The sequence below is a fragment of the Syngnathus scovelli genome, chromosome 19 (assembly GCF_024217435.2).
Source record: "Syngnathus scovelli strain Florida chromosome 19, RoL_Ssco_1.2, whole genome shotgun sequence".
In the NCBI taxonomy this organism is placed as follows: domain Eukaryota; kingdom Metazoa; phylum Chordata; class Actinopteri; order Syngnathiformes; family Syngnathidae; genus Syngnathus; species Syngnathus scovelli.
In genome coordinates this window covers 11,399,741-11,471,829 of record NC_090865.1, presented here as the reverse complement: position 1 = coordinate 11,471,829, position 72,089 = coordinate 11,399,741, and the positions used below count along the sequence as shown (strand labels likewise).

General features: G+C 44.9%; 2 long non-coding RNA genes and 1 pseudogene across 2 annotated transcripts; 2 read left to right on the top strand and 1 right to left on the bottom strand.

Moving 5' to 3' along the window:
• Positions 1-17,023: 17,023 nt before the first annotated feature.
• LOC125987092 (uncharacterized) lies at positions 17,024-17,766 on the bottom strand. Its single transcript, XR_007487880.1, has 2 exons — positions 17,305-17,766; positions 17,024-17,105 (listed from the first exon to the last, which is right to left on the bottom strand). It is a non-coding gene; the product is annotated as an uncharacterized lncRNA (long non-coding RNA).
• Positions 17,767-35,043: 17,277 nt separating this feature from the next.
• On the top strand, positions 35,044-47,549 carry LOC125987087 (uncharacterized). The gene is made up of 3 exons (XR_011085801.1): positions 35,044-36,487; positions 39,259-46,570; positions 47,286-47,549. It is a non-coding gene; the product is annotated as an uncharacterized lncRNA (long non-coding RNA).
• Positions 47,550-59,216: 11,667 nt separating this feature from the next.
• Positions 59,217-63,392, top strand: LOC125987513 (DNA (cytosine-5)-methyltransferase 3B-like; annotated as a pseudogene).
• Positions 63,393-72,089: the final 8,697 nt, after the last annotated feature.

Below are 72,089 nucleotides of genomic sequence, written 5' to 3'. Positions count from 1 at the left end.
TGGGGAGCTGTCGGGTGTCTTCACGGACATCTTTAACGTTTCCCTGCAGCAGGCCATCGTCCCCTCGTGTTTCAAGGCTGCCACCATCGTTCCTGTGCCAAAGAAACCTGCACCGTCCTGCTTCAATGACTACCGCCCTGTGGCACTGACGCCCATCATCATGAAGTGCTTTGAGCGGCTGGTCATGGAGCACATCAAGTCCGTTCTCCCCCCCACCATTGACCCTTTCCAGTTTGCGTACCGTGCCAAGCGGTCCTCTGAGGATGCCATCTGCTCTGCCCTCCACTCGGCCCTCACCCACCTGGAGAGAAAGGACTCATATGTGAGGTTGCTGTTTGTGGACTTCAGCTCTGCCTTCAACACCATTGTGCCGCAGCGACTCATCTGCAAACTCGACGAGCTGGGCCTCAGTACCTCCCTCTGCAACTGGATACTGGACTTCCTCTGTCAGAGGCCTCAGGTGGTGCGTGTTGGCGACAAAATCTCCGCCAGCATCACGCTGAGCACGGGAGCCCCCCAGGGCTGCGTGCTCAGTCCATTGCTCTTCACCCTGCTGACGCATGACTGCACTGCGACCTACAGCGACAACCGCATAGTGAAGTTTGCTGACGACACGACTCTGGTGGGTCTCATCACGAAGGGCGACGAGACTCGGTACAGGTCGGAAGTTGACCTTCTGACCACGTGGTGCAGGGACAACAACCTCCTGCTGAACGTCAATAAGACCAAGGAAATGATTGTTGACTTCCGGAAGGGTCACACAACACACCTGCCGCTGATCATCGACGGTGCTGTGGTGGAGAGGGTGAGCTGCACCAAGTTCCTGGGGGTGCACATCAGTGAGGACCTCTCCTGGTCCGAAAACACCTCGTCACTGGCAAAGAAAGCTCAGCGCCGCTTGTACTTCCTGCGGAAGCTCAGGCGTGCATGTGCTCCTCAGGCAGTCCTGTCTACATTTTACCGTGGCACCATTGAGAGCGTCCTCACCAGTTGCATCGCTGTCTGGGGTGGTAACTGCACTGAACAGAACTTGAAGGCCCTGCAGCGCATAGTGAATACGGCTGGTAAGATTATTGGTGCTTCGCTACCCTCCCTGAAGGACATTTACACCTCCCATGTCGCCCGCAAGGCAACCTCGATTGCCAGAGATGTGAGTCACCCGGCTCACTCTTTGTTTGACCTTCTGCCCTCTGGGAAGAGGTACAGGAGCCTGCGCTCCCGCACCACCAGACTCGCCAACAGCTTCTTTCTCCAGGCTGTTAGGGCCCTGAACTCGCTACCCCCTTCTGCGTAGCGTGCGGCACTGTTGCGCTACTTTCGGGAATGTCTGCTGTACGCGCACTTGCTCCTTTTTTTTTTTTTCTGCTCCTCCTTTTTATTTATTTATTTATTTATTTATTTATTGTTGTGTTATTTATTCATTATTTATTCAGCACGCTTTTGTTATACTTGTTTACTTGTTTGTCTGTTGTGAGCCATGTCTTGTCACCGTGGGATAGGGGGGAACGAAATTTCGGTTTCTTTGTGTGTCTTTGGCATGTGGAGAAATTGACAATAAAGCTGACTTTGACTTTGACTTTGACTTTGATCTTGTGCACCAGTGTCGGGTACTTGTGGATACAACTTCTCTATGACCTTATGTTTTGAAGTTGTAGCATGTGCTTTCCCTACGCGCTTCTCTACTTCCTCTACACCTCCCCCTTCTTCTCTAGCTCTCTGTAAATTTTGATTATCTCTTGCCTGCCTACCATTAGGCCCAGTCTCATCATCTTCCTTCCTACAATACAGTGCCTTTTCCACTTTCTCTTTTTCTCCCCTCTCTCTCTCTCCTGCTACTTTGAGCCAAAACACCACATCCTCATCTCCTTCTTTTTTCATTTTTCTAGGGTCTCTCTTTGTTTTCTCTTTCATGGCGCCTCTAAGTTCTATCAATTTGGTTGTTTTTAGTTGTCCCTCAAATTTATATTTCTTAACCCATTTATCGAGGTTTTTAAATCGGTCGGGATCCTGCCTTTCAATTATTTTCCAATCTTTACATTTAAGATTATCTCGGATATTATTTTTACTCTTCCCGTTCCCCATTTTAATCAATTTGGTCCCAACTGTAAAACCATAGGGGTTTCTAAAGTCGGGTGTTTCCAGTGGGATAACGAAAAGATCCTGTGGTGATTCTCACTTCTACCAGCGTTCTGGTGGAGAATCCTTGCCTATTGCGTCCACAGAACCACGTTATGTGTTCCCCACTGCTTTAATATGGAATACTGTATCTAGTGATACGTCTTCCCATTCACACTCCCAATCACTCAGTATTACGGAATTTTTGGCATCACGTGGACTTCTGCTGACCTTTTTCTTTTGACGGGCCTCTCCGTCGGACACCTCTGTCCTTTAACCGGTTTGTTACACCTGCGTTGTGTAACTTTTATTTAAACGGACCTTTCCGTTTTGGTACCTTTAGAACGAACCTTTCCGTTCTGTCCTAGGACTTTTATAGGGCACAACGAGCCCTCGGCCGCTCATTCCTTTTATATAAAAAAAACAAACTCACCCTCTGGTTCTCTTCACCTCTGCACCTCGGACTGCCTTCAACCCTTAGATCCCAGCTGACGAGCAGACAGCCAGCCTTTGAAAAGGATTCTAGGACCCCACCTAGGAAGGTCCTGCCGCGCGCGGTCTTTCTGGATCTCTGCTGCCGTCCGCTGGAATCCTCAGGTGTGTTGGCATCCGGCTCGAAGGACCAATTAAATGTTAGGTCTAAATACGATTAGACATTAAATCACTCGCTGGAATGAAGAGGAGAAGACAACCAGAACAGGTTTACTCGCGAGGAGAACGATAGAGAAAGCAATCTCAGTTACAACCTCCATCAGTTCTGAGTCCTTACTCCACGTGCCCCTCTTTTTAATGTTATGGTTGCCCTGGTTACAGAAGCGTTGCTACACTAAAGGGAGGGGGATTGTGTCTGTAGCAACCCTGATTAGCAAAAGAATGTAGTGTGGTGTGAATTAGCACTCCGCTGTTGGCTCGTGACCCCCCGCAGAGGCTGTCCCCGGCTGTCTTCCTTCACAGTTGGCTGACTTGTCCTCAGGTCAACAAATACCCTGACGCACGTTGATTGCCGCTTTGCTGTGGAACAAATGCAACTAGACCTTTGCTAACTTTATCTACTTGGTAATTAACACATAATAATAATAAGTAACTTGTCCTAAACATTTCAACACACATTAAACAAATGTGAGGTAACCGGTATGCAGTTCCTTAAACAAACATTGAGTAAATATGGGATAACTTTTATGCAACTACTTCTAACTGTATGTAACCCTTAACAAAGAAGAATAGGTCTGATAAACTACAATCTATGAACCAAACCTACATCTAAATATAAAAGGAATGAAGTTCCTGTGAATCAAACAAAGAACATGTCACCTATGCAAATAAGCCCTGCTCATTGTTAGTGAAGGCCTCTTACGGGAACCAAAACACACAGACAACATAAGGACAGGAAGGATACAAATGGCTGACAGGGATCAAAAGACATCCCTATCACTAAAAAGGAAGAACCTAGATAAAAGGAAAGATAAACTCGTAAAGGCGAGGCCTCCAAGTCTGGCAGGCCAAAGCTTCACTTAAAATTATTCCAACAGTATGTCACCATGGACATTGTTATTTTTACTTTTTAACCATTGTGACACATTTTTTAGAATGTGTCAAATGGGGGAGGTGGAAGAAAAAAACAAAACAAAGGGGGGAATTGTGAGATTTTAAGTGTTTTCTGTCAGGACTCGTCCCCGATCGTTTCATAGTTCTGTTCGTGTGTCTGTGTGCTCGCCCCTCCCCTCCTGTGTGCCCATGATCAGTGTGATTATTCCCACCTGCCTCTCGTTACCTGTTGTGTATATAAGTCCTGTCTGCCCCTCACTCCCTGTCGGATCGTCGATGTCGTACCGTTTGCTGTCCTTGTGGTTCCTGTCTGTTTCGAGTCAGTTTCTGTTTGCAATCCCTGTTGGTCAGTCTCTCATGTTATTAGTTTGCCAGTTCTCGTCTGTTTCCCTCGATGCCTCGTTCCACTTCCGTTTTCCCTCAATAAACCCTGGTCCAAGCTGCACTTGGTCGCCCTGCTCCATGTTCCATCCGATCCGTGACATTTTCAGATTTGATGGTTTTTAAGTCTTCAACATGCTGGACGGAGGAGAAGAAGCAGCTCGGCAGAAATGAAGTGAATGGGAGACAACATCATGAGATGGAGCCAAAGCCTGGTAACAAGTGTGAAGAGTTTCAAAATAGCTTATAATAAACTGTAGACCTTCACAAGATAGGATAAAATAGGTGGGAGAGTATTAAATGTAAAAAAAAAAAAAAAAAATAGAACAATAACATACAGACTCCAAACAAATTGGGAACAGGTGGATTATGAACATTAAAGTTTGAATAACACATTATTCACGTGATTCATTTGCAGGATAAACAATGGAAGGGATTGATAAACTGAACAAATTTAAGATGATTGCGGAAGTATTATGTCGAAAACAAATATATTCAACAAGTTTTTTCCCTATAAAATGGTGCCGTTTGGGTTTGAAGTACATAGTCGCTTCAAAGGAGGAAAAGCATGATTTAAGATATGTGATTGATCAATGAGAAGGCTATCCCTTGTACCAGGGGTGTTAAACTCATTTGTTCACGGGCCGCAGTGTAGTCATAGCTTCTTTCGGAGGACCGGTATGACTGTCATACCCAAATAAATGTGTGAGCACCTCATATTATACAGAGTAAAAGCTACAAAACAAACTGACAAGTAACTCGCTTTCAAATCAGACAAATAAAAACTGGTCTAATATTTAAAAATAAAATAAAATATTATTAAAAGTGAAGACAATTTGCAATTCGAGTAATGACACATGAATATGAAGCACAATTTGTCCTAAGGTAAAGTAGGATTAGAATTTGATAAAACAGATATGGACATCCACATATTCCATTAGAGTTTAAATTGCTTGCAATACAATTACAAATTAGTTAACACCTGTGTGATTGATTTATTGATTGATTGATTGATTGACTGATTGGTTTATTGATTGACTGAGTGATTCATTGAGTGATTCATTGAGTGACTGACTGTCTATATGTATGTACTATATACGTATGTATGTATGTATTTCGTTATTTGTTTATGTATTTTTCTTTCACATTTTCTTTCTCATCTTCCACTTCCTTCGGCTGCACCTGTTAGCGGCCGCGACTGCAGAGTAATAGTTTCCATATCTTTCTGTGCGGTCACACCAACCAGCTGCATGTCCTGCAACATCTTCATCTCTGCCACACTCTCCATTATTTTGGCCAGTAGAGATTTCCAAGCCTCGCTTCTAACATTCTTTCCGATAACTTCATGCTTTGCTTAATCAACATAACAATACCTCTGTAGCTACTACAGTTCCGCGCATCGCCGTGGTCTGTAATAAAAAATAGAAGTCAACACCTTTCCGGGAATCTTCTCGCTTTTTAAGAATCTCCCCTGCCATCTTTCCTTGATAGTTCCATGCTGTCACTGGAATGCCGTCGAGGCCAATTGCCTTTCCACTCTCTATCTTTTACAAATGTTACAATTATTTTTTTCTCACTCATTGGTGGCCCCACAGAGGAACTTGAAGCGGCTCCACAGAGGGACGTTGTGTGCCAACAGAGGGACCCTGGTGGCATCAACGATTTTTGTGACCTCAGTTAAACTGAGGTCAACAGAGGGAGTGAAGGAAATGGGGTCAAAATACAAAAAGTCCTGTGTAGCTACAAAAACAGATGTGCTCAAACCTCATTGAATAAAGTACATAAGCAGACAAGTATATTCACATATTAAATCAATAAAAGAAACATTTTAAGCATATAATTATACCTACACACCAAATCAATAAATAAGACATAACTAGACATTTTTGATAAGTGGTAATGAGGAAGGTTTTTATAAACTTTATGATCTGATAGATATTTCTGAGCACTTTGAAATAACAAATGTCTTTTGATATAAGGCCTAAATGGCTTAATGACCCTTAAGGAACTGTGTAATGTGTTAGAGATTTGCTCACTTCAACTTGTGTGCAAGAACCACACGGGAGACAGGCAAGTTCTTTTAGACACCTGCAGGTGGAGAGATCACTCGCTACAGGAATGAAATCTGGAGCCTCTCCCAACTGCAAAAGCATATTTATTAAGAGAAAGAGTGGGGGTAAGAGTAACTGAAAAAGGAAGCCCTTGTGCTCTAGTCAAAACATATCAGGGGATGTTTTACGACCTTGTGTAGGATGAGACAAGGTAGGTTATTTATTACCGGTTGCATTCCAACATAATCATACGATAAGGATAATTTGAAAAACCCTAACATCTCCCTCCTGTTTTATCATATGATTATGCCACCGCAAACAACAAAGACAAGTCAAAAAAAAACCACACATATATATGTATAATGAAGAAAGAAGAATAGTAAAAATAAAAAACAACAAACAATGATAGCAACACTTTCCAGTGAAGATGAGGCATTACCTCAATACCCCAGATCAAACTTATTGTGTAAGCGAAAAACCTGCTGGCCAGATGTTATTAGCAGGAAAATTCTTACACGGCCCCGTTGCCACAGGCGACCAGAATGCTATCAATAAAAAACAAAAACACAGAAACAGTACATCATTGTATCCATCACTTGCGAAGCATTTTCGATGGTCAAATCATCAAGTTTCTGTAAAACATGGTCAACAGAACAGCATCTACGCAATCCACGTGTCATTATCGTCATCACATCCGTCATCTCTAAGAAGTTGTATATGAACTTGGGCTACAGTAGAGGACACAAACTTCGACACAGCAGACTTCAAACATGGGATAACGCAGGACGTAAACAAGCACAACACCACCAGCACAACAAGCACAGGAGACAGCAATTTCAAAAGCAGTTGCCACCAGTTGCCAGAGAATAGCCACGAAAAGAAATCAAACTGATGTGGGACCTTGTCATTAGACATGGCCTGCTGTAAGTTCTTCAGTGAATTCATGGCGTCGTTGATGTGGGTGTCATTTTCTCCTGGTATGTATGTGCAACAGGAAGTCCCAATGATGTGGCACACACCACCTTGTGCTGCCGTCAACAAGTCCAGAACCATCCTGTTTTGCAAGACCATCAGTCTAATAGCCTGAATCTCTCTATTTTGTCCATCGTTGACTTGCAGTGAGAGATTCACAAAGGATTGAAAACGATAGTTCAGTGTCTCGATGAAGAGCGATAGTTTCCCAACCCCAATCTGAGGGAAGAGCGCAAGGACAACTTTGTCTCCGACGGACCATACTTTATGGTCCTCTGGAACGTTCGCACCCCAGACAGGGTCATGAGGGTCAAAGGTTGCAACTGCTCTGCGTCGACGTCCAGAAGAGTTGTGTGCTCCTGTCAGCTGATGATGTCGTATCCTGTAGGTGTGGTCCGTCACCCACACTGGTGCACACACTCCTGTCCAGTTGGCGGGCAGCATCGGATAAACCTTGTGACCACAAAGCCACCAGCCATTCTGTATGAAGTATGTTCCGTTCGATGGTGTAGCCATGTTCGTTGGAGAGCCCTCACCACCTGAAATGGCTCTCTTATCTTGACACTCATAGGTGATGTCCAAAGCTCCCATCCAGTTTCCTCCTGGAGAGCAGTCGTCGTTAATGCAGACGTGGGTCTTGTTACCTTGGATGTAACATGTGTAATTCACTCCAGCTGGTCTCTCTGTGTAGGCCACTTGTGGTATTGTTCGTCCTCTAACAGTCACATTGAGATTTGTCCAGAATAGCTGATCACAGGCACCGTCAACAAGTCCAGGGCGGTAAGGGTCGGCATCTTTGACTGTGACGGCACGGTGCTGATATCCAACTCCTCCCATGGATGCCATTCATTTTGCTTCAGTGACATTCATTGCTCTGGCCTCCAAGCGAACTTGCGTGGAGGAAGGGGGGAGTTTCGAACACACATAACACCCCTCCTGTGTGTGAGCTCTCACAGTGAACTTGACATACCGGTACCAAGTGTTGGTTTCGTATGGGTTTCTAGGGTCCCATGACCAGTCCTCAAAGTTCTCATCATGCGACCATCGTTTTCCACGGGCAACATTGTCATTTGGTCTGTTCAGATGAGTCAATAGACCATAGCACGCTCCAACCACAACGCAGCAGAGGATCCATCTGGCATATGGAGCCCCGTTGCTACTAGGATGGCAGAGACACCGGGACATCCCCTCGCCTAGCGGAGTGGGGATCGATGAATTCTTCACCAACATTGAGACGTCTCACCCTAAACGATGGGACTCCTTTGTAGTTAGCCTTCCCCACCACTCCGAATTAGGGGTCCAGCACTCTCTGCAACTTGCAGTGGCTGAGGTGAATCCAACTGGGCCGTTGAGAAATCTTAACCGCCGTGGGAGTAGCAAGCAAAACTTGAAACGGTCCCTCCCACCGCGGGCTGGCCCAGTTCTTTCTTTTGATGACCTTGATGTAGACCCAGTCTCCTGGATTGATGGGGTTGTCCACCTGTGAGGGGGAGAGATCAGGCGGCAGTAAATTTGCATTGGACACATCTTTCAGTTTGAGCGTCCTGATTAGATAATCTGCCAAGGTCTGTTCTTCGTCTGCTTTTTGCAAATCTGCAGGGAACACTGGTAGTCTGTATGGTCTCCCATGTATGACTTCAAAAGGTGTTAGTCCTTCGGAAGTGGGAGTAATTCTCATATAGAGCTTCACTAAGTCGAGGCACTCTGGCCAAGGTCTGCCTGTTGTTTCCATGCATTTTTTCAATCTGCTTTTGATAGTAAAGTTTGCCCGTTCAACCAGGCCTGCGCTCGAAGGATGCCAAGCACAGTGGTTTTTTAACGTTATTCCAAGGTGTACAGCCATGTTCTGCACAACTTGGTTCACAAAGTGTGGACCATTGTCACTGTAAATGGTTTGGGGGATGCCATGAGTTGGTATGATGGTTTTGCAGATAGCTTTTGCCACTGTTAAGGCATCTGCATGTTTAGATGGAACTATTTCCACCCATTTGGAAAATGCATCAATCATCACTAGGCAGTATTTGTAAGGTCCACTTTGTGTGAGTTCAATAAAATCCATATGCATGCTTTGAAATGGATAAGAGGGTTTTGGAAATGAGCCTCTCTTAGGTCTCATGTTTCCTTGTGGATTATGTTTCACACAAACAGGACATGCTTTACAAATTTTTTTTAAGTAAGCATCTAAACCAAAGGTAGTGAATTGTTGATCTATGATGGACTTCATCCCTCCTGTCGACACATGGCAAGGCCCATGTGTCGCAAGCGCTGCTGCCTTAAAAAGTGATTTTGGTAAAACAGGTTTGTCATTGATGCGGTGGATATTATCTGTATCCACTATTGCACCTTTTGTCGTCCACATTCGTTTTTCCACCATTGGAGCATTGCCCTGCATATCTGTCAGTACAGTCTTATCTATGAGTTGTGTGTCCTCTGAACCCATTAAAAAAAAATCATGGCCATGTCTCCCTGCAGCTGCTTCTTTTGCAATTTTGTCTGCTAATCTGTTTCCATTTGAGACTTCATCTCTGCCAGTGGTGTGAGCAGCACATTTACACACAGCTAGTTTAGCAGGTAAAATAATGGCCTGCAACAATTCTTTTAACAAGGAGGCATGGGTAACCGGCTCACCGGTTGATGTTGTCATCCCTCTGCGCTCCCATTGTTTCGCAAAATAGAACAGAGTAGAAAACGCATACTGACTGTCTGTGTATACAGTGACTTCCTTATCTTCCGCTAATTGACAAGCTCTTGTTAGAGCCATCAGCTCAGCAGCCTGTGCTGACCTGGTGTATGGAAGCTTCTCTGCTTCAACAATCTGGTTTGGCAATTTCACAATTGCATAACCACTTTGATTGTTTCCTTTAGGATCCTTTGAACATGATCCATCCACAAACCACTTTTCCCCCTTGTCAAGTGGCGTGTCACTTAAATCTTCTCTGGGCAGCTGTAGATGTTCTGTAGCATCCAAACAGTTATGTGGTGTTCCATCCCCTGGCAACGGGATCAACGTTGCTGGGTTAAGGATTGTGCACCTCTTTATCACAATGTGTGGTTGTGACAGAAGTATAGCAGTGTAGGACAGATGTCTGGCTGGCGACAAAAAGTTCATTTTGCTTTGCAGCAGCAACACATCTACAGCATGTGGAACCAGCAGCTCCATTTTGTGAAAGAGCACCACATCTGCAGATTGTCTCACTGCAAGCGCCGCCGCGCATACTGCTTGGACACAGTCCGGCAAAGACAGAGCCACTGGATCCAGTTTTTTTGAATAAAATGCAATTGGTCTTAGTTTGCTACCATGACTCTGCAGCAACACTGAGGTCATAAAACCATTCCTGCAGTCTGCTGTTTTATAAAGGTTTTATTGTAGTCTGGCAAGATAAGAGTTGTGGTTTCTATCAGAGCCTGTTTCAGCACTACAAAAGCATCATCCGCTACTGGTGTCCACATGATTTTTTTCTGTCATTGTCATGGGAACTCCATGCACAATATCCAGCAGCGGTTGTGTTTTTTCCGCGTAATGTGGGATCCATGCTCTGCAGTAATTGCAGAGCCCCAAAAATGACATCATTTGTTTTTTTGTTTCAGGTTTCGGTGTATCTGAAATAATCTGCTTTCTGGTTCTTTGTATCTGTCTTCCAGAAGCCGACAAAGTGTGACCTAAATAGTTCACTTCCTGTCTGACCCATTGTAACTTATTTTTGCTCACTTTATTCCCTGTTTTGCAGAGAAAGAGTAACAATGCTAAGGAGTCTGCCTTGCAAGCAGCTTCAGTTTCAGAGGCTACCAGGAGATCATCTACATAAACTAGAAGTTGGCTTTTGTTTGACATCTGAAAATCAGCCAAACAGGCCATGATAGCTTGAACGAAAATAGTTGGACTATCAGCTAATCCTTGTGGCAATCTGGTGTATGTATAGCTTTGTCCTTTAAAGGTAAAAGCGAACCAAAACTGTGAGTCTGGGTGAATTGGCACTGAGAAAAATGCATTGCTGAGATCAATTACTGTGAAAAACTTCTGATTAGGTTTCAAAGTGTTCAGAAGTGTGTGTGGGTCAGGCACATTGGGTGCTCTTGTTTGCACTGCATCATTCACTGCTCGTAAATCTTGTATCATTCACCAATTAATTTTGTCGGCCTTTTGGACTGGAAAAATGGGAGTGTTGCAAGGAGAATCCGAGCACTCCCTTATGATTCCTCCTGTCAAAAGATCATTTATAACAGGGGCAATCCCGTTCATTGCCTCCTGTTTTAAAGGATATTGTTTAACTCTTGGACGCCACTCTGATCTTGGTTTGATCTGTACTGGGGAAATGGATTTTAAAAGTCCTACATCAGATGGGCCCTTGGTCCACAGTTTTTCAGGAAGCCCAGCCAATTCCCCCTCCTCCTTTTCATTCAAATAAATGTCAACTAGTCAGGGAAGCGCACAAGCGCCTGCTCTGCCTACAGCTACTTCACACACTGTTTGCTTCCACACGTCACAACTGGTACTGTAGCTCCACCCATCACCTTTGTCCTCATAATCAGTCACAGATCCAGCAAGTTTAATTCGGGGACCCACATCTGCCCACGTTATACTGTGAGGTTTAAACAATGAGATGTGGGGTACAGCCGACAATTTGTATCTGTCTTTCTGAGGAGCGGGCAAGAGCACAGCGGCAGCTGCAAATGACCTGCGATCAGTGTACAGAGCAGTGATTGTTAAAGTTTCTTCTGTGTCACTGAGAAAACTTCCAATATAGTCATCTTGTGGATCAGTGAGAATATTCATGGTGACATGTAATTCAGTACAAGTCATTTCTGATTCAGGTTGGGACAATTGTTTTCGAGCTTCACTCAGCAATCTGCTTGGGAGTTTAGGATTTCGTTCAGGAGGGATGGCATAGGAGCAGCAAATCTGTTCACCTGCTTGTGCAGCATATGTGTCCACGTCTCTCACTCTACATGCTCGCATGCCATCCTTTACTGGAATTATTGCAATTCCCAACCGAGTCATCAGATCTCGTCCCAACAGGTTTATGGGACAATCGAAACTGAAGCCATGCTTCCAGTTTCCTTATCTCTCACTTCAACTGGATTAGAGATACTCTCCTTGTGTACCTGCCCATCAGCAGATTTCACCCAAATAGTATTTTGGGAGGCCTTTAGATTTGGGACTTTAGTTTTTATCACGGTTTTACAAGCCCCGGTATCACACAAAAACTCAACATCACTGCCTCCAATGTTTAGAGTAACATATGGTTTTTCTTTTAATGCACTCAGAATGTCCCATGCTGTATGGACATCTACTATTTCTTCCTCTATAGGAGCACCAGAGGTCAAAGGGGGGGGATCTAGTCATGCTGAGAATTTAGCCTTTCCTCTGCCTCTTCCTCCACCCTTTGATTGGTTATGTTTTTTTCTAAAACAGTCTTTTGACCAGAGGCCACGTTTCCCACAGTTCCAACAGTTGTCAGAATCTCGTGGGGGTTTTGAATTATATGGCGGCCTGCGACCTTGTTGGCCTCTACCTCCTCCTCTGCCATGCTGGGACCCTTGGAAGAAGACTGTTGTATCTTCATCTAGTTCATCATCATCATTATCTAGATGAAATACATCAGAACTTTTGCCTTTTTTGATCACTTTTTCAGCATGTCTGGCCCATTGCATAGTTGTTGTCACACTTGCAACATCCACTTCCACCAAATGTGTCCTCACCCAGTTGCCTATTTCAGGGCGGAAATTAGTGAGGAGCGCATTTTTAAGCTGTTGTTGATAAGCACTCTCAGCTGTATCATTGAATGGGATGCCACTCTGCACCCTGAATTCTTTTTCAAATCTCAAACGAAAATCATCAGTATCTTCGCCAGGCTTCTGTTTTATTCCTGCCAAATGACCATAATTCGCTCGTCTTTGAAATATAGTTCGCACTCTTTGCACAAGACCATTCCATTGTGCTGCATACTCCTCTCCCAATTGATTTCCCTCAACGGGATAGGGAAAAGGCCCTTGATTATTTCTACCGGTATAATTTCCTCTAACCTTTGCCCAGTCTTTTCCCAAGGAGGACATTGCAGCTTCTCCTGCCTCATGTCCATTCAGTCTATAGGAATGTATAATTCCAGCCATGTCCTCTGCCCATATAGCTGGGTCTTCAGCAACAGGGGTAACCCCTTCAACTGCTTTTCTTGCCTCTTCCAATGTCCATGGCCGGAAAACATATGTATGTGGGAGTTGGCCTTCCCCTACATTAGGGTTTGGCACCTGTATCATTGGGCACACATCAACCTTGTCTGAATTTTGAGAAAATCTAGCAGCAGTGGTCAAACTTCTTGTTTGTACAGGACTTCTAGTAATGTGACCCTGACTTCTTTTGCTGTTATATGGGGGGCCTGCAGGTTTGTTAAGCTTGGATACAAGTTTTGTGTACGAGCGGAAGGCCCCTCTTGCTCCTCTGCTCGAGCTGCCCCTTCAACGTCGGCTGGAGCCGTGGCCGCGGCAGTGCGCCTGCGCACTGCGGCCTCATTGTCTTCCGGCCTGACAAACATAGTCTCAGCCTCATCACCTTTCATCTTTCTATCTTTTGTCTTTTGGATTTGTTCTTTTCTCTCTTGTGAAGCTTTCAACCACATTTTAGCACAATCCAATTCTCTCTCTTTTCTTTTCTTTTTCAGTCCATTTTTCTTTTTATCCACACTCTCTTCCAAAACATCAACTACTATCTTCCACACTTCAACTCTCAACTTCCCTTCTACTCCATACTTTTTCTTCCACTTCGGCATATATTGCATACAATTAAGAAATCTACTCGCCATGTACTTCTCCTCTCCGTCAAGAGGTAGAGATTTACCGTTTTTATTTCCCATCTTAATTCTAGTAGTTTTAGGTTTTACAATCTCTTTGTCTCAAAAATATTATTATTATTATTATTACTATTATTACTTATTTATTTCTTTGAGGATCCTCAATGCAGGTTTAAATTGACCTTTCAACAAATTACTAGCCTGTATTATTGTCGTGGATCAATGCTAGAACTGCTATTTAGTCAATTTATCCTACCAGTTACACACTCAATCACACAAGTTATCCCTGCCTACGCGAAGTCCTCCTTTTTTAAAAAAGGAGCTGCTTCATCCAGTGAGGGGACTCTACAACACCCCCCACCTTCCCTGGGAACCAAAGACAACAGTCCCTGTCCCCAGCCCTGCCAACGCGAAGTCCTCCTTTTTTTTTTTTTAAAAAAAAAAGGAGCTGCTTCATCCAGTGAGGGGACTCTACAACACCCCCCACCTTCCCTGGAAACCAAAGACAAAAGTCCCTGTCCCCAGCCCTGCCAACGCGAGGTTGTACTCCTCAGAACAGTGGTCGTCAAATAATGATTCACGGAGGTACTGAGATTTTAAAACAGTTTGAGAACCACTGCTCCAAAAGAGACACCTCATCCAGAGGGGGACTCTACAACACCCCCTCCTTCCACAAAACTTATTCCTGTGCACTTCTTCCTTTTTACGCGTTTCACAAACAACAACACAATCACACAACGTCAGGCCTTTAACTTACTTGTCCCCTGGTTCGTTGCACTGCCGGGTCCCGTCAATCCACCTCTGTCAGACGAAGGCAGACCTAAGATGCTGGCCCAGCGAAGAATTTCCTTCCCAGGTCTTTCTTTACCAGGTCCGGCTAGTGGACGCTGGCCCGTCGACGGTGTACAGCGCGTCGTCCTCCGTCAGCCAGATGATGGGTATGAGAGGTCCCGGGTTTCGGCACCAAAATGTTAGAGATTTGCTCACTCCAACTTATTTTGCAAGAACCACACAGGAGACAGGCAAGTTCTTTTAGACACCTGCAGGTGGAGAGTTCACTCGCTACAGGAATGAAGTCTGCCCTCCTTCCTGCACGTGGATATTTATTAAGAGAAACAGAGTGGGGGTATGGGTAGGCTGGCTAAAGCCCTTGTCCTCTAGTCTAAACATGTCAGGGGATGTTTTACGACCTTGAGATAAGGAGGACAAGGTAAGGTATTTATTACCTGTTGCATTCCAACATAATCCTACGATAAAGATAACCTGGAAAACCCTAACAATCCCTCCTCTTGAGCCATGTGACACGCACCATGGCTCAATATTGCTCACCATTTGCATAGGTTCTTTGGTGGGGTAGGTCATTTATAAATGCCATTCTCTAATCTTGCCCCTTTTTTCGTCCATAATTGAATTTCACTCTATGGACTTTGTCGCTGCACATCTTTTCGAATTTCTCATGTGGGCTTGACACTTAACATGCACTAGTGTGGATTAGTTTCAGCTCGCAAACAGATTTCACTCTTTTCCTCTCATTTTTATCTGTCAAAATTGTTTCTGTTCTGCGGTGTAAATTGAATAGACAACAGTCTAGCACATTTCTTTATACTAAAAGTTTAGCCAATCTTCATCAATTTAACAGATACGCACACACATGCACAGCTCTCGCGTACGGAAGGTAGGTCTCAGCAACAATGATTCGTCACAGGCTGGCCATTTCCTGTGGTCGATCATGAGCTGGTCCCTCCCATGCACACGAGGACAGCCCATTCTAATTTTATTTATCTATCTTCTAGAAGCAAGTTGCATTTCTTTACCACTTGATTTGCATATTTTAACTTTAGTGTAACACAATTTGATCTCTAGTCATTTGTAATTTGGGCATACAAACAGCATTGTCATACTTCTTGTATGGACAGGAGCTCTAATAAGAAAGAATTTTAATAACCTGTGAATCACATGTTTTGTTGTCATATGGACATCTGTTAATTCTTTCTTTGTATGAGCATGAACGGTCAAAGAGGAGGAAGCTTGTCATGCTAAAAATTTGGCTTTTCCTCTGCTCCTTCCTCCACCCTTTGATTGGTATTGTTTTGCAAAACGACACTCTCGTGCAAAGTGTCCTCGTCTCCCACAGTTCCAATAGTTGTCTGAATCTGATGGGGGTTTTGATTTGAATGGTGGCTTGCGACGTTGTTGGTATCTAACTCTTCCTCTGCCCCTTTGGGAACTTTGGTAGAAGATCGTTGTATCTTCAGTTAGATCATTATCATCATCTAGATGAAATACATCAGAACTTTTGCCTTTCTCAATCCCTTTGTCAGCGTCTCTGGGCCACTGCATGTTTTTTGTAAACCAAGCAGTGTCCGCTTCCACCAAGTGTTTCCTCGCCCAAATGCCTAAGTCAGGGGGGAAACCAGTGAGGAGCGCAATTTTAAGATGTTACTGATAAGCACTCTCATCTGCATCATTGAATGGGATGACACTATGCACCCAGAATTCTTTTTCATTTTCAAATCTCAATTGAATGGCGGCCTCATCACTTTTCAACTATCTATCTTTTGTCTTTTGGATTTGTTCTCTTCTTTCTTGTGAAGCTTTCAACCACACTGTAGCACTTCTACCACTTCAGCATGTATTGCATACTATTAAGAAATCTACTTGCCATGAACTTCTCATCTCAAAGAAGAGCAGAGCAAGAGATTTACCGTTCTTAGGATCCTCAATGAAGGTTTAAATTGACCTTTCAACAGATTACTAGCCTGTTTTATTGACGTGGATCAACGCTAGAACTGCTTTTTAGTCAATCTATCCTACCAGTCACACACTCAATCACACAAACTCCAGCGCTTCTTTTTTTTTTAGGCCTCGTAGCTCGGACAAACCAAAGCCGTATCTCATAGCTCGGACAAACCAAAGCCGTATCTCATAGCTCGGACAAACCAAAGCCGTATCTCATAGCTTGGACAAACCAAAGCCGTATCTCATAGCGCGGATAAACCAAAGCCGTATCTCATAGCTCGGATAAACCAAAGCCGTATCTCTCGTGCACCTGTGGCTTTTTACGCGTTTCACAACAACACAATCACACAACTTCAGGCCTTTAACTTACTTGTCACCTGGTTCGTTGCACTGCCGGTTCCCGTCAATCCACCTCTGTCACGGGAGACAAGCAAGTTCTTTTAGACACCTGCAGGTGGAGAGTCCATTCGTTGCTGTGCGTGCAGCGATGTTCGAATGGAGGTCTGAAATCTCCCAACTGCAAGGACATATTTATTAAGAGAAAGAGTGGGGGCTGGTGTAGACTGAATAGGAAGCCCAAAACATATCAGGGGGTGTTTTACGACCTTGTGTAGGATGAGACAAGATAGGTTATTTATTATCGGTTGCATTCCAACATAATCATACGATAAGGATAATCTGAAAAACCCTAACACAACTTTAGGGCTTTTACTTACTTGTCCCCTGGTTCGTTGCACTGCCGGAACCGTCAATTCACTGTGGTCAGACGAAGGCAAACCTAAGATGCTGGCCCAGCGAAGAATTTTCTTTCGAGGTCTTTCTTTACCAGGACCTCCTAATGGACGATGGCCTGTCGACAGTGGGTATGTTGAGATCCGGGTCACGGCACCAAAATGTTAGAGCGGTGCTCACTCTAACTTATTTGAAAGAACCACACGGGAGACAATATGCCCTTTTAGCACTTGCAAGTGGAGAAAACGTTTGTCACTGTGCATGCAGCGATGTTCGAACGAAGTCTGATTTAGGCGTCCTGTAAGAGCATATTTATTGAGAGAAGCAGGGTGGGGGTGAGTGGACAGGTTTGGTGAATCCCCGGCCCCTGGTCAAATCAGTTTTACGACGTTGGGGGAAACAGAACAATTTTGATTGCTTCCTCTGCCGCTGGTCAATCAAGCAGAAGATGCAACCACTTTATTTTACTGCGTTGTGAGAAAAGGACAAGTTTGGTTCATCATTATAGTCTACATTCCAACAATCATACGATCAAAATAATCTATCAAGCCTAACACTATTTACATTAATGATGTAGTCAAGTTTGCGGGCAGTTCAAAGATCCACCTTTATGCTGATGACACTATCCTATACTTTGAAGGCCACTCTCTCCATTCTGCAGCATCCTCGTTACAACTTAGTTTCACCTCCGTTGAACAATATTTCCATAATCTCCATCTCCTTCTCAACACTAAGAAAACAAAATGCATCATTTTTGCTCCCACCACTGCCTCTAAAATCTTTTGCACAGATTCCATTGAACTTGAGTTGGTAAATTGTTACAAATATCTTGGCCTATGGTTGGACTCGTCACTCTCCTTCACTACCCACATAAAACACCTACAGTCAAAAGTCAAATCTCGTTTTAGCTTCCTCTATCGCAATAAGGCCTCCTTCACCTGTACAGCTCGATACTCTGCTGGATTCTGTCCATAATTTAGGGAGCGCGTTATCTGCGCCTCACGGCAAAAGCCATTGCCAATCACCTGTTATCCAATTTACTCACTGCGTGCTCGTTTGATTTCTTCAGATTTAGGAAAATGCTAAGACATTGAAGCACAAATTAGACTTACACAGGTTGGTTGAGTTCAATCACAATTCTTGTTCAAAAAGCTCTGTTTTCAGGAAAGTACAATACAGCGCTGGGCCCTTCAAGAGCAGAAAGTCTCCATTCAGAAAAGGCAACGTTCAAGGTTCTTTGGTTAGCTCATATCAGCTGCACATGCCAGTGTGGGCCGAGTTTGATGGGTGACGAGTCTTCGGGGTGGGGCAAGTTCGAAGGAGAGTCTGCTTCCATGGGAGTGGTGCTGGTTATGGGCGATTCGGTGTGTAGGTGGGGGCTGTTGGTGTGTGTGTGGGTGCTGTTGTCTTCCATCCCGTCTTTCGGCCTTGGCGATCATCATTAGCCGAGTCTTTGGGTGGGTCCTTCTGGCACCTGCTGGTTTTATCTCCACGTGACCTTCCTGTGAACATTCTTCTCCAATCTTGGACATACACTATTGTACCTCATTCTTTCAATTTTGTCATCTTGTACGAAATTATGTTAGCTTTTGGCTGTGACATCATTAATCTATTGCTGTTACCTGACTATGTAAAGTTTGTGCTTTTGATACTTCATGTCTTTGCTTACGTCATTATATTCTTAGTTTAATCATGTTTCCAACCGTATCTTTTCTTTGTTAGGCCAAAATATTTCCCTCTGTGCAGAGCGTTCAGTAGTAATCAAAAACTGGCGTCTAGCATTAGTCAAAACATAAGATACAATCAAGTACTGAACGGTCTAGACGACTCTGGCCGTGTCCATGATTTAGAGAAAAAACATCAGGCATGCATTACACAGTTCCTTAAGGGTCATTAAGCTATTCAGGCAATATATCAAAAGTCATTTATTTCAAAGTGCTCAGAAATATAGATCAGATCATAAAGTTATAAAAACCTTTCTCATTACCATTTATCAAAAATGTCTAGTTATGTCTTCTTTACTGATTTGGTGTGTAGGTATAATTATATGCTTAAAATGTTTCTTTTATTTATTTAATATGTTAATATACTTGTCTGCTTATGTACTTTATTCAGTGAGGTTTGAGAATATCTGTTTTTGTAGCTAGGCAGGACTTTTTGTATTTCGACCTCATTCCTTCAACTCTCTTGTCAAAATTACCATCCTGCCCATTTTTGATTATGGCGACACCATCTATAGGATGGCATCCCACTCCACTCTCAGTAAACTGGACACTCTTCACCACTCCACCATCCGCTTTGCCACAGGTGCACACTTCTCAACTCACCACTGTGACTTGTATCAATTAATTGACTGGACATCGCTCCACACCCGACGACTCCACCATTGGTTTCACCTCATTTACAAATCCATACTTGGTATGTCACCTCCCTATCTCTTGTCCCATCTGCACCATCATCATTGTTCCCTCAATCTAAGGTCCAGTAATCTTATCAAATTCACCATCCCCAAAACTCGTATAATTTTTGGTCGCAACTCCTTCCATTTCTCTGCAGCTTATGATTGTAATACTGTCCAAAATACCCTTAAACGCGTCATCGCATCATTCAATTTTCAAACAAATTGCAACAAGTTTTAGCCGACTCTTGCAGCTGTTAGTTTAATCATGTATATATTGTATAGTTTTACTGTTTTTGATTGTTGTTTTTTTATTTTATGATCGTGTATTCATATTATATACAGTGGATTACTTGTTTATCGCAGATAATTGGTTCCAAAAACCACCCGCGATAAGTGAAATCCGAGAAGTAGGGTCACCCGCTCATCTGTACATTTTTTGTGTGTCAATAAATGTAAATGAAACCATTTAAGTTTATATTTTATTATTAGAACATTAAAAAAAATTCTAACATGTAAATAATACATTAATAGTATAAATAAGATGCAGAAAATTGTTTATAGATATTGAAAATATAAATATACGTATGTGCGTGTAACATGTTGACAAGAAGCACTGGGCAGGCTAACGAGCTTGCGGAAAGATGCTAATTCGCGATCATGCTAACACGCGAAAACAGACCTCTAAAGGAATGTAAAACAACATTTGGAGCAATACTACATTGTCCTAAAGGTTAGACATAGGTGATCGTTCATTCCTCTTGTTAGGAGACCCAATTACATCGTAAATGACTGCTGTACCACTGTAACATATATGTACACGAACGTGACACAGGAAGTGGTATCGCCTGAAAACGGCCTTCAAAATAAAGCACCCTACCTCAAATCAAAGCACGACTGAACAACATAACATGGAGTATTCGTAACACATACTGTAAATATGTTTTTAGAACAGCTTTTATTATTATAACATTTTTTTATATAAAAAAGGTACAAGTGTACATACTGTAAATATGTTTTAGAACTCTTTTATTACTATAACAATGTTTATATAACAAGGTACAACACTGTAAATATGTTTTTAGAGCTCTTATTCTAACAATTTTTTCATAAAAAGGTACAAGTGTACGCACTGCAATTGTGTGGGCACTCCCTGCCTTCTGCTGGCGTGTGGGCAACTTTCGTGCCATAATTCCCCAAATTGGAAGTTTCATTTTGAATTTGATATAGATATAGTGAAACTGCAATCAATGAACCACGATGTAGCGAGGGACTACTGTATTATTTATATGTATATTACTCAGGGATGAGAATCTTCTGCGGATTTCCGTGTTTTTTTCCGTCGGGAGTATCATTTTCGTGAATCGTGTGGATCAGTTGAGAAAATTGTTTTTATATGGGGTGGGGGCGGCTGAGAGCAGTATTGCGACAGCCGCCTTATTTTCGGCAGCATTTTGACGCTACTTTCGTCGCATCATTTGCCTACTCATTTGCCTAATTAGCAAAAGTTTTAGCCAGCATGGCGAAAGTTTTAGAGAAAATAGACGAGGATTTTGCCAGCGAAATACACAAGTCGAACGGGATCAGGAACTGCTTCAGATGGGCATGGTTCGAGAGCAGCGTCATCTTACAACTCCGAACACAGTCCGTAACCACCTGCCTGACGGAACATATCTGTAAATTAGATGTCCCAGGGAAAGTTTTGTGCATTCTTTGTCAAGATGTGATAAGCTATGGAGGTTGTGGCGCTTCAAACATTAAGGAGCACATCAAAACAACAAAACCAAAGGTACGTTTTTACTTTTACAAGCATGTGTGTAACATGATGTTGCATGTTAGCTAATGTTAGGCTATTTTCATGATATCGTTAAAGAATAAATCTTCAATGATAGATAGATCGCGTATTTTTACCATAGTTTTCGACTTATACTCAGGAGCGACGTATACCGTATTTGCCGGTGTATTAGTCGACCTTTTTCGATCCAAAATCGACCGAAAAAAATCGACCTCGACCGAGTCATAAAATTTAACTTCGTATTCATCGCTTCAAATGTGATGGTAACCAAGGCCGTTTCTCATGCATCTCATTGTGCGTGGGTGTGCGTCCGTCAGGCTCATCAAACAGCGAGAAACTCAATCATTAAAAAGCGTTCGTCGCATTAACACGCATCTTCAGCAACAATTTCAAATATTCTCACCTCAATAACGGACATCGAAAGCCAGGCAGCGACGATGACTGCTAGGGGGAAGTACTGGGTATTGAGCGAATGTGCGAGTCATCGCGCGTCAAGCAACGACAATAACTACCGGTACGTAACATTCAATCGCCATGTCTAAATGAATGTCGTTGGCACTTAGAAAATATTCGCCAAACTTGGCCAGACTTCCAGGGGAAGAGGCCGAATTTTCACTTGTTCTGGCCGACCGGAGGAACCAGCCGAGGCGGACACTTTATGGCGGTTGAGTCGTTGGCACTTAGAAAATATTCGCCAAACTTGGCCGGACTTCCAGGGGAAGAGGCCGAATTTTCACTTGTGGTGGCCGACACGGGGAACCAGCCAAGGCGGACACTTTACGGCGGTTGAGTCGTTGGCACTTAGAAAATATTCGCCAAACTTGGCCGGACTTCCAGGGGAAGAGGCCGAATTTTCACTTGTGGTGGCCGACACGGGGAACCAGCCGAGGCGGACACTTTACGGCGGTTGAGTCGTTCGCACTTTGAAAATATTTGCCAAACTTGGCCAGACTTCAAGGGAAAGAGGCCGAATTTTCACTTGTGGTGGCCGACATGGGGAACCAGCCGAGGCGGACACTTTACGGCGGTTGAGTCGTTGGCACTTAGAAAATGTTCGCCAAACTTGGCCAGACTTCCAGGGGAAGAGGCCAAATTGTCACTTGTTCTGGCCGACATGAGGAACCAGCCGGGGCGGACTCTTTATGGCGCAAGAGCCGTTGGCACTTAGAAAATATTCGCCAAACGCTCTCAGGATAGAGAAGACCAAGAAGATGCCCTTTATGACGACAGACTAAACGAAAACGAATGGAACGAGCTTTTCGGAAATAGCGACGATGAAGACGAATTTTGAACTCTATGTACCGGCAATCACTTTATAATTATAATTTGTAGTTTCTTAACTAAAAATAAACCAGTTTCTAAGAGTGTTCATTGTTGTTAGTCTCTCTCGGCGCCTAATATCACAGGGTCATGAAGTAAATAATATTTAAAATGGCGTATAGATCGCTCGCTACAAACCCGCGAATTTGAACACATTTCGTCAATAAATTTCGCATATTTCTGATTGAATTTTGAAGTTTAATATAATGCAACAATTGAGCTCGACTTATACAAAGGATATATCATAAAATCGTAAATTTCCGTCGAATTTTAGGGGGTCGACTTATACACCGAGTCGACTTATACACCAGCAAATACGATATGTGAAATTATTCACAAATTTTCAAAATTCAAAAATCCGTGATGTCGTGAATCTGCGATAAATGAACCGCAATGTAGCAAGGGATTACTGTAGTTTAAACTGCAACTGACATCAGCGGCGCATACGATTCGATCACGGGATTTAATCACTTGAAGTGACAGAGATTGTTTGATAAAATTGTTGTTTATAATTATATGGGCCTGTGAAATAATTTGAACTGCAACCACCATCAGCGGCGCGGCGCACACCCGGCATTGTTGACATAAAGGACGATCGATGGATTTAATGATTTGGAGTGACACAGATGGCTTGATAATATTGTTGCTTATATAATAGTTATTTGATATATAGTTTATATATCGTTATATGGGCCTTTGGAATAATTTGAACTGCAGCCGACGTCAGCGACGCGGCGCACACATTGTTGACATAAAGGACGATCGATGGATTTAATGATTTGGGGTGACACAGATGATTTGATAAAGTTGTTATTTATGTTATAGTTATTTGGATAACTGTCAGTATTACGTCAGGCACGTGGGGCCCTTCGTCATCTTCGTCATCCTGTGAACGAATCCTTTGTCCTTTATGTAAACAACCGCCGTGCCGCTGACATCACTTGCAGTTCAAATTACAGTAGTACCTTACTACATCGCGGTTCGTTTATCGCGGTTTTACTACATCGCGGATTTTTTCGTTTGTGTTTATGTCACGTTAGCATACCGTATCGTTTAGCCCAGTGGTTCTTAACCTGGGTTCGATTGAACCCTAGGGGTTTGGTGAGTCGGTCTCAGGGGTTCGACAGAGCCCCCACTGAGGAGGTCCAAACAAACCTGTTTTATCGTGTAGCTTCTGATTAGCCAGTATGTAATTTGTTTGTGTTTGTTTTTTTCTTTGAACAAGGTGATGTTCATACACATCATTTTGTGCATTAGTAAAAAACATCTATGTCTTGAATTTAAAAAAAATAATTTTTCACTAAGAATTATGGTGTATGTTTATTTAAATGAAATGTAATGCTTCTTGCTGTCCGCGGACGGTGCATGGGGCTCGGACATGGCTTTTACGCACGCCCGGTCCTATTGTATGGAGCTCTCTTCCACACGCTTGGAAGTTTGTTTTGTTAAATAAAGAGCCGTTTACCAAACCCACGTCTTTCCTTGTACTTTATTAACGCTACAATATAGTTATATAGTAGATCTGTGAAATAACGACGAGGCTGACGTCAGGACGCACGCGCGGCGTTGTTGAAAAAGGACGAGGAATTTGATCGATGGATTTAATCATTTAAAGTGCACAGATGGTTTTTATAATATTGCTTATATAATAGTTATTTGAAATATAATTTATATATCGTTATAAGGGCCTGTGGAATATTTTGAATTGCAAGCGCCGTCAGCCGCGCGCACCCGTTGTTGACAAAGAACGATCGATGGATTTAATGAATTGGAGCGACACCGATGGTTTTATAAACGTGTTATTTATGTAATAGTTCTCTATAATAACTCTATATGTTACGTCTGGCCCATTCTCAGCTCTTCGTTTGTGTTTGTCACGTTAGCATACCTATCGTTTAGCCTGTTGTTGCTATCGTATCGAACGATCGATATATTTTATGAATTGGAGTGACACAGATGGTTTTATAAACATGTTATTTATGTAATAGTTGTCTTTAATAACTCTATATGTTACGTCAGGCCCGTTCTCAGCTCTTTGTTTGTGTTTGTCACATTAGCATACCTACCTTTTAGCCTGTTGTTGCTATCGTTTAGCCTGTTGTTGCTCGTTCATGACTGTTCTTGGTGTGGGATTTTGTCGAATAAATTGCCCCCCAAAATGTGACTTACACTCCGAAGCGACTTATATATGTTTGTTTTTTTTCACTTTTTGGGACATTTTGTGGCTGGTGCGACTTATACTCCGGAGCGACTTATAGTCCGAAAATTACGGTACAAGTTGCTACACGAAATAAAATATATCAAATAACTATAACATAAATAAGTTTTTCAAACCTTGTCTCACTCCAAATCATTAAATCCTTCAAACGTGGGGCCCTTCGTCATCTTCGTCATCCTGTGAACGAATCCTTTGTCCTTTATGTAAACAACCGCCGTGCCGCTGACATCACTTGCAGTTTAAATTACAGTAGTACCTTACTACATCGCGGTTCGTTTATCGCGGTTTCACTACATCGCGGATTTTTTAATTTTGAACATTTGTGAAAAAATTCACATATAAGTTGTTCCTGATTACAAGTTGCCCCCCACCCAAACTATGGAAAAAAAAAAAAACGCGACTTATAGTCCGAAAAATACGGTAATAGTACATCTAATATGAGTTCAGTTAAATCCACTTTTAAATTCCCACCATTTCACTGATTTTGTTCAAACCAATCAATATTTCAATAACACCATTACAGCATCATCACATATATGGTTCACAAAAATAAAAGTGACAAAATGTACAAAACTCAAAACAATTCAGCAAAAGACTGAACGACTTTCAATATCCAAATGTCTCTATATCCCTTCGGTTGGCTTCTCCAGATTTTCCTGAATGGTCAGATTAGATTAGTTGGAAAGGCCCTAGGGGTGCAAGAATGCTTCCTAGGGGGTGCGAGGATACCCTGGGGAAATTTACCATTTTTCGGGGATAATGGTCGGGTAACCGGAAAAAATGAAGAATTCTGGAAATCGAGAAGTCATTGTGTTAATTGGCATTAGGGATAATGCTAATTGAGCCTTATAGCTGTAAAGTAAACCAATTATTATTATAATAATTATTTAATATATATTATATATAATAATTTTTATTCATTTATTATTCGTATTTTATGTAGTTTTAATTTATTTTTGTGAGTAATAAAGTTTAAGTACTGTTAAACGAATAACAATACACAATAAAAACTTGGGAAGCTAACATGATTTTGACATTGGTATACTTCAGAACACAGTTACTCAGAAAACATTGATCACAACGTGTCTAGTACGTGTCACTCACTGCATAAGCCTGCTTCGGCTTCACACTGTTAGTTTCTCTTCAGTCATCAGCCGAGGTCGACCTAAGAAGGTATGTATGTGTACTGACTCGTGCTGTATATTTAGTAGTAATACGCTTTTCTCATAATTACAATGCCATGCTATAATCATTAATAACCTCTCAGTGTTCATAGTTTATATAAATGTTTTTGAAAAAATCAAACATGTAAAAGTTTACAATGTAATGTGGTGTGATATTGTGCATGTAAACTTTACATGCACAATATTACACCATGTATAGACATGTATCACAGACATGCACACTATACTTTTCTTTTGTAGACCTACACCAGTATTTAGATAAACAAAACAAAGTCAATTGTATAAAGTAATACAGTCATAACATACACTTTTATTGTAACTTCAATTTTGCTCTGTTACTCTTTGAAGTTGAGGAGACACTCATTACAGGGAGCTTTGCCTTTTGTCTCCCTCTTGCACATAAAAAACAAAAAATAACAAAATTCTTGTTTTCCAGGTTTATCTTCAGTTTGTCCAAGAAACGAAAGTGGAATGATGACTATGTTCAGTATGGCTTCACGTGTGTTACTGAAAAGGATGGTACACGTCCACAGTGTATCCTATGCAGCACCATGTCCTCCAACGCAAATTTGAAGCCATCAAAGCTCGATGAACATTTTAAGAACAGACATAGTGGCAAGGATGCAGGGAATGATATTGCAACATTTCGAGTTCAGAGCTAGGTTTGATCGTGCTGGCACTTTGCTGACACACTGCTGGTGAAAATCCACCAACAGCGAAACCTTTACTACACGCTTCTTATCAAGTTGCATACCTGGTTGCTAAGTCAAAGAAGCCCCATACAATTGCCGAGGAATTGATCAAGTCGTGTGCCCTTGAAATAGCAAAGACTGTTCTGTCAGGAAGCTGCGAGAAAACTGCAACAAGTGCCTTATCAAATGATGTAATCCGTAACCGAATCATCGACATGAGTGATGATATCCTGGAGCAAGTTGATGTTGACATCAAGGCCAGTCCAGTAAAGATTAGCCTACAAGTGGATGAGTCAACAGATGTGTCAAATTGTTGTCAGCTATTGGTATTAGTCCGGTACGTTAAGAACAATGAAGTGGAAGAAGGTTTTCTCTTCTGTCTGAAGACAACATCGAAAGCCCTAGATGATAAAAGAATTCTCCACAAGATACCAACTTCATCTTGACAGGATTGGTTCGATATGCACTGATGGTGCACCAGCCATGCTGGGCAATTGTTCAGGGTTTGCTGCATTGATGAGAAAAGAAATTCCTGACCTGAAGATTACCCACTGCTTTCTTCATCGGCAGGCTCTTACAGCAAAAACATTGACCCCAGACCTGAAAAAGACTTTGAAGATTTGTGTGAAGATTGTGAATATGATTTGTGGTCGTGCTCTGAATCATCGACTGCTTCAGTCATTTTGTGAGGAAGTGGGTCAGGAACACACTGTGCTGTTGTACCATACCGACACGTGGGCGTGTGCTAGCTCGTATGTTTGAATTGCGAGAAGAAATTCAGCAGTTTCTCCACGGACTGGGACAAGAACTGACTGGATATTTTGACGATTCTGAATTTGTTCAAATGCTTGCCTATTTGGCTGATGTGTTCACAGCACTCAATGAGCTAAATCGCTCACTACAAGGAAGAGGGATGAACATTTTGATTGCAAGTGAGAAGTTGGCGACATTCAAAGACAAAATTGTTTTGTGGATTAGGCGTGTAAAGAAAGGGAACTTGACAAATGTTCCTTCCCTTGAAGAAACAGTCACAGAGGATGCTTCCCTACATCCAGATTTCGTTTCAAAAATTGTTGAGCATCTGCAGATACTGTGCACCTCATTTGATGACTACTTCTCGTGTGGAGAGCTACAACCCTGTGACGACTGGATCCGGCACCCTTTTAAGCAGAATATGGAAGATGTTGATGATGATAGCAACATCAAGGAAGAGCTCATCGAACTGAGAAACAATTGTGGAATCCAAATGGCGTTTGCCGATGGTCACTTGGAGCACTTCTGGGCTTCTCAGTTGGAAACGTATCCTGCACACACATATGTGTGCCTTCTTTCACCGGTCTCCTCATGAGAGACCGGAGCCTTAATCCAGTGCTGTAAAGCGCTCGGCCACACTACCCAGAATCCTCAACTTCAATTTAAGATGCAGATGCCAAGTGCCTGCTGCGGCCCTGAAACAGGATTTGCAAGCGTTTGTATCTCATTTGGTTCAGGACTCTCAGTGTTATGGCTACTCTTGCATTCCAGAAATTGTCACCACAAAAATAAAAGAGTAGCTTGAGATTTGTTCTGTCAGCTTTATTCTATCAATGTCCAGTTCCTTGATTGCTTTTGCTCTGTGGTGTACAGGAATGCTTGTTAACACTTCATGGTTATTGCTGCCCCATTTTGTCAATGTGAAACCTCCCTGGCTGCAGGCTTCAGTTAGATCTTTGACAAGCTTGATGGCGTGGTCAGTTGTGGCCACAGATCGAAGACAATCATCTACATAAAAGTTAGTTTTGATTGTTTTCATCACTTCATCAGAGTAGTGGTTCTGATTGTCATCAGCAGTTTGATGCAGGGCAAAATGCTCGGGGATGATACAGTGCCAAAGAGATTAACTTTCATCCTGTAAATACAAAGTGGTTTGCTGATATCACCCTCTGGCCACCACAAAAACCTAAGGAAGTCTCTGTCCTTTTCTTCAACATGCACTTGATAAAACATTGCCTCAATGTCTGCCATAACTGCTATTTGTTCTTGGAGGATGTACAGTCAAACACCAATCTCAGCTTGAGCTTTTGTTTACGGTAAACACCACGATGTGGGATGTACCACACATGCCCATCCATTCTGTGAAGCTGCTGAGGTGGAACTTTTTCTGCATAATCTTTTTTGAGAATGTCCTCCATAAAGGAGGTGTATTCTTCTGCATATGTTCTATTCTTCTTGAACCTTTTCACAAGGTGCAGTGTGCGTTCTTTTACCACATGATAGTTATCAGGCATGACCTTGGCTTTATCCCTGAAAGGCAGTGGTAGATGATAATGGCCATCTTTAAGGAATGCTGAGCTGGATGCAATCTCCATGAAACGTTAATCCTCAACTGCCATCTAATTTTTCTCCTCATACATGTTTTCAGAGAAATCCTGGTTATATTGTCTTATGAGTAACTCAACAACAGATATTCTATTACTTGACACTGCAATGGGCCCAGATTCTGCAACACTGTCAACATTGAGTGGTCCAGTTACCACCCATCCTAGTCAGGTATGAACTGCATAGGGTCCGTTGTCATGACTGTTTATTATGTTCCACGGCTCCATTGCTTGAGGAACATCAATTCCAATTAGGAGGTCAATATCCGCCTCGTTCTCCTTTAACTGGATGCCACTGAGATATGGCCATCTCTTCAGGTCAGCTTGTGTCATAATGTTTTCCTTTGAGACAGGGATATTACTTTGCGTGTAAACGTTTGGCAGGTCGAGATATGTGCAGCCCTCCAAGTCCCCCACCTCCAGTCGTCTGACCTCATAGGTCCCTGCCGGCCTTTCCTGCCCCATTGTTCGCAAAAGTATTTCTGTTTTGCGTCCTTTTGCATTTAGCTGGTTCATTAATTTTTCTGTGCAAAATGTTGCTGCGCTGCCGGGATCAAGGAAGGCATAGGTTTGAATATACCTGTCCCCTTTTGTCACCTTAACCCTGACAGGAAGAATTGCCAGTGCTGGCTCTCTCCCGGCCCCGGTTGCATTGCCTGCTGAAACAAGAGCGCTGCTTATGGGGGTCTCTTCTGTCTCAGCAGTGGCCATTGTTGTTTGATTAGTCTGTTTGGGAATTATTGCATTGTTAATATGGAGAACAGTAGGATGCTTCATTTGACAGACATAGCACATTAATCTCCTTTTACAATTTTTGCTTGAATGACCTTTCAACAGGCAACCAAAACAATGTCCATGACTTCTTAGGAATTCAACCTTGTTTTCATGTGCCTCTGCTTTGAAAAATGAGCAATCAATCAGAGCATGTCTCCCTTTGCAGAATCCACAGGAAGAGATGTTAGAACTGGGTGAGGTTTGAGGGGTTACTGGTGGACGAGCTGATTGCCTTACAGTGTTTCCTGTTTGTGTGTTCACTGCCACTGAAGTAGCAAAACTGCTGTTTTTACCTTTGATTGATTTTGGTTGGAATCTCGGAATGGGCCTTTTTGTGGGGTTTTGGTCTTGAATGTCTCCAAATAAGGGATCCAAAGGCATCTTAGCATGATTTTCCACAAAATCCACAAGGTAATGGAATCTGATTCTACTTCCAGTTCTCTGCTGTGTCTCATAGGCTGTGGCCCGCCATTTTTCCCTGAGCTTGTAGGGCAGTTTGGATGCGATTAATCTTAGATTTGTTGGGATCTCAAGTTCCTCTAAATACTGTAAGTCTTGCATTCCATTACAGCATCCTCTTAAATACATTGCATATGCGTGCATCATTTTCCCATCCTCAGCTTTAATCGCTCTCCAATTCAAAGCTTTCTCCAGGTAAGCAGCAGAAATCTTTACTTCATTCCCAAAGTTCTCTTTTAACAGGTCTCTTGCTTCCTTATAGCCCCTGCCTCCTCCCTTGTGCAAACAGCTGCGAACCAGATCTCTAGGCAAACCAGAAGTGAACTGTTCGAGATACTAGTCTGTTTTGATCATTTTTAGTTTTGTCTTCAATTAAGTGTTCAAATGCATGAATAAACGACTGATATGCCAATGGATAACCATCAAAAACATGTGTTTCTTTCACAGGTAATTTAGATACATTTTGCTGTGAGACAATGAGTTCTGCTATATCATTTTGTCTTTGAATAACTACATCCAAATTACCAGGGGTAGCATTAACACCCTTGCTTGAGTAGCCATAACACTACCTGTTTGTTTGTCTCTATATGTCTTTGTGTCTCTGTCTCCTAAACTGACTGAATTTTTTTTATGATTTTTGGGGCCTTTTTATAAACTAGTAATACACAGGTGTGAAAAATAAATGTAACTATGTCCCCAACCTAGCAATCTAACGAGACACCTGGTAGCATTTTTAATATTTTTAATTAGCCCCTGTGAATTCCCCTCTCAGAATACCTGAAGCAGTGGGGCAAACAAACTTGATCATTCAAACTAAGTGTGTGAAGGGAAAATGGTTGTTCCCTTTTCTGCAAGGAATTGCGTATTTTGTATAGATCCCCTCCACCAAACAACAACCTGGGATTATTTGATATGAAGTATGCACATATTATATTTCGCAGATGAATTGTCAAATATTTGTAGAGTGTGTGGGGCGGAAGATTTGGAAGAAGTAGTCGATTGGGTATGACCTGACAACGTCCAGATGAGCTTTACACTTTGTTAGAATGTATATTCTCCTTTTGTGCCCCACAAATAGAGTGCTCCTTTTGCTGCATGTGGTACCATTCAAAATGTGTGGGTGAACCAAATGTGGAGAAGGATTACTGTTGCCCTTTGTGTATTTGGCCTTTTTTTTCTTTTTTTTTTCTTTTTATTGAAAGTTACGTATTGCCTTCCTCACCAAGCTACTTAAATAAAGATGTTTACCCGATCTGTTAAGTTGTATTCCATTCGGAGTTCTCCATCATGAGCAATTGGTCAAGGGAGACAGCTTCCTCGTGCGAGTCTAATTTATGTTGTATTGTATTACATTATGTTTGTGTTACACAAGTAAAATTCACCTTTATTGACTTTTCAGTTGTTTGTCTCTAATTATTCATCACATTTTAACGGTCCTTACACTACTATTTCAAAATCCATGCAATGACATCATCCCTGACATGGTGGTGCAAACAAACTTGAACATTGGGCGCGCGTGTGTTCAAATGCCTCTAAAGACTTTTGAATGTCAACATTGTGCAAAGAGTGCTCTGATATTAAACTTAGCAGAACAGTAAATCATCCTTGGTTGGGGGGGCTGTGCAAGTGTACCATCTTTTCAGCGGTAAACCTTTGTATATCACACCGCTCACCCACCACGCGTCGCATCGCATGACAGACAACCATTTGTGAAATTCTGTTCTCTCCACATTCCTATTAATACACAAAGCCGATCAATATAACACCGCTGCTTTAGTGCTTGAACCCATTCCTTATGTGTCTAGAAAGTTGATCATGTCATAAATGCATGATTCCCTGCTGCGAGTTTGGTGTGGAGCCTGGGAACGCGACCATGTCAAGTTGGTTCCGAGGAGCCAGTTAACATGGGCGGGTAGACACAAGGCATCACATCAACACGTACCCTCGCCGAGTAATTTAGTTTTGGCTATATTTAAGATAATTTGTTCCTGTTGCAGTGCGTGTACGATACCACAGCGGTTCAGGCGGTGGCAAGTGAGCTGTGCTTTATTTCTTTGCGTCACGGGTTCAAATCCCGCTTATAACTGTTCTACTTTTTCATTTTTTTTAGTGTTTGCTATTTCTTGCAGCCAGTCCAAAATGTAAACGAGACATTTCGTTCAACGTTTTTATTGAGAATTTGAACAGTTTTGCAATCAGGCAAGTTCCACGTCCCTTGTGACAAATCTGCAAGATTCAAAGTGTTTATTGTCATGTGTACAAAAGGAAAGCACTTTTCTTCGTACAATGAAATTCTTTCGCGAAACACAAAACTGCGCAACTCGCTTTACCCTAACAGTTGTAACTCAAGACGGGGAGCAAGATAACATGGGAGCAAGTTGACATGTAACACCGGCTGGGAGAAAAGAAAAAAAGCGAGTGCGTGCGTTGATAAGCTTATAAACGTTGGCGGTTTGTGTGTGCGCGGCCGTTAAACATGCTGCGGTGAGGGGTTGTAGTCACTGTCTATTGCTCATGTGCGGTTCACTGTGATTGCCTCCCGACAGGCCTACCTGTATGTCAATCAAGCGATGGGCTGGATTCTAGCATACAGCATTTTTCTTTTTTTTTTAAACGTCATGCGATCGATCAGTAGTAGCTTGGCAATCGACTGGTCGATCGCGATCGACGTATTGAGCACCCCTGTTCTACATGATCCAAAGTACTCTTGTGAACAAAGATGCAATAATTACAACTTTAGCACTTGCAAATCCAAAATTATCAATCCTAACACCAGAAGAATGGGAGGGAATAAAGCAGGCCTGTGACATTTTGAAGCCCTTCGAAGAAGTCACTCGGGAATTATGTGGCCAGAGGTATGTCTCATGCCGTTATGTTTTGTATGTCCTTGTTGTTTTGTCTTTTTTTGTCGTATTGTCACTTCCTGTTTTATTTTGATAAGTAACTCTCCTCTCGTTTCACTTCGTGGGTCCTTCCTCTGTGCGTCAGTCTGCTTGCCTTCCTTAATCCTAATTGTCTGCACCTGTGCCCTTACCCTTCTCTGTGTATTTAGTCAGTCTTCCCCTTGTCTTGTGCCAGTGCGTCTTGTCCCGTCCAGAGCACCAGCGATCGTCAGCTCAGTGGCCTAGTAGTAGAGTGTCCGCCCTGAGACTGGAAGGTTGTGGGTTCAAACCCCGGCCGGGTCATACCAAAGACTATAAAAATGGGACCCATTGCCTCCCTGCTTGGCACTCAGCATTAAGGGTTGGAATTGGGGGGGTTAGATCACCAAATGATTCCTGACCGCGGCACCGCTGCTGCTCACTGCTCCCCTCTCCCCCAGGGGATGGATCAAAATCACATGGGGATGGGTTAAATGCAGAGGACAAATTTCACCACACCCAGATGTGTGTGTGACGATGATCATTGGGACTTTAAAGACCCCTTTTTGAGAACCTAGTTATTGAAGAAACCTTTGTCATCAAGCCTAAGCTCTGTGTATTTCAGTTTTTGTTTTTTGCCACCTAGTTTTCCCTCTTTTGTTTTTTTTGCTGACTCCAGCCTGTTAGAATAAATTCCTTTTTTGTTGTCACTCTGCATCCGAGTCCTCTCCTTGATCCAAGTTTGACAGCTATTTTATGAAATCAATTTCTGTCATTATGTAGACTAATTAAACCATATATAAGTGCTATAATAATTATATCTCTGCTGACCAGTTATTATTTTTATTTTCAAAGTGGAAAACCTCTGGACGCTCCATCAATTGCCGGCGGCGCTCACGGCCAAAGTGGTGGCCTTAAAAACCATGACGAAATATACAAGATGGGTCCTAAAAGAGGATGGCACGGTGGAGGCTGGGGCCTCCCACTATGACACAGTGGTGGCCTTCTGTGATGGCCACCATCTGTGCAAATTTGTTCTGTTTGAGAATTTCATCTCTGTCGGAAGTACTTTTCACTTTATTAATTTTGGCCGGGGAAGAGAAGAAGGGGCCCTCTTCTCCCGGCACAACACCACCATTTACGTGGCTGGAGGGATGGAGGTGACGCCAGATTTGGAGGTGAAGGGGACAGCTCTGCTGTACCCTCCAAGCATTGACAAAGCCTTGAAGGACATCCGCCATGAGGAGGGTGTCCTGTTTACGACAGACGGCATTGTCTCTATTGTAAAATCAATCTCTCTCTTTTCGCTACCTCTCTTTCATGAAGTATTGATGTTTATTAATCTCTTTCTGTTTTAGATCCGCCCCATCAAGATGGTGCTGACACGTGGGGTTTCGGTCCTATTGGGCATCTTTTGTTTAAAAAAAGTAAACAATTTCTCCCTCTAACATTGTGTGCGTGTGTGTGTGTGTCTAAATATAGATATATCACACACACTCACATTTCACTTGAGTAAGGTCGCTTAGGGCAGTGGTCCCCAACCTCTTTTGCACCACGGACCCGTTACGTGTCAGAAATATAAGGACCCCTGCCTTAGGGCATCAAGGCCTGATCTCTTCCAAGCTTTAGATAGCTCACTCCTCTAATATCACCCGTGCAGTTTGCATATAAAGGGAAATGTGCTTTTGGGAGTTTGCAAACATATTTTTTAAGTTTGTGTTAAACTTATAATCATATTAATATAATATCTAGTATTAGAGTGCACGTGTGGATTGGTGGGGGGCGAGGAATGTGCAGACAAACTGCATGAACTTGTTTTCTTCAAAGTGTTGTGGAATAGGCCCGGATAGGGAGTACCGGAGGAGATCATCTCAAGGTCGGTTAGGAACAAGAACAACAGCACGTCTATGAGACCGGCCTTCGAGGGAAAAACCCAACTGTCTGACCTCAGCGACACCTGGACCGGGGAGGAGATGGCCATCGACCAATCATCTCACAATATTTTGCATGCTTTAATATTCATATTGTGTTTCTTTAAAACTGGGCAACCCGGAAGAATGTGTCGTCTTTTGGTGGTCACAAAAACGCACGAGTTTTAGTGTGAGGGACCCGGGACCTAGGCCTGTATTAGTGCGCTTTGTCAGGAATAAATAATTGGTAAATTTGGTCTGATTGATCTACTGGTCTTCTCTTTGACAGAACGAACTTGCAAAATTGTTAGGTGCGCCAGTGTGTGGATTAGGACATAGCAATTTATGTGTTAAGTGTTGATCGCAATTTGGAGTCAGATCAATAACTAGAATCCGTAACCTAACAATTTCTTGGTGACCGCGGACGTGATGTCAAGAGAAGGGTAATTGACAACTCGTGGTCTTTAGCCAAGACACCGGACAGTGTCAGGGACACTGTCTCCCGGTCGGCGAACCGTTTGGAATAAGCGCACAACGTTGAGCTGGTACGACGTTTCCTAAACCCTGAGCTCATCACCGATAAGGTAAGCAGAATACCTGTTACTATAAGTCGAAATGCTGCAAATTGAAAGAGGAAATTTAAGAGGAGACTGTCGTTCAGATCAAATAAGGTGTGCATGAAGGTAAGATACATACGGTGAATAAGTTTGGAACTTACGTGTGTAACGTGTACGGTAAAGTCAGGGACTTACGCGTACTACTGATAGGTCAGGGACCTAGTGCTTCGTCGTGGCGGACAAGGGTGCGGTGACGATCGTATTCAAATAGCTGGGGTTAATAAAGAGATCCCCGAGGGGAAGTGAGGCCTCCTCAAAAAATATCCGGTGGTAACAGTTCCTCCTGTGAGAGATCAGACCGCTAAAACATCCAAAATGAACCAAATTGGGGGGAGAGAGAGTGTGCGCGCAGAGGATCCTCATGAGTGGGTGTGTATATGAGTGTGTGTGAGTGATGTGTGTTCTATGGAAGAATGGTGTGTTTAAGTTAAGTTGGTTAGAGAAACTAAGATGAGCAAGGTGTAGCAGTAGAGAAAATAAGGTGTGTGACAGAAAGTTACTAGAACGGTGGCTTGATAGGATGAGAATAAGAGACAACAAATGTTGTGTAGAAGACATTGAAAGATGTCGAATGTGAACATGGTTGTCATGTAACATGGGGGTAGAGATGGTCCAAATGGTAGAATATGGATTGTTCACAGGGATAAATTGACAGAGCTGAAATTCCAAATTTGTCCAAAAGATGGCGCCAGACCAAAACATGAGACCAAAAGAGGGGCCAGAATAAGCTAGACCAGTTAAAATAGAAAAGAGGAACACGGTGTCAGAGTGTAAGTCACGCATGGAGGCACAAATGAAATTTTTATGTGTTTTTTATTTTTTGATTTCTTTGCTTGGCTAAAAATGTATTCTGTAACCGCTTTAAGCAATATTATTTGTCAATTCGATCAAGGGACCCGTCACTGAGAATAGTGGCGTGACATAAATTGTTTGGAGAAGCACAAATGAAATTTGTATGTGTTTTTTATTTTTTGATTTCTTTGCTTGGCTAAAAATGTATTCTGTAACCGCTTTAAGCAATATTATTTGTCAATTCGATCAAGGGACCCGTCACTGAGAATAGTGGCGTGACATAAATTGTTTGGAGAAGCACAAATGAAATTTTTATGTGTTTTTTATTTTTTGATTTCTTTGCTTGGCTAAAAATGTATTCTGTAACCGCTTTAAGCAATATTATTTGTCAATTCGATCAAGGGACCCGTCACTGAGAATAGTGGCGTGACATAAATTGTTTGGAGAAGCACAAATGAAATTTTTATGTGTTTTTTATTTTTTGATTTCTTTGCTTGGCTAAAAATGTATTCTGTAACCGCTTTAAGCAATATTATTTGTCAATTCGATCAAGGGACCCGTCACTGAGAATAGTGGCGTGACATAAATTGTTTGGAGAAGCACAAATGAAATGTTTATTATGTGATTTTAATTTTTTGATTTTTTTGCTTGGCTAAAAATGTACTCTGTAACCGCTTTAAGCAATATTATTTGTCAATTCGATCAAGGGACCCGTCACTGAAAATAGTGGCGTGACATAAATTGTTTGGAGAAGCACAAATGAAATGTTTATTATGTGATTTTAATTTTTTTGATTTTTTTGCTTGGCTTAAAATGTACTCTGTAACCGCTTTAAAGCAATATTATTTGTCAATTCGATCAATTCATGTAACAGAAAGTAGGTCAAAGGTGAAAAGGGGAAGTTGGCCAGTCCCTTCTATACGCGTGGGAGAACTGGGCAGTCTTACCCTATAGGGAAAGTACAGGAGAAAAGAAAGGGGAGGGGGGGAGACGGAGAGGTCTATAAAAGGTCCTGCTGGAGTAGCTTCAGGGCTTTTTTCCCCAAAAGAGCGCTTATACGTGAAGAGGCCCGGAGGAGTTTTAAGATTTTTTCCAAAGTCCCGAAGATCTTTGTGTGAGACGCAGGATCGCTGGACTGAAATTAACTTGGATTTACTCCCAAAAATTGGACTGGACAACTTTATAGGAGAAATAGGTGAGAGGGATTTATATTTTTTATGTATTTTAGCGAGAGGGGGGAATAGTCATCGGGCCGCCGGATTCCTCGTGGCCAGCCTGTTTCTTTAATTTGGATTTAGAAGCAAGATCGAACTGATCACTCGACTTTGCTTTCACCAAAAATAGCACGCAGCTGGTAATCACCGCTTCCCTTTTTTATGAACTGTGTTTTGCAATCGAATTGTTCTGGGATTGAATGATTTTATTAACACGGGTATCAGTGAGTGAAATTGTTCAGTTTCTGGGGTAATTGAGATTTGTAATTCTATTCCATGTTTCTTCAATAAATGTGTTTTGTATATTACTTACTTCGTTGTACGCGGATTTGTACTGAATAGGCAACCGATGGTTTGGGGCCGATTTAAATAAAATAAATCAACGGAAGTGTTTAAATCGGATTATTATTTTGTGTAGAACGAAAAGTTACTTAACTATTTGAAAGGCGCGGCTCAGTTCCCCTTTTCGACGGGCCGCGTAAAAAGTAACTCTGAGCCAGTTGGAGAATTAAATAACTTTCGTAAATATTTAAAGGAGGAGTGGATTTCGTTAGAAGTGAATTGTTGGAAATTTACTTCTTCTAAATAAAATAACGACGACGGTTGAAATAAATCATTGGAGTTGGAGGAGAATAAAAATATTTCGATTGTCCGTCGGGCGCGGCCCAGTTCCCTTTTTTGTCGGGCCGCGTCAAAAGTTAAATAGGACACGATCAAAAAATAGACTTGCCTTCCAAATTAATTATTGGGCAAATCTAAAGACAGCACGACATTTTTATTCGGTAAGAAAGTCGCTATTCTCTTCGAAGCAATTAAGTGGGGTGAAGAACTCCGACGGTCAAGTGCTAGATCTACGTATACGAAGTTAGAATTAATAATATAAAGGGCATTAATTTTCTTCTTAAATGCTATTATTGTCACACTTTTATTAATTCGATTCTCTTTCGAATAAAAAAGTTGGTCGGCTCGCTGCATGACCGACCAAGTGGAACGGACCCATATCAACATTTACTTCGGCAAAACTAGTGCTTGGGTGCGCTATACAAACGAATCCCTGAGGTCTTAACAAAGACATCTAAAAAATATCCGTAACGAATAAGAACTTCAAACATTAGCGGGGAGCCATCAATACGATGCGGTCACTTCGAAGTCCTGCCTCGAATTGAGTTACTCGGCACGCGCTTCGGGTGACTTGAGAGGGATTGGCGTCGTACAGAAATTAGATTGATTCCGGAGGAGTTAATTTAACTCGGGTGGTTAGATTACGGACGAATCTCCGAACCCGGCTAAAACGAACCCGTTACTGGGAAGCCGGGGGCACCTGATTGCAAGAGGTGCGTTTGACAGGTGAAGGGCGCAACAGCAAAGTTGGCCTGCCCTTTGAGAGGTTGAGACTGATGGGCGAGCCTGCACTCGCGCGTAGTCGCGGGTCTGGGCTGTATGCGTGGGCCTGTGCTATGCTCGCGCGGGCGGTGGGCCGGCATCATGATTGTTGCAGGAAATGGCCAGCCTGTAACCAGTCAACATTGATGCCGCGACCCTCTCGCACGGGGGGTGCTATAGCCCGGGCGGGGCAGGGACAGTGTGAGTTTCTCAGTGAATGTTTGAAGCAGTGAGATTGAAGGAATGTATATGCTGATGTGGAAGCGCAAATTGTGAGTGGTATTGACCGATAGAAAGTGGCAAAGAAGCTACATGAGAGATGGATTGTGCGTGCGTGCGTGCGTGCGTGCGTGCGTGCGTATGTGTGTGTGTGTGTGTGTGTGTGTGTGTGTGTACGTGCGGTTGTGTGCGCGCTCGGTGTGTGCGTTTATGTGCACACCCTGTGTGCTGCATCCACACAGTGTGAGGAGGAAGACGGCATGGATCAGAGAATGTTCAAGAAAGGGGGGCTAACTCGTAAATAATGAGGAGCTATTGGGAGTAATCTGTTTGTCCTTTCTTTAAGGTTAGGTTAGGTTAGCAACACGAGCGATTTAGAGGTTCAAAAGAAAGACAGTTAAAAGAAAAAAACATTTTTGATTTGGACAATGGCAGGCTAACAAGAGCATGAGAAAGAAGGGTAGAGAAAGCGGTGAAAATAGACAAGGAAAGAAATGAATACAAGGGCATTTATCCATCTTTGCATGATGTGACACACCCGAGTGCCCCGAAACTCGGAGTGAGCTATGTTGGACCGCCGCCGTACGGCGACCCCGGAGTAATGGATCCGGTGGTGACGTTGGGTGGTAGGATGGTAGTGGATGTCGAGGGCGAAGGCGAAAGGGCGGATCAGAGTATTGTACAGTTGATTGAACAAGCAGTAAATAAAGAGAGGCGACGGGCCCGGGAGGGGGACACATCCCGCGTGGACACATCCCGCGTGGACACCTCCACCCCCGGTCCGAGCCCTCAACCGTCCAATGTGACAAAAGGAGAAAGCTGGCATAGACTTACTGCCGAGAATGAGGAGCTAAAAAAGAAAATTGATCAAGCCGATGAGCAGCGTAGACAGGAAGCGCAGATGTTAAAATGGGCAACAGAGAGAGAGAGAAAGAGAGAGAGAGAGAGAGAGAGAGAGAGAGACACGGAGAAAATATAATTTGCGGAGTGGTCAGGGACAGATGACACAGGCCGAGGTGCAGAAAAATGAATTGATGTGTCCGCTGGTGACCACATCGGGCGGTCAGCACTACGAGCCCATGGTGCTCCGTGATGTGACCACGATAATGGAAAATATGCCCCCACTTCACAGAGGAGGCAAGGTGTGGCTGAACAAATTTTTGGCTCTGATGAGTGGGCAGAGCTGTACACTCGGTGACATGCGCCAGATGTTGGCAGGAGCATGCTCCCTGGTGCAACTGCAGGCAACTGAGGAAGCAGCAGGCACAGCGAGACTGGGGAGGGAGGTGCCCTTGCCACAAGTAGCAGCGCCCCTGTTTGAAAACATTAAATTGACTTTCCCACAACCCACCGATCTGGCCCCCACTATGTTTCCTTATGATGTGAAAATGTCACCTGCACAACATTATGTAACATGTGTGGAGAGTTGGATTGAAACCACAGGTCGACATCCGGCTCTCACGCACGAGGCAGAGGTGCTCTTCCGAACGGCGCTGCTGGATGGACTTCCGCCAGATGTGAAGAAGCAGCTAATGTCAGATCCTGACATTTTGGTTTGTGCCGAAGAACGATTTAAACGTCATCTTTTGCATCACTGCAGAATGTTCACTGAGTCACAAGCTAAAGTTGAAAACGAGACAGACGCATTATCTAAACAGTTGTTGAAATTACAGTTGGCAAAAATGCATGGTGAAGCTAAACAGTCTAAATCACAGAAAAAGGAAATGCAAATGTCACAGGCTCTTCAGGTGGTGGGGCGCGGAAGGGGCCAGTTCCGGGGCGGATACAGAGGGAGTGCACCTGCTTACCCGGGGAGAGCAGCATACAAACCCCATTCGCCCAACGCATGTTTCATCTGCGGCGAAACCGACCACTGGGCAAAAGAATGCCCACAGTATCGACCGCGCGGAGCCACCCGCCCACAAACGCACGGAGGTCAGTACTACCAACATGATGATCTCTGGTGTGGACAATTTGAATAGGGCTGCCCAGGGAGCCAGGAAAGCAGTGGCCCGGCGGAGCCAATGCTTCATGTGACAGTGGAAAGAAAAACCTGTGAAGATGCTGGTGGACACAGGAGCAACTTATTCATCAATAAACACTGCCCTTCCTGTATCCTCACTGTCAAAGAAAACAACAACTTTAGTCGGCTTCTCGGGACAACCACGTACTCTGCCTTTTACCAAACCACTTGAAACTGTGATCACCCGGACAGGGTGTAGACTGTGGTACAAATACATCCATTCCACAGACACTCCGATCAATTTGATGGGAAGGGACTTGCTGTCAGCCGTTCAAGCCAGAATTCTGTGTGGGCCAAAGGGAGTGATTATTCAATTTCCAGATGGCATCAGCATCCAGTGCTCACAGCAGCTACAACAACATGGTCAGTGGCTGATGGCGCCCCTACCGGCAGAAGCAGAAACTGCAACCATCTACTGGGCCAGGCTGGAGCCAGAGACCCCTGCTGGTGGCGGTGTGTTCTCGACCTACCTACTGTGGAAGCCTGGATCTGCTCACTGGCGCCATACCACCCACCTGTTGATCCTTTGCATTGCACTCTATTTTATGACCGAAAAAGTGATGATGTATATCGGGATTTGTTTGAAGAAATTGAAGGGCACATGTGGGATTTAACTTCATCGTGCATTTTGATTGGTAAAGAGGGAGTCGCAGCGGCAACTGAATTGACATATGAACAAATGCAGTGGTTCAAAATGACAGAGAAAGGGGTGCCACACATTTCGCTGGCTCTTGCCCCAGGACACGAGGCCAGACAATTGGGCTCAATGGTCAAGCAGTTGTTGCAACAGACTGATTGGCGGAAAACTCACATTCCTAATTTGTACTGGTCTGAGTCTCAGAATGCATACCAAATTAAACAACCCATGGCAGACACAGGATTGCTGGAGGAGATTATGGTGTCCCGCACACACGGTAGGGAGTTAACTGATCATGAGGACGCTGAAGTAATGCTGGCGGCCTTGCCCGACACACTGTGGTCCCAGGGTCCATTTGATGTCGGGTTTTGTCATTCGGTGGCCCCTATTGATCTCCAAATGGATGAGACGCAGCCTATCAAACGGCCTCAATATCGTTGGCCGAAAGAGGCGGACCAAGGCATGGAAGACACTCTGTGTGGCCTCTGGGACGCAGGGGTGTTGGAAGTGTCCGACGGCCAAATCGCACTCCTTGCTGTGGCGTTACCAAACTGGGTGGAGCTCGGGTCAAGGTGGACAGGAGCTTCATTGTGCACTGAGTTTGACAGAACTGAGGAGATTTGATAAAAATTGAATAATGCGTAGAGCTACAGAGAAAAGCATCATAGTCAGAGATTGAACAGATTTGGATAAAACAAATAGGCTAAAACGGTAAGAAACAAGAGCGAGATCTGATATTTTGGCTCGTCAGGCTTAAGAAGTAGAAGTCGAGTTAGATACATTTTAGAATAGGACATTTGGACTAAAGTGGATTCGGTCAAGAGGAACAGGGGCATTTTGGCATTTTAACAGGGATTGACAGCAAGGGAGATTGAGGATAGAAGATCTGGACAGCAATGACGTAAATTACATTAAAAACTGCCCATTCTAGGGAGAGGTGCTGGATGGTGTGACAGGCAGGATTTTTAGGAAGAGAAAAAGGGGCGAGTTAGACTCGCCAAGAGGGGCAATAAAGAGAAGCAGACTGAGAAACATATTTGAGCTAGACAACAGGAAAAAGGGGGAGAGCCAAATGATGATGTAAAAATCCAGAGGGAATAGTCGGACCCATCTTTATTGAATTTAATTAGGATAATTAATAGAGATCGAGTTTGTAGGAGCAATCTGAGGTTATGGAGGCTCCCCTGACACGCGGGTCCCACAGTCGTCTCCCCCCCAGATAGACATATATGACAATTTGCGATGAATCTGATGGGCGAGTTTATGGAAAATTGAATTGGAGATTTTACAATAGGTCATGTTGACAAGTATGTCCAAATGTGAAGAGTTACTATTAGGAGTCAATGTTTGCCTGCACACTAACATACTAACTTTGCTTAGTGTGGGAGGAGAGCTGAGTGATAGAGACGGATGTGTGTGTCTGCGAGTGTGTGGATGGGTGTGTGCGCATGTGATCATCTATGACTGTGTGTGCGCAGTATGATTGGCCAGAGAGGTCTGAAGTTGGGGTGATGTGTTTGCAATTGAGGATAAAATTCCTCTCACCTGAAGGGGTGGTACAGACTGGAGGGTCTGGAACTGGTAAATGATGAGTTCTGACCGGAACCATGGCTCAATGATCAAATCAGGGGCACCATCGACAACAAAACGATGTGATGGAGAAGGCCCATTTCAGTGATATGGTCAGACAAGACAGAACTAGTATCGAACAGCAAGACTTTGGACGATTTGACGTGTGACGACATTGAGCTCACCCGACGGGGTGACGGACTAGGTGGACAGTGACCAATTGTTTGACGCTTGAACGTGTTTGCGACAATAGCACGCTCTGCTTTGTTTTTCTGTGTGACTTGATTTTTTTTTTTTTTTTTTTTTTTTTTTGCAGCATCAGCCACCAGCCAAGGAGCGGATTGCGCGTTGCTTGCGTAACTTGTTTTCATTCTTGCAGGTTGTCGATTGCATTCGTGGAAAGTTTGTGTTGGATTTACAAGAATATGTTAACCCTTGCCCTTTTGGTTTTTATGATGAACTTGTTGATAACGTGGTTTTCAGGACATGATCCGCGGGCGCCAGGATTCATTTTATGACTGTTTTAATTTTGATACTTGATGTCAGTTTTTGTGTGTACAAATGTCCACTGTCAGCCGGGCTATAAGCTCACTGACAGGAGTGCGATGATTTTTGTATGTGTTGCCGAGTGTGTGTGGTGGACAGTCAAGTTTCAAGGACTTGGGGTGATGGTCCCGGGGCCCAGATGGTAACTAGAGGTTCCGCGGGCCTGGCTACAATGAGTGTGGTGATGAGAGGGGACGCTTTGCAGGTTCCTTTTGATACGTAATGACACATTGGGTGAATGTGTCAAAAGGGGGGAGTGGTAAAATAGAAATGGGTGAGTAGGTTTCAATTTGTAATTGTGATATACAAAGTTTTTTTTCCAAATTCACTTGCTTTCAAGCTTTAACAGGACATGCCAGAATTCACCCAGCAATGATGGAAGGAGCAGAGGAAGACCAGTGACATCTGGTTGTGGTGTGGAGATGACAAATTATAGGATCGCTTGCCGAAGAATGCATCAGGTATCTGTGCCCTCGTGTCGTTGATAATGCCTGTGGTGGTTGTCCCCATTGAAATACAGAATCTCAATTGGAACCTGGAGTCCCCACTGGCGGGGCTCCTGAAGCGAGCCAAAAGAGACATTTTGCCCCCGTGGTTGAGCGACGACGATCCAACATATATTGACACTATAGGAGTGCCCCGGGGTGTGCCAGATAAGTATAAACTCGTTAATCAAGTGTCCTCGGGATTCGAAAGTATCTTCCTATGGATCACCCCCAATAAAAATGTAGACCGTATTAATTACGTTCATTACAATGTCCAACGGCTGGGTAATTATACAGCTGAATCATTCGCCGCAGTTCATGAACAATTGGCTGCAACGTCGTTAATGGCGTTCCAAAATAGAATTGCGTTGGACATGCTATTAGCTAAGGAACATGGTGTGTGTGGAATGTTTGGTGATGCATGTTGTACTTTCATCCCAAACAACACGGCACCAGGAGGCCGACTGACCAGGGCGTTGGAAGGACTGAGGACACTGAACAAAAAGATGAAAGATCATTCAGGCGTACACACCGATATTTGGTCTGATTGGATGAAAACGTTCGGAAGCTGGAAAGGCCTCATCATGTCTGTGCTTGTTGCTGTAGCTATTTTTATTACAATTATGATTTTATGCGATTGTTGTTGTATTCCATGTATTAGGTCACTCACTGTCCGGTTGATCGAGAAAACCGTTGGCCCGTTGCCACCGATGGGCCAATATGCCCTGGTGACTCAACATGAGCAGCGGGGGGAAGGAAGGATCGACAGCGCGCTGGTAGCTGTTTGCTAGGGTAACGGGTGATGACCTCATAAATGAGGTCATGAGAGGGAATAAAGGGAAATGTGCTTTTGGGAGTTTGCAAACATATTTTTTAAGTTTGTGTTAAACTTATAATCATATTAATATAATATCTAGTATTAGAGTGCACGTGTGGATTGGTGGGGGGCGAGGAATGTGCAGACAAACTGCATGAACTTGTTTTCTTCAAAGTGTTGTGGAATAGGCCCGGATAGGGAGTACCGGAGGAGATCATCTCAAGGTCGGTTAGGAACAAGAACAACAGCACGTCTATGAGACCGGCCTTCGAGGGAAAAACCCAACTGTCTGACCTCAGCGACACCTGGACCGGGGAGGAGATGGCCATCGACCAATCATCTCACAATATTTTGCATGCTTTAATATTCATATTGTGTTTCTTTAAAACTGGGCAACCCGGAAGAATGTGTCGTCTTTTGGTGGTCACAAAAACGCACGAGTTTTAGTGTGAGGGACCCGGGACCCAGGCCTGTATTAGTGCGCTTTGTCAGGAATAAATAATTGGTAAATTTGGTCTGATTGATCTACTGGTCTTCTCTTTGACAGAACGAACTTGCAAAATTGTTAGGTGCGCCAGTGTGTGGATTAGGACATAGCAATTTATGTGTTAAGTGTTGATCGCAATTTGGAGTCAGATCAATAACTAGAATCCGTAACCTAACACATACAATCATGTATATTAGAGGAGGGAGACGTCTAAACATGCAAGACACTGGTTTTGTAGGACAGAAATTCACACCAGTTTCTTGAGTATGTCTCTAGCTTTGTTGCCTTAGTAATTGTAGTCTAGATCTACATTTCAACAGCTAGTACTAATTTGACATTTTCATTATAGGATCAAAGGGAAATAAAGGTGGTCAGGTGGCGAGAGACCAACCTTTTCCAGGTAACAGTCGGACAGCGGCTGTCCATGACGCACCTGAAGACATCCTGTTCCGGTGGCGTGGAGCTCCACTCCACAGAAAATACTGTGATAAAGGTACCAAAAGCAAGCAGTTTTTTCCTATGTGTATAAACGAAGGTATTCTAAATTGAATCAATACTGTTATTTACTTGGGATGCACTGCTATCAGTGGCTCATCATCATCAAGGCTGAAGTCAGATTCTGTTTTAGGAGTTTTCTCAAAATCTGGATCATCAACTTTATAAGATTTTGTCTCAGATACAGCCCTATCAGGAAGACATACAATTTCACTTGCTTCCTTAACTGTATAAAATCATTGTGGTTGACATTATGGTCATTAAATTAATCAAACTGTTTTAGGTTTTAATTTATCGATCGATCGATCGATCAATCCATCTTATCTATCTATCTATCTATCTATCTATCTATCTATCTATCTATCTATCTATCTATCTATCTATCTATCTATCTATCTATCTATCAATCCATCTTATCTATCTATCTATCTATCTATCTATCTATCTATCTATCTATCTATCTATCTATCTATCTATCTATCTGTCTGTCTGTCTGTCTGTCTGTCTGTCTGTCTGTCTGTCTGTCTGTCTGTCTGTCTGTCTGACCTACCTACCTACCTACCTACCTACCTACTTACTTACCCATCCATCCATCCATCCATCCATCCATCCATCCATCCATCCATCCATCCATCCATCCATCCATCCATCCATCATGTTTTCTCGTGGTGTTTTAAACACTTAATAAATTATCATGACACTTCTTTACGCAGAAACTGGAAGAAGAGGCGTTTCATGTTGTGGCCTTTAAAATAAAAAGAGAGCAAGTGGAGCTCATGGACGCCACAAATGCCACCAAAAGGGTTCCATTGACTACGTGAAACCAAAGATTCCCCGACGGCCCTAATTTTCCCCCAGAGGGGGTTTTTGTGGTAATTTTGTTTTATTTTTTGTTCTATTGTTTGTATTTCTTGTTACTTGTTTATTGTTCTGTTTAAAATGTTCTATTATTAAAGTTTAAAGTTAAATGCACAAAATAGTCATTGTTTAAATTTTTTTCATTGAATTAAATTAATTTAATCTAAATTATGATAATATATTTCACCACTTAGTTGTCCGTGTATAAATTGTGTGTTGCGTCATTATATTAAATGTATTAGTTCTAGTAATTAGTTATGTATTAGTATCAATGTCGTGACCCAAAGAACGAGATCCAGGGTACAAGCAGCTGAAATGAGTACCGTAATTTCCGGACTATAAGCCGCGGCTTTTTTCCAAAATTTTGAACCCTGCGGCTTATAGTCAGGTGCGGCTTATATGAGATTTTTTTCGTGATTTTTGTGATGACTTGATCGCTTTTATACACTCGTAAAAAGGCTGTGGACCACTGTTGTGCGGTATCTTGAAGAAAAAAAACAACAAAAATACTATTTTAAAACACTACTATGGCTGCTGCTTATTCTGGCTGTGTTGTTTGTGACTATTATGAGCTTTAGTAGGAATGCACACTAGGTTACCTGCGTCAAAGGGCTCTAAACCCTTTCTCTTACTCTGCCATGTGACTCAGAGTGGCGCTGTTTGGACCATCTGCATTGTATTAAAACCCAATCAATCAGCATTTAAATTCAATTCTTCTGAAATTTTGCTCACCAAAAACAAGTTGTAATGAATGTGAACTTTTAATGCATTTTATTCAGAAGGTTACTTTGAACCCTGAGGCTTAAATGGCGGTGCGGCGTATTTATGGATTTTTACGGCTTTCTGTGTACTGTCTTTCTTTGTGAAAAACTCATGTGCACGTGCGGCTTATAGTCCGGTGCGGCTTATGTAAGAAAAAAACTAAAATATCCCTGAATTTTAGCTGGTGCGGCTTATAGTCCGGTGCGGCTTATAGTCCGGAAATTACGGTATACTCCGCAGGGTGTCCGGGCTCTCCCTTAGAGATAAGGTGAGAAGCTCGGTCATCCGGGAGAGACTCGGAGTAGAGCCGCTGCTCCTCCACGTTGAGAGGAGCCAGATGAGGTGGCTCGGGCATCTCATCAGGATGCTTCCTGGACGCCTCCCTGGGGAGACACCGGGGACGACCCAGGACGCGCTGGAGAGACTATGTCTCTCAGCTGGTCTGGGAACGCCTTGGGATCCCCGGGATGAGCTGGATGAAGTGGCTGGGGAGAGGGAAGTCTGGGAACCCTCCTAAAGCTGATGCCCCCGTGACCCGATCCTGGATAAGCGGAAGAAGATGGATGGATGGATGGATGGATGGATGGATGGATGGATGGATGGAAGGATGGAAGGATGGATGGATGGATGGATGGATGGATGGATGGATGGATGGATGGATGGATGGATGGATGGATGGATGGATGGGGCCCCCGTGCTCAACGTGATGCTGGCGGAGATTTTGTCGCCAACACGCACCACCTGAGGCCTCTGACAGAGGAAGTCCAGTAGCCAGTTGCAGAGGGAGGTACTGAGGCCCAGCTCGTCGAGTTTGCAGATGAGTCGTTGCGGCACAATGGTGTTGAAGGCAGAGCTGAAGTCCACAAACAGCAACCTCACATATGAGTCCTTTCTCTCCAGGTGGGTGAGGGCCGAGTGGAGGGCAGAGCAGATGGCATCCTCAGAGGACCGCTTGGCACGGTACGCAAACTGGAAAGGGTCAATGGTGGGGGGGAGAACGGACTTGATGTGCTCCATGACCAGCCGCTCAAAGCACTTCATGGGCGTCAGTGCCACAGGGCGGTAGTCATTGAAGCATGACGGTGCAGGTTTCTTCGGCACAGGAACGATGGTGGCAGCCTTGAAACACGAGGGGACGATGGCCTGCTGCAGGGAAACGTTAAAGATGTCCGTGAAGACACCCGACAGCTCCCCAGCTCAGTCCTTCAGCGCTCGACCCGGGATGTTGTCAGGGCCCGCCGCCTTACGGGTGTCAATTTATTCGGCCGTATTTAGTTTTTCTTTCATGCGTTGGCTTGATAACCACATAAGCTACAACAAAACCAGAAAAAGTAACTCGGTCTTTCCTAAATGTGCTAAATGTGCAACATGTTGGGTGATAAGCAGTACATTCCCTATCTGTTGATTCTGTCGCTCAGCACCTGGTAGATGTTGAAAATTATTACCAGCAAAGTCATCCGCGTATTTAGGTGACCCAGTTTATTAAATTTCTATTGCAAATAAGTTCCCTAGCTGTTGATTCTGTCGTTCAACACTGACACCTAGTGGATGCATAAACTAATTACCAGCGAAGTCATCCGTGGATTTAGGTGACCCGGTTTATTAAATTATTGCAAATACATTCCCTATCTGTTGATTGTGTCGCTCAGCACTGACACCTCGTGGATGTTGAAAATCATTACCAGCAACGTCATCCGCCGATTTACGTGACCCAGTTTTTTATTTTGTTTATAGCAAATACAGTCGCTAAAGTATTGTTTCAATGTGTAGTATATGAAAGGGGTCCCCAACCCCCCGACGATTTTTAATCGACGATCAATTCATTCTGGTCAAGACGCTCGTCCCGGTCACGTGACATGTTTTCCCAGTCGAGCCCGCAAAAATAAGTAAGAATTTATTTGGAAAAATATTTTTAAAAATGGCAATTCTCTCCCAATTACATCCGTCGCCGTCTCCCTTCACACATGACGCTCGTCTCGGTCACGTGACATGTCACCCAAGTCGAGCCCGCGAGGCAAGCAAAAATGACCACGAAACAGAGAAGTTTGGAAAGCTTCTTCGGAAAGGGAAAAAAGCCAATAAGGAGACCGAAGAAGAGGCTACCACTTCTAAGAACAGGAACGCTGCATTTAAAAGAACATTTCTGGAGTCGTACTTAAAATAGGGATTTTTCGCCACTGATAACTCTGACGCGCCAAGCGCACTCGACATGTATGGCGACAGGCTAGCTAACGAGGTGTACCTATTATAATTTTATAGAAAATATTTACAGTGGCGCCCGAGAGTTGGGGGGGGGGGGGGGGGGGGGCGCGTGGGGGGGCCTAACAGAAAATAATTGAGAAGCACTGCCCTAGTGTGGGGAGTACACACAATTGTAGTCACGCAACAACTTATAGCACAATACTTTTCTCAACACTTAAAATGCAATTGCGTTCAGATAATAGTATTAACCGAAAGACTTGTTAACATAACGCATGACGTGAACAGACATGCCAAAATGTTGAACAATGCAGCAGTGGTGGGCGCATCGATCTTAAATATCGATAGTATCAATAGCAACGTTGGTATTGGTATTGATCAATACTTGCGTGATGAGCTCGATACTTTAGTTTCAGTTTATTTTCTCCAAATTCAGTACACCACCCCCGTTAAATCATACTGCTCGCGCAACAACGTTCCTCCTTCACTGTCTGGCGTGTCTGAGCCCCACACTGCTCTCTCATGCTCTATTTGTTAATTCCCCGCCCCCCTCCGCGCGCGCTCTCGTTCAGCAGCGCTGATGACTCTGAGTCGTGGTGGCTGCATGATGGCAGAGAGGAAGAGGAGCTCCAAACGGCTTTTTTACATGTGTAAAAAAAACTACATGTGATATTGGTAGAAAAGAAATCAAGTTTAACAAATTTGTACAAGCACATAAAAAACTTCTTTACTTAAATAAATAAGAAAATAAACAACAGTAAATTGTTAGGTTACGGATTTTAGTTATTGATCTGACTCCAAATTGTGATCAACACTTAACACACAAATTGCTACGGCCTGGGTCCCGGGTCCCTCACACTAAAACTCGTGCGTTTATGTGACCACCAAAAGACGACACATTCTTCCGGGTTGCCCAGTTTTAAAGAAACACAATATGAATATTAAAGCATGCAAAACATTGTGAGATGATTGGTCGATGGCCATCTCCTCCCCGTCTAGGTGTCGCTGAAATCTGGCGGTTGGGTTTTCCCTGCGAAGCCCGACCACATAGACGTGCTGTTGTTCTCGTTTCTCACCGACCTTGAGGTGTTCTCGTCCGGTACTCCCTGTCTAGGCCTATTCCACAACACTTCGAAGAAAACAAGTTCATGCAGTTTGCCTCCACATTCTTCGCCACCCACCAATCCACACGAGCACTCGAATAATAGATATTACATTAATATGATTATAAGTTTAACACAACCTTAAAAATATGTTTGCAAACTGCCGAAAGCACATTTCCTTTTAGTTCCTAAGTGTCTACTATTGAGGCCACTCAGGTGCCCATATGCTAGTCACTGGCATCCCACAAGTTCCAGCGGTGTGAGCGCCCTTTGCTGATCAGACAAAGTCCTCACCACCTTTCTCTTAATTCACCACGACTCGGACATCCCAGATGTGCCTTGCCTTAGACAGCCCTATAATGTTCTAAGGTCACACTATTGGAATCGCTCGGCATCCGTCCTGCTATATCAGCGGCGCCTTCACCTGTTTTTGTATTTTTAATTTTTTCCACAAATCACTTTTACCAAGTTCCACCCAAACACACACTTCTATACAACCACCATTCCTGAACACAGAGCTGAAATTATTAATTTTTGTATTCCACTTTCACTCCACAATATTGCTGAACTGGGAGAGAGAAAAAGAGGTTCCCCCTTACCTTTTGTGCCGATCGGACTGCAATATTGTTGAGCAAGAGCGGAGAAGGAAGAATCCTTTGTGGACCATGCACTTACCCTTCTGAAGAAATCACGTCGGATGGTCACCATTTGTTGGATTTTGTCCACAATTTAGGGAGCGCGTTATCTGCGCCTCACGGCAAAAGCCATTGCCAATCACCTGTTATCCGATTTACTCACAGTGTGCTCGTTTGATTTCTTCAGATTTAGGAAAATGCCAAGACACTGAAGCACAAATTAGACTTACACAGGTTGGTTGAGTTCAATCACAATTCTTGTTCAGACAGCTCTGTTTTCAGGAAAGTACAATACAGCGCTGGGCCCTTCAAGAGCGGAAAGTCTCCATTCAGAAAAGGCAACGTTCAAGGTTCTTTGGTTAGCTTATATCAGTTGCACATGCCAGTGTGGGCCGAGTTGATGAGTCTTTGGGGTGGGGCAAGTTTGCCATGGGAGTGGGTGCTGGTTATGAGCGATTCGGTGTGTGTGGGGGCTGTTGACTTTCATCCCGTATTTCGGCCTTGGCGATCATATTTGGCCGAGTCCTTGGCTGGCTCCCTCTGGCACCTGCTGGTTTTATCTCCACGTGACCTTCCTGTGAACATTCTTCTCCAATCTTGGACATACACTGTCGAACCTCATTCTTTCAATTTTGTCATTTTGTACGAAATTATGTTAGTTTTTGGCTGTGACATCATTAATCTATTGCTGTTCTTTTGATACTTCATGTCTTTGCTTATTCTTAGTTTAACCATGGTTCCGACCGTATCTTTTCTTTGTTAGGCAAAATATTTCCCTCTGCGCAGAGCGTTCAGTAGTAATCAAAAACTGGCGTCTAGCATTAGTCAAAACATAAGATACAATCAAGTACTGAATGGTCAAGACGACTCTGGCCGTGTCCATAATTAAGAGAAAAAACATCAGGCATGCATTACACAGTTCCTTAAGGGTCATTAAGCTATTTAGGCAATATATCAAAAGTCATTTGTTATTTCAAAGTGCTCAGAAATGTATATCAGATCATAAAGTTATAAAAACCTTTCTCATTACCATTTATCAAAAATGTCTAGTTATGTCTTCTTTATTGATTTGGTGTGTAGGTATAATTATAAGCTTAAAGTGTTTCTTTTATTGATTTAATATGTGAATATACTTTTCTCCTTATGTACTTTATTCAATGAGGTTTGAGCATATCTGTTTTTGTAGCTAGGTAGGATTTTTTGTATTTCAACACCATTCCTTCAGTACAATCTGCGTCGACATTTTGACACCAAACACGGAGCTAAGTACGCTAAAGCTAGCCTTCAAGAAAAGCAACAAATTGCCCAAGAATTAAAAGGCAAACTGCGGTCGCAGCAGAGTTTGTTCACGAAATAACACAGACAAAAACGAGGCCATGGTGAAAGCTAGCTTCATTGTGGCCGAAGAAATCGCCCACGCTTTCAAGTCTTTTTCAGAGGGAGCGTTTTTGAAGCAGTGCATGCTGAAGGTCTGTGAGCAGGTGCGTCCCGACCAGTTACAGACTATTAAAAATGTCAATTCATCAAGAAACACCATCACCGACTGAGTGAAGGAACGAACAGAAAATCTTACAACACAGCTGGACTGTAAGGGATCGGACAGTACAGCCAAGTGCGTAGCGACAGACTTTATTGTGGAAGGGATGATGGGGGTGGCTGGCGCTGGGGTGGCTGGCGCTGGAGCGGCGATCTGGCTGGGGTGGACAAGCAGTTCTGTGGATTCGAATTTGTAAGTCAGATTCTCAGGGACAGATGAGGGAAGCATCATGGGACAGACTGACACTCGGGTCTGCGCTGGCCGCGCTCATATAGTGCTGTCCATGAACCCATGGCAGGTGACGGCGATTCCACTGACAGGGGGGCGTGGTCCTGTCGCAGGTGGCACCAGCACGTGACAGAACCCCCCCACAAGGGACGGCTCCCAACTTCCCTAGGAACCAAAAACAACAAAAAAAGGAAGGCAATACCACGGGCGACCAGGTGGGGGGTCAGCACACCGCTGAAACGTCCGACACCTCGCCAGACGCAGGATCGACGGACGCGGGAGCAGAAGACCCCAGTACCGGCAGACCTCCCCGGACCTTCAGCCCTGGTCCCCTCGTCCCTCCTCGGGCGCCCGCGCCGAGGACCCGGTTGGTCCGGATGACAGCGATGGAACTCCGTAATGAGCGAACGGTCGAGTATCCAGCGGCTCGGAACCCAGGAGCGGTGCGCGTCGTCATAACCCTCCCAATCCACGAGGTATTGGAGGCCACGACCGCGCCGCCGCGATCGGAGCAGGGAGCGGACAGCGTAAGCCAGACCCCCATCGACGAGCTGGGGCGGCGGCGGCGGAACGGGCGCCGGCGCCAACGCGCTCTCATGGATGGGCCGCACACGGGACACGTGGAACGTGGGGTGAACCTTCATGGAATCTGGAAGGAGAAGACGGACTGCGGCCGGGCCAATCACCTTCTGAATAGGGAACGGTCCAACAAAGCGGGGCGCCAGTTTGCGGGATCCCGCTCGCAGTGGCAAATCCCACGTCGAGAGCCACACACGCTGCCCCACTCTGTACTCCGGAGCCGGCGTCCGGTGCTTATTCGCCTGGGGGGGGCGTAGCCTGAAACAGAGCGGAGAAGAGTGACCCGGCCCCTCGCCCAAGCACAATGACAACGGCGGACACAATCCTGGGCCGACGGGCACGCCGCACCACGCTCCTGGTGGGCCAACAAGGGTGGCTGGTACCCGAAGACGCAGTGGAAAGGCGAACGTCCCGTGGCCGAGCTGGGGAGGGAATTGTGAGCATACTCTACCCAGAGAAGCTGTTGGACCCACCCGCGTTCGTCCTCGGCGGCCATGCATCGGCGAGACCTGCCCAGTTCCTGGTTCAGGCGCTCCGCCTGACCATTGGACTGAGGGTGAAACCCCGAGGAGAGGCTGGCCGTGGCGCCGAGGAGTCGGCAGAACTCCGTCCAGAAGGTGGAAGCGAATTGAGGACCTCGGTCTGACACGATGTCTTGTGGGAGACCGTGGTGACGAAACACCTCCCGCACCATGATGGACGCAGTCTGCTTCGCAGATGGGAGCTTAGGCAGAGGGATGAAATGCGTCATCTTGCTGAAACGGTCCACCACCGTGAGGACCACCGTGTTTCCCTCTGAGGGGGGGAGGCCCGTGACAAAGTCGATTGACAGGTGAGACCAGGGACGGTGGGGAACCGGCAAGGGTTGAAGCAGCCCGGCCGGAGGACGAGTAGACGTCTTGTAGCGGTTACAAATTGAGCAGGCTCTGACGTAATCGCTGGTGTCCACTTGCCAGGTGGGCCACCAGAAACGCTGTGCCACCACGTACCTCGTGCGTGCAGCGCCGGGATGACAGGCCAGGCGTGAGTCGTGCGTCCATTCCAGCACGGACGACTGCAGGCCTTCAGGGACGAACAAGCGACCCTCCGGGCAGTTGCTGGGGCCGGGTTGATCGCGTGATGCGGCTTCCACTTGGTGTTCGATCTCCCATGTAAGAGCCGCCACCCGAACCGAGCTCGGGAGGATAGTGGGAGGCGGACCCTGTCCCTCCTCCCCGCCAGGAAACAAACGCGACAGGGCGTCCGCCTTCGCGTTACGGGAACCCGGTCTATAGGAAAGAGAGAACTCAAAGCAGTCAAAGAACAGAGCCCACCGTGCTTGTCTCGCGTCCAGTCTCTACTCCAAGTTGCGGTGGTCGGTCCAGACGATGAATGGAGTGGTGGTGCCCTCCAGCCAATGCCGCCACTCCTCCAAGGCCAACTTGACGGCGAGGAGCTCCCGATTACCGATGTCATAGTTTCGTTCCGAGGCTGACAGACGGTGAGAAAAGAAGGCGCACGGGTGGAGACGATCGTCTTGGCGGCTACGTTGCGACAACACCGCCCCGACACCCACTTCGAGGCGTCCACCTTGACCACGAACTGTCTGTCGGGATCGGGAACCCTGAGGATGGGAGCGGATGTGAACCTCCTCTTAAGCTCCTGAAATGCCTGTTCTGGCCGTTCCGTCCATTTGTACGGGGAGGCGGGGCTGGTAAGGGCGGTGGGGGCGCGGCCACCGTGCTGTATCCACGGATAAAACGGCGATAAAAGTTCGCGAATCCTAAGAACTGTTGCAGCCGCTTGCGTGTTTCGGGAACAGGCCATGACGTGACCGCTTGCACCTTCCCAGGGTCCATTTCGATGGATCCCTCACGCACCACGTAGCCGAGGAATTTGACAGAGGAGGCATGGAACTCGCACTTCTCTGCCTTCACGTAGAGCGAATTCTCAAGGAGACGGCGCAGCACCGCCCGAACATGCTTGATGTGCTCAGGGAGCGAGCGGGAGAAGATGAGGATGTCGTCCAAATAAACGAACACGAATTTGTCCAGCATGTCTCGTAACACGTCGTTTATCAGGGACTGGAAAACCGCTGGGGCGTTGGTGAGCCCAAACGGAACCACCAAGTACTCGTAGTGTCCGCTCGGGGTGTTGAAAGCCGTCTTCCACTCGTCTCCCTCACGGATGCGGATCAGGTGGTAGGCGTTGCGAAGATCCAGCTTTGTGAAAATGGTGGCACCCTGAAGGCTCTCGAAGGCGGAAGACAGAAGAGGCAGAGGGTATCGGTTCTTTACAGTGATCTGGTTTATTCCCCGGTAGTCGATACACGGGCGTAGCGTGCCCTCCTTCTTCTTCACGAAGAAAAACCCCGCTCCCGCAGGTGAAGAGGACGGCCGTATGATACCGGCTGCCAGGGACTCCCGGATGTATTCCTCCATAGCCCGGCGCTCAGGAGCGGACAGGGAGTAGACGCGTCCCTTGGGAGGGAAGGTGCCGGGCAACAGATCGATAGCAAAATCGTAGGACCGGTGTGGAGGAAGGGAAGTGGCCCTGGCTTTACTATAAAAGCCTCCTTGAGTTCGTGATAAAACGCTGGGACATTGGAGATGTCGGGACTGTACCTGGGCGGGGCTCTGCCGAGTGGGCTGGTGGCCGCCTTCAGGCACACCCGATGGCAGCGTTCGCTCCACTGCCGAACAACCCCCACCTCCCAGTCCAGCACCGGGTTGTGCTGCCGCAACCAAGGGTGCCCCAGTATGAGCTGCTGTCCTGGGAGGGAAAGAAGAATAAACTTGATGGTCTCGTGGTGATTGCCGGAGAGCAGTAACTTAACTGGTTCCGTCACGAAAGCCACCTCGCCGATCAGACGGCCATCAATGGCACGTGCGGGAATGGACGGGCTCAGAGGGAGGAAGCCGACACCCCACTGGCGTGCCAGGCTAATGTCCATGATGTTCCCCTCCGCGCCGGAATCCACCAAGGCCGCCACGTTCTGGTCGCCCGCCGCAAGTTGTTTAGAAGTTGGCCTGTAGCGTGAGCGTGCTGGGACTGGGAGAGCCGGTGCTGGTCGAGCTCACATGGATCCCCCGACGCCGCGTGAGCTCCGGCCTTTTAACGGGCACCCCGCCACCCGATGACCCCCCTCCCCACAGTAAAAACACAAGCCCAGTGAGAGGCGTCGACGGTGCTCCTCCGAGGGGACCCGAGCCCCTCCCAGATCCATGGGCTCGGCGGGTGGTGTGGTTGGCAGGTCCCCAGCAGACTTAGGAAGGTGACCACGCGGGTTCCGCGGGGACCTCCTCACCCGATTGCGCCGCCACGTCCGGATCCGCCGGTCTACTCGGGCCGCCAAGTCCATCGCGCCCTTCAGGGTTCGCGGGCGATCGTACGCAACCAGTCCATCTTTCATGTACTCAGCGAGTCCGTTTAGGAATGTGCTAACGAGCGCCGGCGTGTTCCATCCGCTGCTGCCGGCCAACGTCTGGAACTTAAGTGCGTACTCCGCGACCGATCGGCTACCTTGACGCAGCGTCGCCAGTTCCTCGGCGGTGTCTTCGGCGGCGGAGCCCAGGTCGAACAGGCAGAGCAATTCCTCCGCGAAGGCGTCGAATGAATCGCAAGCTGGGGCCATCGTCTCGTATTCGGCCAGACCCCACAGCCGCGCCTCGCCCGTGAGGTGGGTTAGGACGAACCCGACCTTGGCAGATTCCGACGCAAACGTGACGGGCTGGAGGCTGAACATTATACGGCAATTAGTCACGAATGCCCGCACGTGCTTGGGGTCTCCGTTAAACTTCTCGATGTTGCCAAGGCGGGGCTCCGGGACGTCCACGAGCCTCCTGGCGTCGGCAGATGGGCGCTGCGGGAGTGCCGTGACAGCCGGGGACGCAGCCACCGACAGTCTCTGGAGGGCTTGGGCCATTTCCTGCTGCTGTAGCTGTTGTTGTTGACCAACCTCGATCAGATTCCGGATGTCGGCGGACAGGCTGCTGATGGCGGTCTCGGCTCGCTCCAGTCGGCTCAATGCCGTCTCGTCGTTCGCTAGCTGCATAGCGTGGTCAGTCTGTACTGTAAGGGATCGGACAGTACAGCCAAGTGCGTAGCGACAGACTTTATTGTGGAAGGGATGATGGGGGTGGCTGGCGCTGGGGTGGCTGGCGCTGGAGCGGTGATCTGGCTGGGGTGGACAAGCAGTTCTGTGGATTCGAATTTGTAAGTCAGATTCTCAGGGACAGATGAGCAAAGCATCACGGGACAGACTGACACTCGGGTCTGCGCTGGCGGCGCTGATATAGCGCTGTCCATGAACCCGTGGCAGGTGACGGCGATTCCACTGACAGGGGGGCGTGGTCCTGTCGCAGGTGGCACCAGCATGTGACATGGCCAAGGAGACACGCAGCTGCAAAGCTTTTTCATTAGCTGTTGATAAAAGTACAGATAACACGGACACAGAGCAGTTATCAATTTTTATTAGAGGCATAAAGTCGGACCTCCCTATCACTGAGGAGCTGTTGGATGTGGCTGCAATGCATGGGACCACGACGGGACAGGACATTTTTGATGCGGTGGAGAAGTCCGTAAGTAAAAATGCATTGCACTGGGAAAACTTGGTAGGATTAACTACAGACGGTGCACCGGTAATGTGTGGAGGAAAAGTAGGCTTGGTTGGAGTAATGAAGGGGAAAATGCAAAACAATTAACTGTCACACGCCTCTGATATCGTATCATTGCATTATCCATCAAGAAGCTTTGTGTGGGAAGATGCTGGGGATGGAGGACATTGTGACCACAGTCATGAAAACAGTGAACTTCATTCGGGCGCGTGGCCTGAATCACCGTCAGTTCCAGCAGTTTTTGCTGGAGATGGGCTCAGAACACAGGGATGTGCTGTACCATACAGAAGTGCGGTGGCTGAGCAGGAGCAAAGTCATCAAGCGATTTTTTGAGCTCAGGGAAGACATTGCTCTTTTTATGAGGAGTAAAGGAAAACTCATGTCTGAACTATCAGATCCAAAGTGGATGTGTGACTTTGCTGTGTTGTGTGACATAACCGACCATCTCGCCCAGCTGAATCAGAAGCTGCAGGGACACAAACAAGTCATTACGCAGATGTCCGACAAGGTCACGGCTTTCCAGCGTAAATTGGACTTATGGATGTGGCAAGTGAAACAGGACAATCTTGTCCACGTTCCTGTTTGTCAGAGTATGTCAGCCTCATTTCCCAAGACTTTTTCAAGTGCTCAGTTGGCTACCAAACTGAGCTGGTTAAAGACTGAGTTTGATCGGCGCTTCTCTGACTTCAGAGCACAACAGTCTGGCTTTGACATCTTTGCCAATCCGTTCACCACCGATGTCTGCACTGCACCCCAGCACCTTCAGATGGTGCTAATTGAGCTTCAAAGCAACAGTGGCCTGAGAGCAAAATTCCAGGATGCTGCAATCAAGGACTTTTACCATCTGCTGCCCCCTGGTTTGATGCCACAGCTTCGACTTCATGCTGCCTGTGTTCTGTCCATGTTTGGGAGCACCTATCTGTGCGAACAGTTTTTTTCCATAATGAATCTGAGCAAAAACAAGCACAGATCATGCCTCACGGATGACAACCTCCATGCTGTGCTACGCATTGCCTCAGCACAGGATCTCAAACCAGACATTGACACACTGGCAACGGGAAAACGGTGTCAGACGTCTGGTCAGAAAACACACAGGTAAGCATTTTTTTAAAAACGTAATTAAAATATAATAAAATGTAATTCAACCAAGAAAAAGAACAGTTAAACATTATGCATTTTAACGATTGTGCTTGCATTTCTTTTTGTGTTTATCATTTTCAGAACATGATCAATCGATAGTAGAGAGATAATCCACTTGGTGTGTTCAAGGACAGGCAGCATCTCCTCATCAAAGACTAACCGAAAAACTTGACCAATATAGTTGTGAACTGAGTCAACCTTTCTTTTGGCATTTTTAGTTGATTACATATTATTTATGTGTAGCTGCTGTTGTAATTATTTAATGTTAGCAGGTCTTATGTGTGTATGCAGACAAATTGTTGTCATCAAACCATCAGTTGGATGCTAGGCTGTGTGCAGCCTTTATTGTAAAATGCTACGTGTCATACATCCATCCATCCATTTTCTGAACCGCTTAGTCCCCACGGGGGTCGCGGGCGTGCTGGAGCCTATCCCAGCCGTCATCGGGCAGTAGGCGGGGGACACCCTGAACCGGTTGCCAGCCAATCGCAGGGCACACAGAGACAAACAACCATTCGCACTCGCACTCACACCTAGGGACAATTTGGAGTGATCAATCGGCCTACCAAGCATGTTTTTGGGATGTGGGAGGAAACCGGAGTGCCCGGAGAAAACCCACGCGGGCTCGGGGAGAACATGCAAACTCCGCACAGGGAGGGCCGGAGGTGGAATCGAACCCGCACCCTCCTAACTGTGAGGCGGACGTGCTACCCAGTGCGCCACCGAGCCGCCTACGTGTCATACAGTTTTATGTTATTTTTCTTCATTCACTTGGACAGTTTGATCCATTAATGGATTTATGTGGGTTTTCATAAGCTGACAACATTTAAAAGGATTTATGTAAGAGCAACAAGCAAACATGTTTTCTATGCAACTGTAATTGTCACTTGAATAAGTTATAATAAATAATGAGTTATTTAACAATAAGGACTAGTTACATTTATTTTTCATTACATTCGATTACATTTAGTTACATTTGTAAGTTACATCTGGCCCTTTGAGGACAGCCATTATGCTGATGTGGCCCTCGGTGAAAATGAGTTTGACACCCCTGGTTTAAAGCCTTCTACACAGCCAATGTGACGTACGAAGAATACGATGCCGTGACCGCCAGAAACAACTGCGATATCAGCCTGTATCTGCTACCTGAACCCGCTACCAAAAGCAGAAGGAAACTGTCATCTTCCGCCAAAGACTGTGAACCTGAGCCGCTAGCCAACGGCAAGGTCCTGGGAATTGCGGATCATGACTCTCTGACAGTGAATGCTCAACGGAGAGCAATGGCGGGCATTTCAGACAGCCCCAATAGGCAAACAATACCGCAAGCTAACACAGTTATGGAACTGAAGGAATGCTATACGAAATATATAAAGCCATGTCACGTAGCCCTTACAAAGTTAAAAGAGCTGACCATAAATGACAGCCTACTTGTCGAGAATGGCGACTCTGGCAAAAGGGTGGAAAAGGCACGACCCAGATATACAACACACTAAGGACGACGGAAAGCCAATTACCAGGATGGGAATAGGTTTTTGACCGGAGAGCTCATATGGGGGAAGATAGAGGGCTTCTCTTGGTGGCCCGGCTTGGTGATTCCTTGGAAAACTAAAATTTCACCTCCAGGTGTACGGAGGGTTGAATGGTTAGGTGATGGAACCCTCTCAAAGATCCCAACGGAAGCTTTGATGCCTTTTCGGAATTTCATCCAATGTTTCTGCAAAAATTCATTTGCCAGCCTGCCCACTTACAAGGCCGCCATCTTCCAAGTCATAGAGCTGGCAAGTGAACGCTCTGAGAAGTCCTTTGAAGAAGGAGATGAAGCCAATTCGGATTCGACTGAGTCTGACTACCAGCCGTCTGTGAAAAGGAAACATGCTTTTAAGAGTCGGGCAAGCACCTGCAACTACAGCTTCACAAGAGACACTTTAATTGAGAGGCTTAGAGACAAAGGCACAAAAATCGAAGATTGTTGTTTGGCTTGCGGGTCGCCTGACGTGGTCGTGCAACACCCATTGCTTGAAGGCGGTCTTTGTTTCAAATGCGAAGAAAACTTTACAGAAATACTGTATCGCTACGATGAAGATGGCTATCAGTCGTACTGCACCGTTTGCTGTGGCGGAACAGAATTCCTTCTTTGTGGTAACGCCAGCTGTTGCAAATGTTTCTGTAAGAAGTGTGTGGAGATCCTGGTGGGAACCTTTCGTGACCTGAAAGATATTGATCCATGGAGCTGCTACATTTGCCGCCCAACGCAGTGCGAGGGAAAGCTCAAACTCAGGCCAGACAGGAGTGTTAAGGTCCAAGACTTCTTTGCCAACAACAATGCCATGGAGTTTGAGCCTCACAGAGTTTACCCGGCCATTGCCGCAAGCCCTTGAAGGTTCTGTCGCTCTTTGACGGCATCGCAACAGGATACCTGGTGCTCAAAGACCTTGGCTTCAAGGTGGGACGCTACATTGCATCAGAGATTTGTGAGGATTCCATCGCGGTGGGTATGATCAAGCACGCTGGCAAGATTGAATATGTCAACGACGTCCGCACCATCACAAGGAAACACCTTGCTGAATGGGGCCCTTTTGACCTGCTGATTGGAGGAAGTCCTAGCAACGACCTTTCCATGGGCAAATATCCTACGGAAAGGATTGTTTGAGGGCACCGGAAGACTCTTCTTGGAATTCTACCGCATTTTGACGTTGCTGAAGCCGAAGGAGGGTGACGACCGGCCTTTTTTCTGGCTCTTTGAAAATGTGGTGTTCGTGTCCAGCAGAGACAAGACGGACATCTGCAGATTCCTGGAGTGCATTCCAATTATCATCGATGCCGTGACTGTCAGCCCTGCACATTCAGCTTGCTACTTCTGGGGAAACCTCCTAGGTATGAATTGGCCGGCGGCCCCATCCCTGGATTAAAAAGTGAATCTTCAGGATTGTTTAGAAGTTGGCCGTGCAGCAAAGCTGGACAAGGTGTGAACCATCACAAGAAAAACTCCATGGTTCAAGGGAAATTGGGACTTCCTGTCATCATGAAAGGCGTCATCATGTGGTGTACCCAAATGGAGCAGATTTTTGGTTTCCCCAAACACTACACGGATGTGAAGAACATGGGCCGCCTGCAGCGCCAGAGGGTCCCGGGGCGTTCCTAGAGCGTCGCCGTCATTTGCAACCTGATAGCGCCACTCAAGGATTATTTCGAATGTGAATTGCACCAGCCAAGTCTGTAAGGCCGTAGATGCATGAATACTGTTTCTGGACTAAAAACCGCACCTGAATAAAACCCACGCCAGATAAAATTAGGGGAAAGTCTGGATAATAAGCTGGAGGTGTTTTAATGTCTTATTTCCATATATATGCACAAATCATACAGAATGATCAAAGTCATGAAAAATCCATCGAAATAAACTGGACTATAAAATGCAGGGTTCAAAGCTTGTGCAAAAAGTAGCAGTATATAGTCCAGAAACTACAATTCCTTTATGCATGAGCATGAGAGCTCTTCCCGGAACACCAAATGTTTGCCACTGTATATTGGTGTCCTCCCACAAGTCAAAAAACGTGTGTAAATTGGCCTTGGGTGAGAATGTGTTTTCAACGTGCTTTGCAATTGGCTGCCCACTGGTCCAGGGTGTTCTCTGCCACTTGCAACCCTACTAAAGAAAAAAGATAAATTGATGTACTTTTTGAAAATAAATGTTTTAATGTCATAACATATGGTTACGTTGGTTAAAGGGAAGTGTGTAGTAAAAAAAATATCAGTTTTTTATTCAATTGCAAAGCTGCCGTCATGGTCTGCCTGTAGTACTTTCCAATCAGAAACGGAAGGCGTGACAGTGAGCTGTCGACCATCTGTCCGGTGTGCCCGCAATGTGTGCAACGTAAGTCACACTTTCTGTTTCACATTGGTTGTTTACTAGCGGAAAAATAGGACAAACATGTTTTGGTTTTTTTGCCTTTTTAAACTCCCAATTTAAATGGTGCCACACTCTACTGTATGATGTCACAAACAGGACAGCAGACCTTCTTCCGAAATCTCGCAGAGAAGGATTCATAGCTGTGTATTGATCTTTCTGGCATACATGAAATATTTAAACTGTGAAGGCTGCCTCTTGGTAATAACTGTTAGCATAGCAAGCATTAAAGATAAAAAAACTGGGACTAAATCTAACAGTTGTATTCATTAGAGACACCCCTCCGTATTCCAATAGCATCAATATAAAGAGGACTACCATAACATGGGTCACTAAGAGCCCTTGAAACTCTCTTCAACAAATGGTTTGAACCCGATGCAAACATTGACAACAATTGACAACAATTTCCTTGGCCCCCACTTCATAAGTCTTTATTGGTGATGGCAATGAAACCAGGATACGGTATGCTAACGTGACATATACACAAACGAGGAGCTGAGAACAGGCCTGACGTAACATTCAGAGTTATTCAAATAACTATTACATAAATAACACGTTTATCAAACCATCGGTGTCACTCCAATTCATGAAGCTAAGCAAAGTTACAAGCTACAACACAGCTATAAGCTACGCCGAAAGCTGCAAGCTACAAGCCGCAAAGCTACAGAACAGAAAACAACATCAGCAGACAGCAGAGGGCGTGACTCACCTGTCAAATCTGACAGGTGAGCCACGCCTTCATCCATCAGCTGATAAAGACGCGTCACAACCACACGTGGCACTCTGATGAAGGCGGAAGAACCCGCCGAAACATGTCAGGTAATGCACCTAAAATAATTTGTTTGATATAAAAGAACTCTACCACTAGGCCACTGAACTGGAGCTTTTGTATTGTTTTTAGTTTATATAAACTTTTAGCTTTTTTAAAAAAAATTCTTAGCAGAAGCACTGATTTTTTATTTCGTTGTACATGTGTCAATGACAATAAAGATCTATCTATCTATCCGTGTAACTAATGAAGTTCTGACGCTATGCCCAGTTTTTTTTTTTTTTTTTTGAGTCTACCACGCATAAAAGCGGGTGGAGACTCTAAACTGCCCTAATTACAGCAAACCTGAAGACAGAGGTAAGTGGTTTCTCAGGTATCACCCCTCCAACTTGAAATTTTATTTTCGATAAACATCTTCGATAAACACTGAGGCATGTGCCTAGTTCATTTATTAATTTATTATTTTAACCTGGACTGATGTGTTGGTGTGCAAATTATTTCCAAACTGGGTGGAAGTTGATCAAGTATTCTAAGATCCTCTCTTTTTATTTACGATACTCGGAAAAAATATTGTCCTGTTGTCAAAATGGTCTTTTTCTGAGGTACATTCTGATGAATTTGGTATGAATTAACTCCATCAGATGCATGAAAGTGAAAACAAGTTGTTAAACAAGCATAGACACTTTTAAATCTGCTATATTGTTTTACCCGTGAAAATTAATGCTGTGTCATAAGAAGGCTGTTCAAAGTCTGCAAGCAAGGCTTTTGCATGAGGAAAATTGGCTGTCCGCGTGTGCACAATGGGACAAAATGGCCATACCCATGTGCTTGCAATTTGAGTTAACGAGGAATGACATTGCTGGTTTAAAGTTAAAGTCGATACACAAACAAACAAGGGATAATTAGTAAAATCACATGTGTTAGGTTACGGATTCTATTTATTGATCTGACTCCAAATTGCGATCAACACTTTACACATAAATTGCTATGTCCTAATCCACACACTGGCGCACCTAACAATTTTGCGAGTTCGTTCTGTCAAAGAGAAGACCAGTAGATCAATTAGACCAAATTTACCAATTATTTATTCCTGACTAATACAGGCCTGGGTCCCGGGTCCCTCACACTAAAACTCGTGCGTTTTTGTGACCACCAAAGACGACACATTCTTCCGGGTTGCCCAGTTTTAAAGAAACACAATATGAATATTAAAGCATGCAAAATATTGTGAGATGATTGGTGGATGGCCATCTCCTCCCCGTGTCGGTGCTATCGCGGAGGTCAGGTGGTTGGAATTTCCCGCGAAGTCCGAGACACATAGACGTGCTGTTGTTCTCATTCCCGACCTTGAGATGTTCTCCCGTCCGGTACTCCCTGTCTGGGCCTATACACAACACTTCCAAGAAAACAAGTTCATGCAGTTTGCCTGCACATTCTTCGCCCCCCACCAATCCACACGTGCACTCTAATACTAGATATTAATATGATTATAAGTTTAACACAACCTTAAAAAATATGTTTGCAAACTCCCAAAAGCACATTTCCCTTTACATGTTACAAAAACAAGCAACATTTAATGTTGCTTTGGCTGCTTTCGGTCATCCTTTTTGCAATTAGTTCGAGTGAAGGCTAAAAATGCTTCACCTTGTCCCCAAATGCAGCAGTGGGATATGCATGTGCCAGATTGCGAAGTACTTTGCACATTTTTAGACATTCACTTCACATACTTGGAGTCACATTAAAAAAAAAAAAAAAAAAAATGATCCAAAAAATTCTGGATCTTAATTGTCACTTCCTCTTTCAGAATGAACAGAAAAGTCATAAACGCTAAAAGTGGTGGGGATAAGGAGGGACACCCGGGCCAGAGGCTGGAAGCCGGATGGTGCTTCAATCGTTCAAATGGACGGCAGCTACGAAATGAGACTGTTGCCCTCTGTGACGGTACCAGTGCTATCAAGTTGACCCTTTTTAGTCACCTAAAAGTCACAGAGGGCAACAGTTATGTGTTTTCCCATTTTACCACGGACGCGAGAAACCCCAACGTGCTGTTTTGCAAAACTAACCAGCAAAATGTACATTGGGGCGCATGTATAGTGTAGTGATGACTTGCAGGCTGAGGCAATCCAGCTCATCTTCCCCACGTCGGTGCCAGTGTCTCTAAGACAAGTGCTTGAAAACCCTCCGGAGGGGCTGGTAACTATTGAGGGCCATGTTGAAAGTGCAAGTTTACTTCACGCACACATGCATGTTTAAATATATATTTAGAACTACTAAAAATACAAAAACGTGTTCCCTTGCATTAAACATTGCAGGATAACACAATCGTATGTCTGTTTGTTCCAATTTAGAAACAGCCAAGCAGAATGGTGTCGGTACGTGGGGCTCAGTTGGTGCCATTGAGCATCGTATATGTAAAACAAGTAAGCTGTGGTAAGAGTGGCGGTGTGGAGGGAGGCCAACTTGACCCCGATCAAGGTCGGGGCATTGTACACCTTCACTCACTTGAACACCGTGACCAATGAATTTGGGCTGTCTCTCAACACGACACAATATTCAAAGATATCAGTGAGTAGAGAAAAGGCTGTAAAATGGAAAAGGAATTTCATCAGTTTAGGTTGTTTTTAATGAACGAGTAGAATACTACGAATGCCGGCTTTCCATACAATCTCGTTCAAATTTTACAACTTTACGAGAAAGGCTGTTGAATTGTGACCAGCGCGTCTGCGAACAACCCCCCGTGGTGGGGACAAAACGGTACAGATAATGGAAGGACTTTATTGACACCCTGTGAATTAGTAATTGCATGTGATGTGACTGTGATGAATTGACCTTTAACTTTATAGACTTATTTGTGACCTTTGAGTTATATAATTGTTCTCAGTTTTCACCTTAGCAAACCTAATTGTGTTTTTAATCACTAGGTCTACGAGTCAACTGTTGAATTACTGGCTTTAGGGCTAATGATTGAAGAGGAGGAGGTCAAGTTGGTGGATGGGGAGGGGATCGAAACAAGTATTGCCTTGAGTGTGTGGAGCAAGGCCTTTGCTGAGCCGCCAACAATACCGCAAGGTGGACTCCCACTAAAACTTGTGTATTCACAGGGTGAAGTGGTCGAATTATGTAAATTAAACCGGAAGTAACCCCAAATCATTTTTTTGCGCTTAACACAAAAAGCATTCCCCAAGATTTTTTCAGCTTCTTCGCCTTCACACGCAATTTCTCCAGAAATTGCATTTCTAGTTATGGTTATTATTATTATGATTAAACATTTATGTTATAACTTGTCTGGTTATTCTTTGCTTTTATATTCGCCAATCAAAACATAAAAATCTGACATTTGGTTAACTGCTTTATATGACAATATGTATGTGTTTTACATTATTATATGAGTTGGTGCCCCCCAAAATAAAAAGATGTCGGCATAACGGGTTTTTTTCAACCTTGTATTCAAACACAAACACATTTGGTATATTAACACCATCAACTACAAGCCAACAAACACAAAATTAAAACATCAATGTTAGCATAACGTGTGTCGGCTTGCAATGGCATAGCAGCAATGCTGTCTGTCACTCACTCACTCACTCACTCACTCACTCACTCACTCACTCACTCACTCACTCACTCACTCACTCACTCATGAAGACCAATCAGCAGCGCCAGCGAGCGTTAGATGGAGGAGGGACTTTACGAGTCAGTGACGTAACTTCCCGTTCACGAACGAGTCGGGGATTGCATTTCCCGTTCACCAAAGAACGAATCTGCGAGTGAACGAATCAGTGAGTGATTTGCATTTCCAGTTCATCACGAGAACGGATCAGTGAGGGAATGAATCCTGACTTTCCCGTTCGCGAACGGGTCAATGAGTGAACTGCCTTCCCGTGCATCAACGGATCAGTCAGTGAACGTGTAATTAGTAATTAATTAGTCAGTCAAAAATACATGTTTGTTTTGCGTTTCAATTCATCATCATCGGTGGTCACTCGGGACGAGTATGACTGTCTTCTTCTCTGGGTCATCTACTTGTGGGTCCGCAGGTGGGCGTAGAGGCCGATCCGGGATCCACATATTTATCTGCAGTGTGGGCAGGGGAAAGTGGTGGTGGGTTGTGGTCGTGCTGGAGCCTGTTTTTGTCTTTCCTTACGGCGTTGTGGTTTGGTTTCTGCGACACGGCGGACTTCCTTTTCGTGATGTGCTGCATTTTCTTGCACCGCTGCCCTCCAGCAGTTCCTGTTCAAGGTGATGCGCTCCCAGTCCTGATATGTTATTTGGAATTTCTTGAGATTGGACTTGATGTTGTCCTTGAAACGTTTCTTTTGCCCGCCCGGGGCTCGCGGACCTCTCTTCAGCTGGGAGTATAACATCTGTTTGGGGAGGCAGGTGTCAGCCATGCGGATGAGATGTCCTGTCCATCGGAGTTGGTGCTGCATTATTAAGGTGGTGATGCTCGGTATCCTGGCTTCTTCCAAAACGCTGATGTTTGTGTGTATGTCCTCCCATTTGATCCTGAGTATTTTTCCTCAAGGTTCTCTGGTGTTGTTGTTCAAGAGCTCTTAGTAGGTGCCTGCTGTAGGTTGTCCATGATTCTGCCCCATAAAGTAAGGTGGGGAGAACCACAGCTTTGTAAACCAGGAGCTTGGTGTCAACCCGGAGGTCTCTGTCTTTAAAGACTCTTTTCCGGAGTCTGGCATACGCTCCACTGGCACAGCTCAGGCGATGCTTGACCTCAGAGTCAATGTCCGCTTTGGAGGAGAGAAGGCTGCCGAGGTAGGGGAAGTGGTGAACATATTCAAGTGCAGTGTTGTTCACATTTATGATGGGCGGAGTAGATGGCTGGTTGGGTGGGGGTTGATGTAGCATCTAGGTCTTCTTGATGTTCACGGTCAGACCCAGGGCTCTGTATGCCTTAGCGAAGGAGTTCAGGATGCCCTGGAGGTCTTCTGCAGAGTGTGCTGCAATGGCATTATCGTCTGCATACTGGAGCTCCACGACCGTGGTGGTTCTGATCTTGGTTTTGGCTTTGAACCTGTTAGGGTTGAAGAGCCTGCCATCAGTTCTGTACCAAATCGGGATTCCGTGTGGTAGTTCTTCATCGATGAGGTGGAGTATGGCGGCAATGAAGACAGAGAACAGGGTGGGTGCAACGATGCATCCCTGTTTGACCCCTGTCTCTCCAGTGAAAGGCTCAGTCAAGGAGCTGTTGTTGAGCACTGTGGCTGCCATTCCGTCATGTAATAATTGCAGTATTCTGACGTATTTATCCGGGCAACCGTACCTCAGAAGGATGCTCCATAGGGCCTGCCGATCCACCGTGTCAAAGGCCTTTGTCAGGTCTATGAAAGTCATGAACAAAGGCTGTTTATGGTCACGGCATTTCTCCTGGAGTTGGCGTGCTGTAAAAATCATGTCTGCAGTGCCTCTAGATGGGCGAAAACCGCACTGCGATTCTGGGAGAACTTCCTCAGACAGTGGCAGTAGGCGATTGGCAAGAGCACGAGCAAGTACTTTGCCAACTGCTGAAAGGAGCGAGATGCCCATATAGTTTCCGCAATCCGCTTTGTCCCCTTTCTTGAAAATGGTCACTATCAGAGCATCCCTGTGCTCCGAGGGGAGTACTTTTTTTTCCCCCAGACCTTCAGAAAGAGGGAATGGAGCTGGAGCTGGAGCTCTGGTCCACCTTCCTTTAGGACCTCAGCTGGGATCCCATCTGGCTCAGAGGCCTTGTTGTTCTTCAGGCTCCTGATGGCATCTTGGACCTCTGCTGAAGTGGGAGGTTCACCCATGTCTTCCCTGATGGGACTCTGAGGGATGTGACTGAGGAAATCTGACTGAGTTGTGCTGTCACGGTTGAGGAGTTCCTGAAAGTGCTCTCTCCACCGGTTGTTTATGGACTCATTGTCCTTCAACAGCTCCTGCCCGTCTTTAGAGCGCAGGGGTTTTTGGCCGCGATGGCTTGGACTGTAGACAGCCTTGGTAGCATTGAAAAAGCCCCTGGTGTCACCGGAGTCTGCCAAACTCTGGATTTCCAGTGCCCTTTCTGTCTACCAGGAGTTTTTAATCTGTCTCACCCGGCTCTGGACGTCAGCCTTGGCTCTGGAGTGAGCCTGTCTCTTTGCTGTGCAGGTGATGTCATTTTGCCAGACACGAAATGTTTCCCTTTTCTTGGAGATGAGCTGTTCTATCTCTGTGTCGTTCTCATCAAACCAGTCCTGATGCTTTCTGCCCTTGTACCCGAGAGTGGCACTGCAGGTGTCGAGGATGGAAGACTTGAGCAGGCTCCAGTGTTCTTCAATGTCCTCAGGGTATTCCTGATTGGGGCTTTCTCTAAGAGAGGCCTGAAACAGCTGCAGGGCAGCAGTTTTATTCAGGGTCTCAAGGTTTAGTGTTTGCCGGCTCAGCTTCTTTTGCAGTCTCCTCTTCCTCTTGAGTCTGATGGACATCGTGGATCGTATGAGGCGGTGATCTGTCCAGCAGGCCTCTGAATCCATCATGGCTTTTGTGATGCTCACGTCGCGCTGATCCCTGGCTCTAACAATGACAATGACATCTCCCAATATAATAATCTTGTCCTCCTTGGGGATTTATGACAATACCTCATCCAGACAGGCATAGAAGGCCTCTTTTTTTTCCTCATCAGAAACGAGGGTAGGTGCATAAGCACTAAGAACTGTTGCCGTCTGGTTGTTTGCCAGCACCAGATGGAGGGTCATCAGGCGCTCACTGATTCCCACAGGGAGTTCAGAGAGGTGACTGATCAGTTGGTTCTTGATGGCAAAACTAACCCCATGGCTCCTAGGCTCATCTGTGGCCTTTCCTTTCCAGAAGAAAGTTTATCCACCCTTTTCCTCCTTCAGATGACCTTCCTCTGCCCGTCGGGTTTCTGAAAGAGCAGCTATGTCAATCTGGCATCTTCTCAGTTCCCTGGCAATTATGGTGGTTCTCCTCTCCGGCCTATCACTGGTTACACTGTCCATTCGAGTGCTCACATTCCATGCTCCAAAATTCATGTTTGTGTTTTCGACCGCATATTGGTGATCCCTCTGAACGCGGTAATCCAGTCGGGAGGTTTGAGGCAGGCTATGTTTAGGGCACCTTTTCTAGCCCCTTCCCCATCAGGGGTGAGCAGAGTGGATCCTAAAAAGGGCTGCTCAGTCGTGGATGCAGCTACCAAAGAGCTCTTTCTGCCTCGGTCCAAGAGCCCAACAATC